Raw genomic sequence first — 72,089 nt, 5'->3', positions numbered from 1 at the left:
TCCTTTTACTCCGTAGGGATAAAGCCTATAGTTATAGTTATATCCCCATTATAGCTAGGGATAAAGCCACTTACACATATTATCACTATATGGCATTACTTGATAAAACCAGGTTTATCAGAATCCACCTTTAGTCCTTAATTTACTCTGTTCGCCGTTGATTTTACTGTATGGCATTACTTGATAAAACCAGGCTTGCCGAACCCACCTTTCTCCTTACTCACAATGATATACCTTCTCCTCCTCCTCCGTCTGGGGAAAAAGTTCTTTTTTATATCATATATTAGGCACAATACAGGCACATTCAGGCACATTATCATTATTATTATTATTATTATTATTACTGGTAAAGTTACAATGCAAAAATACATCTCCATCCTTACCCGTCTTTTTGGGAAAAATAGAAGCAGAACGTGGTTTCCAAAAGAAGATTGTTTTTATTTTTTAACAGTAGAAAATTACATTTAAGGGTTCAGTTTCATTTATAAAAGTACACAGGTTTTTCAGCTTACTATATATCAGGTTTCAGTCATCTCCTCAAAATCTCTCAAAAAAGTCTGGCTCTTGCCTCCGCAACAGTCTCTTTTATTTGACATTATACCATATTCCTGATTGGTTTAAACACAGTGATGTCACAGGGTCGTCATTTAGTTTTAGCAAACAGACATACAGTACATAATTCGTTATGAACTCCTCCTTCTTTGTATTACTGTTAGTTATCTAGTGGTTTTTTTAAGTAACAGAAAGTCCCTTTTTCCTTCTAAACAGACAACGGCTTTGTCTGTGGTGACCACGTGATTTCGTACCATGTACGAGGCCTCTCCAGTATCTCTTAAGGATCCCTCCAGACAAACAGTTTTTACACATTATTCTGTTAGTATTATTCTCTACTGACACTCAATTTATAAGCATGCCATTTTGAAAACTTTTACTGTACACATCAAACATTTAATTTGTTATATAGTTTCCTTTTTTAAGATCTCCCTCTATAGATTCAAGACTCTGTTTTTCAACCAGCAACCCTTCCCGTCTGAAAGGGTTAAGCTCTTACAGCTCTCTCTCTCCCCTCTCCAGAGGCCCACATTCCCCAGGGTTCCTCCCTTTTCACAGACACCAGGCACCTTGTCTGCAGATATTAAAGGCTCATTTCCATTTTTTATAAGTAGAGCCAGCTATCCTCCAGAGTTCAGTTTAAAGATTATACTGGTCACATAGGAACGACTCAGGATGTCATTGTCCAAAAGTGTCGCTTGTTTTGTGACACTTCACACCCACTCTGCCATCCTGTGAGGTCTTTGTCCATCGTCAATTGAATAATTGAAAAAATGAAGCATATGATTACATGTGAAAAATAGGTATATAGGGCTGTATTGGAACGACTCAGGATGTCTATTTCAAAATGTGTCATTTGTTTTGTGACACTTTACACCCACTCTGCCATCCTGTGAGGTCTTTGTCCATCGTCAATTGAATAATTGAAAAAATGAAGCATATGATTACATGTGAAAAATAGGTAAATAGGGCTATATTGTTACATAAACAACAACAAAAAAATTCAAAATAGAAATCACTGTTCTTCTTTAGAGAACAGGGCTTTTGCTTTTTAAAAATAGTAATCACTGTTCTTTCTCAGAGAACAGGGCTCTTGCTTCTTTTTTGATTATATTTCTACCAACATTTTTATGTCATTGGTAAGGTGATTTTGATGACTTTCGTGCTTTCTTCGGCCTCTCGTAGTCCGCCCAGCCTCTGGTAGATGGTGGCGATGTACTTGTACCGGGGACTTCTTGTCTTGACCCCCCGGATCGAGAGGCCAGGGATCTTGGGTCTGGCAGGCCTTGACCTTTTTCACCTCCCCTGACTTCTTGACCGACCACACTACTGTGCTCGGTGGAGGGCAGGACAGGATAAATCTTCGGATCCCTCCGCGCATAACGGATTCCAGATTGAACTTTGATGTTAGACGTGCTCATCTTAGGGTAAAAGACCAAATCAATTCTATAATATTCGCAGCTGTTTCCCCAGCTCTTGACGGTCGCCCATGTCTTGCCGAAATTTGTGTCACCCTCTCGGGTAACCATGTAGATCTTCACCCAGGCCGGGAGGATACCGGCCCAGTTACCTCCCACCAGAACATGGGCGACACTGGATCTCTCTTCTGACGCAGCGTCCAAGCAGAAGAAGTCCTCGTACTGCATCCTGGTGAAAGGGTCAGAATAAGGTCTTCTCCCGGGTTTTATTCCCACTATGTCAGGCCAACTGGCAGGGGACTTAAGTTCTTCATTTGTCATCATTCTGCCAGTTCCTGCATATAACTGAGATCGTTGGCCGTCATCTATAGCGTCCCATTTTCCTCTCTGGAGCGTTATTTTCTTCATCCAGGTTACTCCTAGGCCCAGAGGCAATTTATCCTCCGGTGTTGTCATCGCAGTTGCTGTCTGGCCCTGGTCAGGCATTTTTGGTGAAACCAGACTTGGTGATGATGACACGAGGGCCGCTCTCAATATATCAAGGGGGTCATGATCCAAAATACTCAATACGCTATCACCATGTAACATAAGTTCGTCTGAGATGGTATATCCCTTAACCGCCATTCTCCGGTGGTGTCTGTTCGTTCCAGCGTCTCTGACTAGTGTGTGAGAGAGACAACACTGGTCCTTTTTTATCTTCATTTCAGAAGAGGCTCCGTCATAGTTGAAGGCCAAATTCTCTTTTTTGCATAATTTACGGCCCTCCCTGACCGGGAGAGGAGGCCCATACGACGTAGTAGATTTATTGTAATAATGACCCCTATTATCACAATGCAGGGGAGGGCCCATCTCACAATCCCCATCATCACCGCCCTGGCTGTCTGTACCATGGAAGTGGCAAAATTCCAAACATCACCCACTCCATCTGCCACGGCCCCCCCTATATCTTCAGCTGCACGCCCGATAATGGTACCGAGTACTATCGCAAATTGAGTTATGTCTCTCCTCCTGCTCCATTCGTCCACATGCGGTGCCCGATCCTGTGAACAGGACCCGTTTGTCATGTTGTTAGCATGCGAAATGGGAAAAACACCATCCAGGTAGAATCCTCTTGTTGTCCAGCCAAACCCCGGACCCAGCCCTCCTCCCGTTTCCAAATAATCAGATATGGGTTTCCATGGGGATACAAAGTCAAACAGGGCCTTGTTGCATCCCGTACAGGTGTTAAACAGATGTTGATTGTTTCCCCGTCTGTTATTGCAGTACTGGGTATTGATGAAATTCCATCGGTTCAACAGGTATGCCTCCGGTGGCCAATAGTAGGGGAATCCTCTATCCAGGGTGTGTTCAAACAGCGTTGCTAGGGGTCCGCATTTTGAAGTTTTTGCCTGCCATGTGGCTTCATTCTGTCTAGCTCCCCATCGCGCAGTGGGAGAAGAGCGGTAGCAGTTAGCCACTATCAAGGGGATGCTCACCTGCCGGGGGAATTTTGAGTCATAATACAGTGTTCCACCCTCCCCCGAAACTGCCCTCCATCTCATTAGGTCACTGGTGTCCCGTGAGGTTGGAGAGTCAAACCAGTGCATGTTACTCCATGCATGTTCTTGCGGTGGAGGGTTACGCACAATGTAGTACCTTTCTACCATTCTTCGAGGGTCGCATCCTATCTCCTGAGCCTTAGCCAGAGGGAGAGTGCCCCAATGGATCCACGTACTGTTAATCCCATCCCGGGATCTCCCCCTAGTCAGGGTCCTAGTAGAAGCTAGGTCTACCATAGCTGAGGTAGCTTCCTCCACATGTAGGTGCGGATAAGTATCCTTCTCTGTACACAGACTCTGATCATTCTGCGTACAATACTGTTTCCCCCATTTACCATAAGTTGTTCCGGGGTAGGCCCCGAGCTGGGCCCCCGTCGCTCTGAAGCTTGGTTCCAGACCCCACCTCATTATGTAGCCACTAGAGGTCTTTCTAGTGAGAATAAGAGGTGGGGGTAGTAGGATTTCGCCTAATTGTCTCTCTTTAATGTTTACCATAGTGAATGGTAGCTGTGGATCCTTTTCCTTCCAATCGTGTACCCACTCCAATATATCCTCTTTTTCTGATCCATCGGGATTGAGGTTTGGATTAGGTTTGCTTTCTTTTGGGGGATCTTTGTTATTGCTCCCCACCGCCACTACCAATGCTCCGGGGTATGGGGTGCTGGAATTTGGGTCTATATGCCTACCCACATTTAGTTGGAACCCCAAAACCTGAGCAGCTAACTGTTGGTGGATGAACAGGGTCAACTTGGTCTCTTCCGTATCTGGCTCCTTCTGCCAGCATGCCGCCACCAGGTTGACCTCCTCATCCGTGAGGCCTATTCCTGCATAGGCCTTCCATTCATTGAGGGGCCGTTTTGCCCACCTGCTATGGTATCTGTCGAATTTTGAGGGTTCTGGGTATACTCTATACCTCCTCAAATAATTCCTGAAATTCACACGACAGGTGGCTTCCTGGCCCAGAGTTCCATTCGAGTATGGGCGTGGGACCCCCATATTCCGTGCTTCTCGGCATATAGGGACTAATTCACCCGCTTCTCTCATCATTCTTTTTCCCACTTCAATGGTGGTAAGACCCCTCCATACCTCGTCAGTTTTTGCCAGGTTATCAGATAGGCAATCGAGGAGAGAGTCTAGTATTTGCGTGCCCCACTTTCCCTCGAGTTTCTCCACCTGGCTCGGGGTCAGGGTTGGGACGTCTGTGTACCATAAGGTCCTCCCCCCCGCCAGGGGGAGACCGCGCACCCATGGAAGTGTAGGTGGGTATGGTTTGATTTTTACCCGTCCTGGGTTGGTTACCGCCACAGTCCATTTGAACCATGTAGCGGTAGTCTGAAAAGGACATCCTCCTGCTTGGTCAGTAGCTGTGAGAGGTATATCCTGTTCAGGCCGTTCCTGGACCTGAGCCTCCGGCTGAGTGTCTTGTCTGGGGGTCAAGAACCCAAAAAAGGCCTCAACCTCTCGTTCCCATGCCGGGGGCCATTTTGTATACAGGGTCACCTTGGTCAAGGTAGATTCTCCTGTGTCATCACTGGGTTTCCTGCCCGGGGTCACTTCTACTGCTCGGGTCCCATTCAGTCTGGTAGTAGAACAGTTAGATAATTCCTCCCAAGGCCCCCACTCCGGGTCACCCTGATACCTGGAGTGTGCTCTGACCCTGATGCAGGGGTATATCCGTGCCTCTCCCTTGGCTAGTTTCAATTTGGTTGAGATTTCGCCTCTGGGGCTAGAAGGGTATACTGCTGTCACCTCCGCTCCTGCCGCACCGAGGCATATCTCGTCCCTCTGAGCGGCCAAATCTTTCCATGTCATGTATGGATTACATCCCTCCTCTGGGTTTAGTAACCAGCATTGTGGTTCCGGATCAGGCAGTGAGCAGTCAGGGAATTGTTCCTTGGCCTGACCTGTGTCACTAAAAGAGGTAGATATATAGTCCGACCAGGCCTCCCATCTCTCTGATGCGTTTCTTGGTTCACACGGGACCTGAGTGACCATCCTATAGTGGGTCACTGGTATTCCTCTATGGTCCTTAACCGTTGGTTCTTCAAACTCCCATTCAGTACGAGTCCTGGGATAATCAATTGCCCTTATTAATCCCAGGGTTAGTGTGATGACAAGTACTACCAGAGTCACTCTGATTATCCATTTACTTGCCACAGCCTTGGCGGATTTCTTGGGTTGAGTCGCCAGGCTTGGCGATATCTCTTCTATGTTGGGAGCGGCCCTGTTCTCGGATTCATTGTCAGAATCTGACTGCTCCCATTCCCGATCTATATCCATTGTCAAGCAGGTCATGATCTCTCTTCGAGCGGATTCATCATTTGGGCTGGGCACCGCATATGCCCCTTTGTTTAGACAGGTCATGTGCTCATATATATAGTCCCTGCCCATATGCGTTGGTTGTCTGCTTATGACTGGCAGGTCATGGTATTTTGGGTTGGGTGGTGCCCAATATTCTGATGTCTGGGTACTGGGCCCCAGTGTGTCTTCGGGACTAGGCCCACTGCGCATGGGTATGGGTTGTTCCCCGTACTCCGGGGCTACCAGGTTATAGGTGTTTGTGGGGTTCTTCAGGTAGGCCATATTCCTCCCTCTCGCCTTTCCTTCGCTGCCTGAGAAGAAAAGGTGAGACGGTTATCGCCTGTGCGCATCGAGCATGTACTACTTGGTCAAGGCTTCTGATCTTCGCCTGATGCGATCCCATATACTGGGCGCCCTCGAGCCTGGTCCCATGCCGTCGGGGTAGTGTACCCTCTTTGGTTTGATCATGGACCCCTTCCTAATGCTTCCGATCACAGGAGTGTCTTTCCCCAGGGCAATCTCCACAGAGAGGCCTCTGATAGGATGTGGCATATGCCCCACACTCAGCGTGACAGAGAGTATCACCCATTGGTATTCTTTTCCATTCACGGGTCTCTCTGTATCTCCTGGGGATATAGACTTTCCTTTCGTGCCCGTTTTAGTTACTCCAGGCCCGTCCCTCACCAGTAGTTCTAGTGATAGGGTTTCACGGAACCCTTCTCTGAGCTCTCCACTTATAGTCGTCAACCAATCGAATTCACCACCGTGTCTGTGTCCAGAGCTGGGGAAGGGCAAGGAGATCAGTCCCGAGGTTAGTAGCACAGCCCTTTTAGCCAACATCATGCGCACCAGGCTGGCTACATCCAGTAGAAGGTCATTTCCTTTTAGTCTATCATTGGTCATGACCTCCTGTCCCTTGGTGAACAGTCTTGACCTCTCCTCCGTATCCTTCACCCAGAATGTGTCTGGTCCTTTCACCAGGAACATCTTATCCCCCCTTGAAGGCATTGCCCTGGGGAAACAGGTGTTTATGGTTTTCTCAAGATAGGTTTCCATCAGGCTGGCCAGGTTTTCCGTGCTGCCCTTGAAGGCTATACCTCCTCGACCCGCGGCCCCTTTGCGGACTGGAGCATCCCCATCTTGCAGGTATCCACTGCCCTTTGTCAGGTATATTCCTGACCCTAGTTTCACTTCCGTATGGTCTTGGCATTTGGCTAGAGCATAACCCAGCCATGAGCACCCGCACTTGGATGCTAACTGTGGGGTCATAGGAGGGTACGCTGCCAGTACTATACGGGGTCCATATTCCATATAACATGCTTGGCAGACAATTATTCTGCATCCCCTCGGGCCCTCTTTTGGCCCAAAGGTGTAGGTATCATCGCCTGGGCGATATAGAGGTTTGTGATCCGTGGGGACCTGTTCTGGATGATTCCGTGATGGTCCTTGCCATAGTAGGTTAGTCACCTGGACGAGGCACAAGGTGCATTTATCCAGGTTGTGTCCCCATTTCGTCCATCTGATTATACTTCCTCCTGGTCCCTCCACAGGTTCTGCTTCCGGGGTGTCGGGGTGACGTATTAGTGATCTGTTATCCCCTTTTTCGCCGCCTTAACTGCTCCATCAGCCACGCCCATAAAAACACTGGCGCCTCGTATGTTTCCAGTGTCCCCGTTCAAAGGGGACAATCCTGGCGCCATACAGATCAATATTTTGTGCCTGGCGCACTCCAAGGCGAAAGGCATGGATTCTCTAAGTCCCGGTACACCCCTTTGGGCCATCTTGCTTCCCGTTTTCTGTGGCGTAGAGCTTGAGATTCCAGCCATCTTTCCCTTTCTTCACCCGGTCTTGCGGACTTGATTTACTTGCACTATACCTAGGTTCTGTAATCTAAATCGCCTGGGACTAAGTATTTCAACGATGGTATCTTTGCTTTCACACTTCTTGCTGGGATTTCCTGCCAGGGGTTTTCGGAGCACCCACACGGCTTCACCTAAGGAGAAGGGAGAAGAGACAGCCGTGTTATCTTCTGAAACACATCTCTTATCCTCTCTTCCCAAGTTCACAGCTTGGTGTATCCTAAGGAGAGAGATTGGTTCATCCCAGGATCGCAACATATCCTCCTTGATTATCTGCTCTTTTATAGAGCGCACAGCCCTCTCGGCCACTCCGTTCGTATTGGGCTGGTAGGGCACCGAGTATTGGGCCATTACACCCGCTTCCTCCAGTAGTGTCTTCACTGTTCCGTGAGTGAAGTAGGTGGCATTATCCATCCTGAGCGATGTAGCCCTTGGCTCTTCCCTTAGGAACTGTGATATGCAGTTGCATATTACTGCAGCCGTCGGAGTGGGGATAGGGTACATTCTGAGTCTACCTGGCCCATTGTCCACTATCACCAGTCCCTGCCTGTGTTTTTTTTTCGTCCCCTCCGACATGGGTCCAAACACGTCGGCGGAAAAATGCAGCCCTGCTTCCGATACTGCTATTTGTCCCAGTGGCACAGGCTCAGGTTTCGTCCCTCTCACCAGCGCACATTGTTCACAGGCCTTCCGGATTGTTATCGCTCTTTGTTTCGCTTTAGGTATGTGAATGTGGTTGGTTCTTAGGTATACCAACATCCTCTTACTTCCAACATGTCCAAGGTTATCATGTACCAGTCGGATCATGTGAGTAGCCTCGTCCTCCGGTACTCTCACCGTGCCGTTGTCTTCCCAGGCAGTGGGCGTGACTAAGGCCAGTCTTTTGAGTTTTAGCCCGCTGACCTCAGGGCGGTTTTGGGCCAGGGTGTCGACTTCTTTGTTTCCCTGGTAGTGGACCCCGGTTTCCTCCGTATGGCTTTTTAGCCATTTCCAAGCTATTTTCATGCCTCGGAATTGTTCCACTATGAGGGCCCAGAGGTCACCATGGGCCATTGGTCTGCCTGTGCTGGTTTCATATCCTTTCGCTTTCCAGTACTCCAGGTTCTCTGTTCCTCCGTTGTAACAGTATTGGCTATCGGTTACAATAAGTAGTTTCGGTATGTGCTTCCCTTTGGCCATTATTATGCCCTCCAGTATAGCTGTTACCTCTGCCGTTTGGGCTGATCCCTCGGTCCAGCCACTCGCTGTTTTGATGTTCTCATTGTTGTGTTTTAGAACATAGGCCCACTTGGCCTTTGTTCCGTCCTGTTTGTGCTGACTTCCGTCTGTGTAGAGTACCCAGTTGGGTTCGGCCTCAGGCTCGGTGAGCTTGGTTTTCGTTTCTAGGGGACACTTGGTTCCTGTTGTGATAAATCTCATTTTAGGATCTGTTAACATCATTGACCAATGTCCCCATCGTGAGGTCATGGCCCTCGAGCCTGTAATAGTTCCCTTTGAGGCACTCTGCAGGGCAGGAAATTCGGTGGTTACTATTATATCTTTGTCTTGAGCCAAGTCCTTCAGGGCATTCCAGAATCTAAATACTCCACATAGGATTCGTTCTTCTTCTGTATACCGCTCCTCCGTATTGGTGAACTGCATGGATAAAAGTAGACAAGGGGTCTTCCCCTTTCTATTCTGACATTTCAGAGTTATCCCTTGCGTACCCTCCACTTGTGGGAATACTTCTAGATGTTTGGTGGGGTCTCTTTTTTCCAGATCTTTGCAGTTTTCCAGCACATGGGTTTTGAACACCGTCCAGCCTGGCTCCACTTCCTCTATGGGGATGTTCCTATTCCTAGGGTTTTTTCCCTCGAGAGCTTTGCCTTTCAGTTTGTGGAGCGGGGATGCTTTTGTCGCATAGCCAGGCACATGGGTCATAATGTGGCCGCATTTTCCCATGGCAGAGTCCAGCTGACTCAGGGACACAGGCTTCTCAATGGCCGCTACCTGATCCAGGTATTCCCTGCTGACTGACTTTCCGGTGTCCGTTATGTTGAAACCCAGATACCTCAGGGTATGTTTCGCGATCTCGCACTTCTTGAGGCCTATCTTTAACCCGGCCCTGGAGAGGCGGGTCACTACCTGGTCCAGTAGTTCCAAGTGTTCTTGTTCCGAGTCATTGGTCCAATACACGTCGTCGATGTATATGGTGACGTCCAGGCCTCTCAGGATGTCCTCTATGACTCCTTGGAACACATTCGGGGAGTTTTTATACCCCTGTGGTAAAACTGTCCATCCATAGGACAGCCCGTTCCAGGTGAACGCCGTCTTTTGGGTGGATAGGGGGTCGATAGGTACTGACCAGAATCCATTAGCCAGGTCAATGCTAGACTTCCAACGTTTGTTGGGCAGATTCCTGGTTGTCTGTGCTATGTTTATCATTGTCCTGGTATCTGAGCATGTTCTAGCATTCAGGGCAATTAAGTTGTGCACTAATCTCCATGACCCATCAGGTTTGGGGACTCCCATTACAGGGGTATTTGTTAGAGCAGAGTCCAACATAGTCAACACGCCCATTTCTTCCAATTCCGTGATGGTTTCTGTCAGCTCCTTTTTGCACCTCGGGTCCACCCTGTGCTGTGCTTGTCTCGGTGGTATGGTCCCCTTTATAGTGTGTGTATACTTGGGGTCCACCCTTCCCACGTCGTTCTTGTGGGCAGCATATAAGCCTCTCTTGAGTATTTCTCGTATGAGGATTTTCTCGTGGCTTTCGGACTCTTCCACTACCTTTTCCATTTCGTCCCGTATGTCCACTGGCTTCATATATTTGACAAGGACTCCGTGCTGTGTCCTTTGCGGGTCACCCTTGGGTATGAATTTTTCCTTTTCGTACAGTAGTATCAAGTCTTTTGGGGATAACAGGGGTTCCGAATTAGGTGGTCCTACCACTCCTGATATCCCATGCTTCTCCCCTGTTCCCATGAGGGCTCTGGTCCCATTACCTAATTCCACTTCTATGGATCCGGTAATGGGTGTATTTACATGTAGGGAAATTTCCGCTCCGGTGTCTACTAGGTATTGGTCGTTTCCCACTTGACACGTTAACTTCCCATCCGTCTCCTGTGTCTTGAGTGCAATAGCATTCAGTAGGGGCCTCTCCTGGGGATCTATATTGAGGGTTAATAGACTCTCTGTCACTCTGTCTTCTTCCCATGTTCGAGTGTCATCTGTCACATCACCAGGAGGCCAGGATTCTATTCTCTCTCCTTCCGGGATTTGAATTCCTCCCTTGTTGCCCTCCTTTCTGCTTGCTTTTCTGGGGTTAATGCGGCCCACTCGTCGGGAGGTAGGTACATGTAATTCTTCTTCCCTTCCTTGTCCTTGGTTATCCTCGGGGGGAACTCCTGGGAGCCCCCCCTTTTGTCGTTTTTTGAGTAGGTAGGTTTAACGTTAGCCGCTGGCTGTTGCTGGGCTCTGGGATGCCGAATTTGAGCCTTCTCCTCTCGTGGGTTCTCCCCTTTCCTTTCACTTTTATTGTATTTGGTTTGAGAAAGCATTTTGACTTGGTCATACAGCATGCATTCCGTCCGTAACTGATCTCGGGACCATGCTGCGCATTTGGCTGCAAGACGGTTACCCCCTGGTACTCCTATGAACAATTTTTCAAGTAGTAAGCCTGATCCTTGCACAGGTCCTCCACGTATGACTGATTCCGCTGCAACAGTGAGAGACACACTCCCGTCTCTCACCTGTGGGATTAGTTTCTCCACCATATTTTCCCCTGGATCTTGACCGGGGGTTCTCACTTCTATTTCCATCATTTGGGCCATAGACGCCCCTTCGGGGATCTCCAGTCCTTTGAGGTGTCGCAAAATGCGAGCGGCATCCGGGTCATCGTAGAGAGGGGACCCATGGAAAATCTGAGCAATCCTATGGATATAAGCAGCCTGGGTCTCCCCATGATTCATTTCTGGGGCCAGTTTCTTGAGCACTTGGGTTTTGCTCAATAATTCTTGTGCTTTGTTGCTTTCTCCATATTGGGCACTGTCATACAGACTCCTGTCGGTATGTAAACTCTTTCCTCTTGGTCGGTATATGTCTCCGGGAGATTGGGCCAGTATGGAGTGAGGGCTTACCTCCGGGCGGTGTTCCTCTGTGCTGTGTCTCAGGGCTCGGATTGGGCTTATGGACGGGGCTTTGTTCAACCAGTGTCTTTCTCTCCTGGCTATTTCGGCCATGGCCCTGTCCCGTTTGTACACTTGTTCGCGCAGTACGTCATAGCCAGCATGTAAATATGCATGCTTGTATGGTTCCGTTATTCCCGGGTGAGACAACACTTTCTCTGCCTCAGGTGACCGTGCTAAGGCCCGAGCCTTCCTCCATGTCACGGGATATGCTGGCATAATATCCCCTGTTTCTTCTCCTGCCAATTCTCCTTCACTTTCGTCGGAGACGTCCTCCAATCCTGAGCTCCAGGTCAAGCCTGAAGGTGACTGGAAGGCGGTGCCCTTCAGGGGGGGCCCGGGGCCCATAGGTCTCAGTTTGACCGGTTTGGCTCTCTTGTTCCGAGGCCTAGGAGGTTCGCCCCTTGGGTACCGAACTCTCTCCCTTGATCTTGACCGAGATGAGGACATTGAGGAGGCTCTGGAGCTTGACCGATCCCGGTCTCCCTCTTCTTCTGAGTCCTGATCTGGATCAGTATACTCCGGTCCGCTATCTATCGGGTCGTCCCCTGACTCCTGGGGACAGCCTAGTCGTCTAAGAATACTCTTAGCCCGGGATTTGGCAAGTCCATCCCTTTCTGGTTCAAACTGTACTGTTGGTTTCCGGGGAGTGGATGATCTCCCTCTTTCTGTTGTTCGGGAGGAGCTCTGGGAATTGGACTTTTCCTTCCTGGGTCCAATTCCCGACCCCTTAGAGTCTGGAGGGGGATTGAGGGGTACCGATGCCGGTTCACTGTCCTCATCCTCCTCACTCTCTCCTGCTTCAGTCAAGGCCTGGGTTATTCCCTCATGGTCCTTGGGTTCTACCATGAGGCAGATTTCCGTGTGTTTTGCACTTCTTATGGTTGAGATTGCGCGGACTACTGCCTCCCCCAACCATATGCCTCTTTGGCCATATACTCGAGACCTGCCCCACATCAGGTTTATAGCTAGTCGGTAGGGCATGTCCTTGGTACCATGGCCAGCATAGATTTCTCTTCTCTGCAGTAGATCCTTCATCCGGGACACCAGATTGTCCCAGTTCTTTTGTGAGGACTGTACTTTATTGTACCTGTTTTGGCTTAGTGTCACATGGACAACTTTCTCCGCGTGAAACACATTATAATCACACTCAGTGATTACTGCCTTGCCCGGTTTCAGGGGTTCTTTGGTCCTTATTTCCATCACCTGTTTCCTCAGGTTCCGGTAATAAGCGCCTCCTGCCGCTACCATGCTCGTTTCCCATCTACCATAGCTCGTCAAAGATGGTCCAGTGAAGGTGAGAATTGACCATGGTGCGTCAGAGTTGTCGGTCCAGACTGGGTAGTTAGTGACTGTTATGTCTGGTGTTTCTTTGTGAGAGTCTGTAAATATTCCTCTCGCCCCGGAGTGTTCACCACGGCGAGAGGTGTAGGCTGCTCTCGCTTGTTTCACTTCCTCGTGAACACGTGGTCCTGGGCTTAAGTACCCCAGGGAGTAATCTCGCCCTGGGGTTGATGTAGCCATTGGTGTAGCTGATCCCCCCAGCGTCTGTAGTTGTCCCCCGCTAGTAACTTCCCTCGTTTCACATCCAGAGGGGTCACTAATGGAGCGGGGTTCCCTCTGGCTGATGTACTTGTGAGGGGGTACAGGCCGTGCTTGGTCTGCGTCTGCTCCTGAGTCCTGACTACGTTCCTGCGTCACCCCCTCCTGGGTGTGCCTCGCACCGGAAAACAGAGTGCAGGGCTTCCAGGGTTAGTGAAACCCCCTGAGCCTTCTCTCTCAGTGCTGGGGGGCCGAGTGTCTGGTATTTCCTCATACATCCTCCCGGGTCCAGACGGGGGCCACGTGATTTGGGCCCTCTGTTCTGAGTGACTCGCTTCCCGCGGTGTTCCCTGAGGACCAGACCATGTCTGGTTTCTGTATGCCACCTCGTTCATGACCTGTGTGAGGTCTCCGACCATAGTGGGCTCAATTTCTTCGAACAGATTTCCCCAGCCATTTCGGTAATGTGATGGCCATGCCTCCATTTGAGCTCTGCGCACTGTGTTTGCTTGGTATTTGTCCGGGACTAGCAAGACCACTGCCATGGATGCAGCCGGTATTTCTTGGTAGGCTTCCAAGAAGCACCATATGCTCGTGTTGACGTCATAGTGCCAAATCCCTGTTCCGAACAGTGTCATGACTAGGCTTGTTATGCCTACTCTCTGGGCTTGTCTGAAAATGCTCCTGTAATAGGCCAGGAGTACTCGGGTTTGGCCTTCAAGGTCTGTTCCGGGCAGTATGTCTTGCATGGCAATTGTCAATATCCCCTCGTAACCCTTATTTTTAAGTAGGTAGGGGACTCCTACCAACACTGTGCCATCCTTAAGGAGGTTATGAGGTTGTCTGGCCACTTCTCTTGCACACCAGTCGGCGTAGCCGGGTCCTGCCATGTCTTGTATGGCTTTTGCCATTCCCCCCCCATTACGTAGGCCTCTGTTGGCTGGGTTAACCACAAATGTGTGGTTTCCTTTTGGTACAAAATTTTGTAACCATATGGAGCAGACCCATAGGTGCTGTATATGCTTAGGGTTTCCTGGTTGAGATCTGGGTTTGATAGTACATGAGATTTCATTCAACCTTGACATGCCAGGGGGCATGGTCTGCTCCTCTGGCGTATAGTTTGTTGTAGGGACTTGGGGCAGGGGGCTCCACTGTCCCTGAAGTCCCAGGCCTTCGGGCCAGTATGCAGGGGCCGTAGCCGTCGGAACCGTTCATGTTCCAATTACGGCCTGCTGTACAGCTGGCAGCTCTGGATATAGGGGTTCGCTTGGTTCTGTGAATTCCTCACTTCCCGCAAACGTATCAGGGGACTCAGGGCGGTCCTCCCGTTCTCCTGGGTAGTCCAGACCCAGGTCGGGTATAAACACTCCCAATCCCTCCTCCGAGGGTAATTCCTCCTCTATGGTGTGGGAATGATTGTGAGACATCGTGTTAGCACTGGTTTGTTAGCCGATGGTGAGCTAGTTAGCTTCCGTCTGGCTTCGTGTCACGTAGCCTCGGGCTAGGTAGCCATCCAGTTAGCATTCAGTACACTCCTGGCTTGTTGGCGGATGGCGAGCTAGTTAGCTTCCAGTTCTGTGAACGGTCTTTTTGACTGTGCTTCACATCCAGTCTCTCCTTACAAACAGGGTCTCTGGGCTAGGGAACCCTCGCTTTTCTGCGAACGGTCGTTTTGACTCGCTTCACATCCACACTCCGCTCCTTACAAAGTGTCTCTGGGCTAGGAAGCCCTCTCTTTTCTGTGAACGGTCGTTTTGACTCGCTTCACATCCACACTCCGCTCCTTACAAAGTGTCTCTGGGCTAGGAAGCCCTCGCTTTTCTGCGAACGGTCGTTTTGACTCGCTTCACATCCACACTCCGCTCCTTACAAAGTGTCTCTGGGCTAGGAAGCCCTCTCTTTTCTGTGAACGGTCGTTTTGACTCGCTTCACATCCACACTCCGCTCCTTACAAAGTGTCTCTGGGCTAGGAAGCCCTCTCTTTTCTGTGAACGGTCGTTTTGACTCGCTTCACATCCACACTCCGCTCCTTACAAAGTGTCTCTGGGCTAGGAAGCCCTCGCTTTTCTGCGAACGGTCGTTTTGACTCGCTTCACATCCACACTCCGCTCCTTACAAAGTGTCTCTGGGCTAGGAAGCCCTCTCTTTTCTGTGAACGGTCGTTTTGACTCGCTTCACATCCACACTCCGCTCCTTACAAAGTGTCTCTGGGCTAGGAAGCCCTCGCTTTTCTGCGAACGGTCGTTTTGACTCGCTTCACATCCACACTCCGCTCCTTACAAAGTGTCTCTGGGCTAGGAAGCCCTCTCTTTTCTGTGAACGGTCGTTTTGACTCGCTTCACATCCACACTCCGCTCCTTACAAAGTGTCTCTGGGCTAGGAAGCCCTCTCTTTTCTGTAAACGGTCGTTTTGACTCGCTTCACATCCACACTCCGCTCCTTACAAAGTGTCTCTGGGCTAGGAAGCCCTCGCTTTTCTGCGAACGGTCGTTTTGACTCGCTTCACATCCACACTCCGCTCCTTACAAAGTGTCTCTGGGCTAGGAAGCCCTCTCTTTTCTGTGAACGGTCGTTTTGACTCGCTTCACATCCACACTCCGCTCCTTACAAAGTGTCTCTGGGCTAGGAAGCCCTCGCTTTTCTGCGAACAAAGCATGAAAGTGATTTTTGCATTGCAACTTCACCCAGCAGAATTTTCACAGTAATCACAAATATATACTCTAAATGCGACTCTTTCTTCGAGTAGAACTTTCTACTTTTTTTTTGACTGTAAGAAAACATTACGTAACTTTTTAGTCATGAGTAAACCTTTTTACCGCAATCACAAAAATATACTTTAAGCGTGATCCTTTCTTTAAGTAGAACCTCCTACTTTTTTTGACTGTAAGAAAACATTACGTAACTTTTTAGTCATGAGTAAACCTTTTTACCGTAATCACAAATATATACTCTAAATGCGACTCTTTCTTCGAGTAGAACCTCCTACTTTTTTGATTTTGCCAAATCTGTAATTTAATTTTACTCCAGAGGATTTTGACAGTAGTCCTGTCTTCTTCTGTCGTTTTAGCACCTATTTTGGTTAGTATAAATGCACATCGCCAGGGACGCCATGTTGAGCACCGGTCGTAAACCGAGGTCAGATTGATTATCCCATAACTCTTTAGTCCGAATCCCAGCTTCAAGCAGCGTCCCGCGAAGCGTGAGACATCTAGGACTCAATTTGTCTATAACGTTCAGGGCTTAAACTCAGCAGACCTCGGCTCACACACAGGAACCCCCCGTCCCCTCCAGTAATACAGTTGATTAAATGGAGTTGCGGGGTATATTTTTATTCTATTTGCACTGGGAAGGACTCTCTTTACTTAGATGAGGTCCATTTTCCCTATCCTATGTACACGTATTATCACTATATGGCTTTACTTGATAATCCCATTATACAGAATGCACCTTTAGTCCTTAATGCATAATCATAAGACTCCTTTTACTCCGTAGGGATAAAGCCTATAGTTATAGTTATATCCCCATTATAGCTAGGGATAAAGCCACTTACACATATTATCACTATATGGCATTACTTGATAAAACCAGGTTTATCAGAATCCACCTTTAGTCCTTAATTTACTCTGTTCGCCGTTGATTTTACTGTATGGCATTACTTGATAAAACCAGGCTTGCCGAACCCACCTTTCTCCTTACTCACAATGATATACCTTCTCCTCCTCCTCCGTCTGGGGAAAAAGTTCTTTTTTATATCATATATTAGGCACAATACAGGCACATTCAGGCACATTATCATTATTATTATTATTATTATTATTATTATTATTATTATTATTATTATTACTGGTAAAGTTACAATGCAAAAATACATCTCCATCCTTACCCGTCTTTTTGGGAAAAATAGAAGCAGAACGTGGTTTCCAAAAGAAGATTTTTTTATTTTTTAACAGTAGAAAATTACATTTAAGGGTTCAGTTTCATTTATAAAAGTACACAGGTTTTTCAGCTTACTATATATCAGGTTTCAGTCATCTCCTCAAAATCTCTCAAAAAAGTCTGGCTCTTGCCTCCGCAACAGTCTCTTTTATTTGACATTATACCATATTCCTGATTGGTTTAAACACAGTGATGTCACAGGGTCGTCATTTAGTTTTAGCAAACAGACATACAGTACATAATTCGTTATGAACTCCTCCTTCTTTGTATTACTGTTAGTTATCTAGTGGTTTTTTTAAGTAACAGAAAGTCCCTTTTTCCTTCTAAACAGACAACGGCTTTGTCTGTGGTGACCACGTGATTTCGTACCATGTACGAGGCCTCTCCAGTATCTCTTAAGGATCCCTCCAGACAAACAGTTTTTACACATTATTCTGTTAGTATTATTCTCTACTGACACTCAATTTATAAGCATGCCATTTTGAAAACTTTTACTGTACACATCAAACATTTAATTTGTTATATAGTTTCCTTTTTTAAGATCTCCCTCTATAGATTCAAGACTCTGTTTTTCAACCAGCAACCCTTCCCGTCTGAAAGGGTTAAGCTCTTACAGCTCTCTCTCTCCCCTCTCCAGAGGCCCACATTCCCCAGGGTTCCTCCCTTTTCACAGACACCAGGCACCTTGTCTGCAGATATTAAAGGCTCATTTCCATTTTTTATAAGTAGAGCCAGCTATCCTCCAGAGTTCAGTTTAAAGATTATACTGGTCACATAGGAACGACTCAGGATGTCATTGTCCAAAAGTGTCGCTTGTTTTGTGACACTTCACACATATCTTCTACCAGAGGGCAGGATGAAGGCAGGTGCTGAGGTTATGTTGAGTCTGTTTGTTTTGAATACAGGACAGCATATCTTCTACCAGAGGGCAGGATGAAGGCAGGTGCTGAGGTTATGAGTTTGAGTCCCTCACCGTCCTCTGGCCGTAGAGCTGCTGGAGGGCTGAGCACTGCTCCCTGCACAGCTTGGCCCCCGAGGTGATCACCCTCTGCTTGGCCTTGTTGGTCTCTGAGAGCCCCCACACCAAGCCAGAAAACAAGTGGTGAGGAGGCTCTATATGTGGCTTTTATATGTAACAGCTGTGGAGGATGGGAGGGGGACGTCCAGATGCTTCAGCCTCCTAAGAGATAGGTCTGCTGCTTGCACTTTTTAAGTGTTGTTTAAGAGTTGTTGTTGTTGTTGTTGTTGTTGTTGTGTCAGCTGTGGGACAGGCTCAGCCTCCTCTCTGTGTCAGCTGTGGGACAGGCTCAGCCTCCTCTCTGTGTCAGCTGTGGGACAGACTCAGCCTCCTCTCTGTGTCAGCTGTGGGACAGACTCAGCCTCCTCTCTCTGTCAGCTGTGGGACAGGCTCAGCCTCCTCTCTCTGTCAGCTGTGGGACAGACTCAGCCTCCTCTCTCTGTCAGCTGTGGGACAGACTCAGCCTCCTCTCTCTGTAAGCTGTGGGACAGACTCAGCCTCCTCTCTGTGTCAGCTGTGGGACAGACTCAGCCTCCTCTCTGTGTCAGCTGTGGGACAGACTCAGCCTCCTCTCTGTGTCAGCTGTGGGTCAGACTCAGCCTCCTCTCTCCCTGTCAGCTGTGGGACAGACTCAGCCTCCTCTCTGTGTCAGCTGTGGGACAGGCTCAGCCTCCTCTCTGTGTCAGCTGTGGGTCAGACTCAGCCTCCTCTCTCCCTGTCAGCTGTGGGACAGGCTCAGCCTCCTCTCTGTGTCAGCTGTGGGACAGACTCAGCCTCCTCTCCATGTCAGCTGTGGGACAGACTCAGCCTCCTCTCTGTGTCAGCTGTGGGACAGGCTCAGCCTCCTCTCCCTGTCAGCTGTGGGACAGGCTCAGCCCCCTCTCCCTGTCAGCTGTGGGACAGACTCAGCCTCCTCTCTCTGTCAGCTGTGGGACAGACTCAGCCTCCTCTCTGTGTCAGCTGTGGGACAGACTCAGCCTCCTCTCTCCCTGTCAGCTGTGGGTCAGACTCAGCCTCCTCTCTCTGTCAGCTGTGGGACAGGCTCAGCCTCCTCTCCCTGTCAGCTGTGGGACAGACTCAGCCTCCTCTCCCTGTCAGCTGTGGGACAGACTCAGCCTCCTCTCTGTCAGCTGTGGGACAGGCTCAGCCTCCTCTCCCTGTCAGCTGTGGGACAGACTCAGCCTCCTCTCTGTGTCAGCTGTGGGACAGACTCAGCCTCCTCTCTGTCAGCTGTGGGACAGACTCAGCCTCCTCTCTGTCAGCTGTGGGACAGGCTCAGCCTCCTCTCTGTGTCAGCTGTGGGACAGACTCAGCCTCCTCTCTCTGTCAGCTGTGGGACAGGCTCAGCCTCCTCTCCCTGTCAGCTGTGGGACAGACTCAGCCTCCTCTCTGTGTCAGCTGTGGGACAGACTCAGCCTCCTCTCCCTGTCAGCTGTGGGACAGACTCAGCCTCCTCTCTGTCAGCTGTGGGACAGACTCAGCCTCCTCTCTGTCAGCTGTGGGACAGACTCAGCCTCCTCTCTGTGTCAGCTGTGGGTCAGACTCAGCCTCCTCTCTGTCAGCTGTGGGACAGGCTCAGCCTCCTCTTCCTGTCAGCTGTGGGACAGACTCAGCCTCCTCTCTGTGTCAGCTGTGGGACAGGCTCAGCCTCCTCTCTGTGTCAGCTGTGGGACAGACTCAGCCTCCTCTCTGTCAGCTGTGGGACAGACTCAGCCTCCTCTCTGTGTCAGCTGTGGGACAGGCTCAGCCTCCTCTCTCTGTCAGCTGTGGGACAGACTCAGCCTCCTCTCTCTGTCAGCTGTGGGACAGACTCAGCCTCCTCTCTGTGTCAGCTGTGGGACAGACTCAGCCTCCTCTCCCTGTCAGCTGTGGGACAGACTCAGCCTCCTCTCTCTGTCAGCTGTGGGACAGGCTCAGCCTCCTCTCCCTGTCAGCTGTGGGACAGACTCAGCCTCCTCTCCCTGTCAGCTGTGGGACAGGCTCAGCCTCCTCTCCCTGTCAGCTGTGGGACAGGCTCAGCCTCCTCTCTGTGTCAGCTGTGGGACAGACTCAGTCTCCTCTCTCTGTCAGCTGTGGGACAGACTCAGCCTCCTCTCTGTCAGCTGTGGGACAGGCTCAGCCTCCTCTCTGTCAGCTGTGGGACAGACTCAGCCTCCTCTCTGTGTCAGCTGTGGGACAGACTCAGCCTCCTCTCTGTCAGCTGTGGGACAGACTCAGCCTCCTCTCTGTCAGCTGTGGGACAGACTCAGCCTCCTCTCTGTCAGCTGTGGGACAGACTCAGCCTCCTCTCTGTCAGCTGTGGGACAGACTCAGCCTCCTCTCTGTCAGTTGTGGGACAGACTCAGCCTCCTCTCTGTCAGTTGTGGGACAGACTCAGCCTCCTCTCTCTGTCAGCTGTGGGACAGACTCAGCCTCCTCTCCCTGTCAGCTGTGGGACAGACTCAGCCTCCTCTCTGTGTCAGCTGTGGGACAGACTCAGCCTCCTCTCTGTGTCAGCTGTGGGACAGACTGAGCCTCCTCTCTGTGTCAGCTGTGGGACAGACTGAGCCTCCTCTCTGTGTCAGCTGTGGGACAGGCTCAGTCTCCTCTCCCTGTCAGCTGTGGGACAGACTGAGCCTCCTCTCTGTGTCAGCTGTGGGACAGGCTCAGCCTCCTCTCTCTGTCAGCTGTGGGACAGACTCAGCCTCCTCTCTGTGTCAGCTGTGGGACAGACTCAGCCTCCTCTCTCTGTCAGCTGTGGGACAGACTGAGCCTCCTCTCTGTGTCAGCTGTGGGACAGGCTCAGTCTCCTCTCTCTGTCAGCTGTGGGACAGACTCAGTCTCCTCTCTCTGTCAGCTGTGGGACAGACTCAGCCTCCTCTCTGTGTCAGCTGTGGGACAGACTGAGCCTCCTCTCTGTGTCAGCTGTGGGACAGACTGAGCCTCCTCTCTGTGTCAGCTGTGGGACAGGCTCAGCCTCCTCTCTCTGTCAGCTGTGGGACAGACTCAGCCTCCTCTCTGTGTCAGCTGTGGGACAGACTCAGCCTCCTCTCTGTGTCAGCTGTGGGACAGACTCAGTCTCCTCTCTGTGTCAGCTGTGGGACAGGCTCAGCCTCCTCTCTCTGTCAGCTGTGGGACAGACTCAGCCTCCTCTCTGTGTCAGCTGTGGGACAGACTCAGCCTCCTCTCTGTGTCAGCTGTGGGACAGACTCAGCCTCCTCTCTGTCAGCTGTGGGACAGACTCAGCCTCCTCTCTGTGTCAGCTGTGGGACAGACTCAGCCTCCTCTCTGTGTCAGCTGTGGGACAGACTCAGCCTCCTCTCTGTCAGCTGTGGGACAGACTCAGCCTCCTCTCTCTGTCAGCTGTGGGACAGACTCAGCCTCCTCTCTGTCAGCTGTGGGACAGGCTCAGCCTCCTCTCTGTGTCAGCTGTGGGACAGACTCAGCCTCCTCTCTGTGTCAGCTGTGGGACAGACTCAGCCTCCTCTCTGTGTGTCAGCTGTGGGACAGACTCAGCCTCCTCTTCCTGTCAGCTGTGGGACAGACTCAGCCTCCTCTCTGTGTCAGCTGTGGGACAGACTCAGCCTCCTCTCTGTGTCAGCTGTGGGACAGACTCAGCCTCCTCTCTGTCAGCTGTGGGACAGACTCAGCCTCCTCTCTGTGTCAGCTGTGGGACAGACTCAGCCTCCTCTCTGTGTCAGCTGTGGGACAGACTCAGCCTCCTCTCTGTCAGCTGTGGGACAGGCTCAGCCTCCTCTCCCTGTCAGCTGTGGGACAGACTCAGCCTCCTCTCTCTGTCAGCTGTGGGACAGGCTCAGCCTCCTCTCTCTGTCAGCTGTGGGACAGACTCAGCCTCCTCTCTGTGTCAGCTGTGGGACAGGCTCAGCCTCCTCTCTGTGTCAGCTGTGGGACAGACTCAGCCTCCTCTCTGTCAGCTGTGGGACAGACTCAGCCTCCTCTCTGTCAGCTGTGGGACAGACTCAGCCTCCTCTCTGTCAGCTGTGGGACAGACTCAGCCTCCTCTCTCTGTCAGCTGTGGGACAGACTCAGCCTCCTCTCTGTCAGCTGTGGGACAGACTCAGCCTCCTCTTCCTGTCAGCTGTGGGACAGACTCAGCCTCCTCTCTGTGTCAGCTGTGGGACAGACTCAGCCTCCTCTCTGTGTCAGCTGTGGGACAGACTCAGCCTCCTCACTCCAACAGATAAATAAATAAAAAAGTAAAAGGAAAGACATTTTAATAAAATTATTTAATACAAAGAATTGAACGAAAAATACATAGGACATCAATCATACAATATATATCCACAATACATTTATATAATATGGATACCAAATTACATTCATATTGGGCATTTAAAGTCGTTTTTTTTTTACTCTTATTGAGATATAAAACGCATCCATATCAGAGACAAAGACACTGATTTCTTTTTTTGTTTCATGTATAAAAGAAAGTTATAAAAAGCGTTGTAATATATTCATATGTACCGTACTTTTCGCACTATAAGCCGCACCTGACTATAAGCCGCAGCAGCTAAATTGAATGATGTGTACATATATAAGCCGCACTGGACTATAAGCCGCAGGTGTTTTAATGTTTAATTACCATATGCAATTAGCATTGGGACACAATACTGTCGGACAAATAACAAGAATTAACTCATTTACAAGTTGTATTAAGTTTAGCAAATAAGGGAACAGATAAATAACATTTCAATGCAGTCAAAAAAGCTATATTTTGATTTTTACATTTTCGGGTTTGGTCACGTCGAGTCACATATAAGCCGCACCGTTATATAAGCCGCAGGGTCGAAAAATGGGGGAAAAAGCCGCAGCTTATAGTCCGAAAAGTACGGTATATTGAATCAGCTGCTGTGATTGACTTCCTGTTAATCGTATTGATTTTATTATTTTTGATTGATTTTATTACAATAATTTTGAATGCCACTAATTTTGTTATTGTTTTTTAATTGTTATTTGAGTATTTGATGTTATATTTTTCCATAATATCTTTAAGTGTATAAAATTCCAATTATGAAAAAAGAAAAAGGGTTTCGTGGTTAGGCTATGTTTTATATTGTGGTTATAATAGCTGGATGGTTTGTGGTTATAGGCTGTTATATAGCTGGATGGTTTGTGATTATAGGCTATGTGTTATATAGCTGGATGGTTTGTTGTTATAGACTATGTGTAATATAGCTGGTTTGTGGTTATAGGCTATGTGTTATATAGCTGGATGGTTTGTGGTTATAGGCTGTTATATAGCTGGATGGTTTGTGGTTATAGGCTGTTATATAGCTGGATGGTGTGTGGTTAGGCTATGTGTTATATAGCTGGATGGTTTGTCGTTAGGCTATGTGTTATATAGCTGGATGGTTTGTCGTTAGGCTATATGTTATATAGCTGGATGGTTTCTGAGCACTATACATATTTAAGAACTGTTATATTAGGATACACTGGTATTGAGATTAAAACAATGCAGTTTAAAGTGTATGCCGAAGTTGAGAGACCAACCCTGATTTTTCTACTTCAAATTCCGACTTTGAGAGCTGTTCCACTGGAGGTTGGATCAAGTTCAAGTTTATTTTGTCATATGTATGTTAACACAAGGTCAGTGGTACAATGAAATGTGTTGGATGAGAGAACAGGTCAGCTCAGCAGAGAGTAAGTAAGAGCACTAGACACATTAGAGGACTAGTCATATAAAGGTCAAGTAAAATTAAAAAATAATAACAATAAAATTAAATGTAGAGAGCCACCCATCAACATGAGTAAATTCCCAACCTGTGTTGAGACAACACTGGGAATGATGATGAAAGATATCCTGGATGGTCGGGAGTCTGTTACCAGTGATGTGCTGTACCGCCTTCCACTACTCTGTAGTGATGTGTGGGCAGAAAGGTCTCTGTACAGGCTGTGATGCAGGCAGAAAGGTCTCTGTACAGGCTGTGATGCAGGCAGAAAGGTCTCCGTACAGGCTGTGATGCAGGCAGAAAGGTCTCTGTACAGGCTGTGATGCAGGCAGAAAGGTCTCTGTACAGGCTGTGATGCAGGCAGAAAGGTCTCCCTACAGGCTGTGATGCAGGCAGAAAGGTCTCTGTACAGGCTGTGATGCAGGCAGAAAGGTCTCTGTACAGGCTGTGATGCAGGCAGAAAGGTCTCTGTACAGGCTGTGATGCAGGCAGAAAGGTCTCTGTACAGGCTGTGATGCAGGCAGAAAGGTCTCTGTACAGGCTGTGATGCAGGCAGAAAGGTCTCCATACAGGCTGTGATGCAGGCAGAAAGGTCTCCCTACAGGCTGTGATGCAGGCAGAAAGGTCTCCATACAGGCTGTGATGCAGGCAGAAAGGTCTCTGTACAGGCTGTGATGCAGGCAGAAAGGTCTCCATACAGGCTGTGATGCAGGGAGAAAGGTCTCCATACAGGCTGTGATGCAGGCAGAAAGGTCTCCCTACAGGCTGTGATGCAGGCAGAAAGGTCTCTGTACAGGCTGTGATGCAGGCAGAAAGGTCTCTGTACAGGCTGTGATGCAGGCAGAAAGGTCTCTGTACAGGCTGTGATGCAGACGGAAAGGTCTCCGTACAGGCTGTGATGCAGACAGAAAGGTCTCCATACAGGCTGTGATGCAGGCAGAAAGGTCTCCCTACAGGCTGTGATGCAGGCAGAAAGGTCTCTGTACAGGCTGTGATGCAGGCAGAAAGGTCTCTGTACAGGCTGTGATGCAGGCAGAAAGGTCTCCCTACAGGCTGTGATGCAGGCAGAAAGGTCTCCCTAGAGGCTGTGATGCAGGCAGAAAGGTCTCCGTACAGGCTGTGATGCAGGCAGAAAGGTCTCTGTACAGGCTGTGATGCAGGCAGAAAGGTCTCTGTACAGGCTGTGATGCAGGCAGAAAGGTCTCCGTAAAGGCTGTGATGCAGGCAGAAAGGTCTCTGTACAGGCTGTGATGCAGGCAGAAAGGTCTCCATACAGGCTGTGATGCAGGCAGAAAGGTCTCTGTACAGGCTGTGATGCAGGCAGAAAGGTCTCCATAGAGGCTGTGATGCAGGCAGAAAGGTCTCCGTACAGGCTGTGATGCAGGCAGAAAGGTCTCTGTACAGGCTGTGATGCAGGCAGAAAGGTCTCTGTACAGGCTGTGATGCAGGCAGAAAGGTCTCTGTACAGGCTGTGATGCAGGCAGAAAGGTCTCCATAGAGGCTGTGATGCAGGCAGAAAGGTCTCCGTACAGGCTGTGATGCAGGCAGAAAGGTCTCTGTACAGGCTGTGATGCAGGCAGAAAGGTCTCTGTACAGGCTGTGATGCAGGCAGAAAGGTCTCTGTACAGGCTGTGATGCAGGCAGAAAGGTCTCTGTACAGGCTGTGATGCAGGCAGAAAGGTCTCTGTACAGGCTGTGATGCAGGCAGAAAGGTCTCCATAGAGGCTGTGATGCAGGCAGAAAGGTCTCCGTACAGGCTGTGATGCAGGCAGAAAGGTCTCCCTACAGGCTGTGATGCAGGCAGAAAGGTCTCTGTACAGGCTGTGATGCAGGCAGAAAGGTCTCTGTACAGGCTGTGATGCAGGCAGAAAGGTCTCTGTACAGGCTGTGATGCAGGCAGAAAGGTCTCCGTACAGGCTGTGATGCAGGCAGAAAGGTCTCCATACAGGCTGTGATGCAGGCAGCAAGGTCTCCATACAGGCTGTGATGCAGGCAGAAAGGTCTCTGTACAGGCTGTGATGCAGGCAGAAAGGTCTCTGTACAGGCTGTGATGCAGACGGAAAGGTCTCTGTACAGGCTGTGATGCAGGCAGAAAGGTCTCCATACAGGCTGTGATGCAGGGAGAAAGGTCTCCATACAGGCTGTGATGCAGGCAGAAAGGTCTCCCTACAGGCTGTGATGCAGGCAGAAAGGTCTCTGTACAGGCTGTGATGCAGGCAGAAAGGTCTCTGTACAGGCTGTGATGCAGGCAGAAAGGTCTCTGTACAGGCTGTGATGCAGGCAGAAAGGTCTCTGTACAGGCTGTGATGCAGACGGAAAGGTCTCCGTACAGGCTGTGATGCAGGCAGAAAGGTCTCTGTACAGGCTGTGATGCAGACAGAAAGGTCTCCATACAGGCTGTGATGCAGGCAGAAAGGTCTCCCTACAGGCTGTGATGCAGGCAGAAAGGTCTCTGTACAGGCTGTGATGCAGGCAGAAAGGTCTCCCTACAGGCTGTGATGCAGGCAGAAAGGTCTCCCTACAGACTGTGATGCAGGCAGAAAGGTCTCCGTACAGGCTGTGATGCAGGCAGAAAGGTCTCTGTACAGGCTGTGATGCAGGCAGAAAGGTCTCTGTACAGGCTGTGATGCAGGCAGAAAGGTCTCTGTACAGGCTGTGATGCAGGCAGAAAGGTCTCTGTACAGGCTGTGATGCAGGCAGAAAGGTCTCCATACAGGCTGTGATGCAGGCAGAAAGGTCTCTGTACAGGCTGTGATGCAGGCAGAAAGGTCTCCATAGAGGCTGTGATGCAGGCAGAAAGGTCTCCGTACAGGCTGTGATGCAGGCAGAAAGGTCTCTGTACAGGCTGTGATGCAGGCAGAAAGGTCTCTGTACAGGCTGTGATGCAGGCAGAAAGGTCTCTGTACAGGCTGTGATGCAGGCAGAAAGGTCTCCATAGAGGCTGTGATGCAGGCAGAAAGGTCTCTGTACAGGCTGTGATGCAGGCAGAAAGGTCTCCATAGAGGCTGTGATGCAGGCAGAAAGGTCTCCGTACAGGCTGTGATGCAGGCAGAAAGGTCTCTGTACAGGCTGTGATGCAGGCAGAAAGGTCTCTGTACAGGCTGTGATGCAGGCAGAAAGGTCTCTGTACAGGCTGTGATGCAGGCAGAAAGGTCTCTGTACAGGCTGTGATGCAGGCAGAAAGGTCTCTGTACAGGCTGTGATGCAGGCAGAAAGGTCTCTGTACAGGCTGTGATGCAGGCAGAAAGGTCTCCCTACAGGCTGTGATGCAGGCAGAAAGGTCTCTGTACAGGCTGTGATGCAGGCAGAAAGGTCTCCCTACAGGCTGTGATGCAGGCAGAAAGGTCTCCCTACCGGCTGTGATGCAGGCAGAAAGGTCTCTGTACAGGCTGTGATGCAGGCAGAAAGGTCTCTGTACAGGCTGTGATGCAGGCAGAAAGGTCTCTGTACAGGCTGTGATGCAGGCAGAAAGGTCTCCGTACAGGCTGTGATGCAGGCAGAAAGGTCTCCATACAGGCTGTGATGCAGGCAGAAAGGTCTCCATACAGGCTGTGATGCAGGCAGAAAGGTCTCTGTACAGGCTGTGATGCAGGCAGAAAGGTCTCTGTACAGGCTGTGATGCAGACGGAAAGGTCTCTGTACAGGCTGTGATGCAGGCAGAAAGGTCTCTGTACAGGCTGTGATGCAGGCAGAAAGGTCTCTGTACAGGCTGTGATGCAGGCAGAAAGGTCTCTGTACAGGCTGTGATGCAGGCAGAAAGGTCTCTGTACAGGCTGTGATGCAGGCAGAAAGGTCTCCGTACAGGCTGTGATGCAGGCAGAAAGGTCTCTGTACAGGCTGTGATGCAGGCAGAAAGGTCTCTGTACAGGCTGTGATGCAGGCAGAAAGGTCTCCGTACAGGCTGTGATGCAGACAGAAAGGTCTCTGTACAGGCTGTGATGCAGGCAGAAAGGTCTCTGTACAGGCTGTGATGCAGGCAGAAAGGTCTCTGTACAGGCTGTGATGCAGGCAGAAAGGTCTCTGTACAGGCTGTGATGCAGGCAGAAAGGTCTCTGTCCAGGCTGTGATGCAGGCAGAAAGGTCTCTGTCCAGGCTGTGATGCAGGCAGAAAGGTCTCCGTACAGGCTGTGATGCAGGCAGAAAGGTCTCTGTACAGGCTGTGATGCAGGCAGAAAGGTCTCTGTACAGGCTGTGATGCAGGCAGAAAGGTCTCCGTACAGGCTGTGATGCAGGCAGAAAGGTCTCCGTACAGGCTGTGATGCAGGCAGAAAGGTCTCCATACAGGCTGTGATGCAGGCAGAAAGGTCTACAGGCTGTGATGCAGGCAGAAAGGTCTCTGTACAGGCTGTGATGCAGGCAGAAAGGACTCCGTACAGGCTGTGATGCAGGCAGAAAGGTCTCTGTACAGGCTGTGATGCAGGCAGAAAGGTCTCTGTACAGGCTGTGATGCAGGCAGAAAGGTCTCTGTACAGGCTGTGATGCAGGCAGAAAGGTCTCAGTACAGGCTGTGATGCAGGCAGAAAGGTCTCAGTACAGGCTGTGATGCAGGCAGAAAGGTCTCTGTACAGGCTGTGATGCAGGCAGAAAGGTCTCTGTACAGGCTGTGATGCAGACAGAAAGGTCTCCCTACAGGCTGTGATGCAGGCAGAAAGGTCTCTGTACAGGCTGTGATGCAGGCAGAAAGGTCTCCGTACAGGCTGTGATGCAGGCAGAAAGGTCTCTGTACAGGCTGTGATGCAGGCAGAAAGGTCTCCATACAGGCTGTGATGCAGGCAGAAAGGTCTCCCTACAGGCTGTGATGCAGGCAGAAAGGTCTCTGTACAGGCTGTGATGCAGGCAGAAAGGTCTCCCTACAGGCTGTGATGCAGGCAGAAAGGTCTCTGTACAGGCTGTGATGCAGGCAGAAAGGTCTCTGTACAGGCTGTGATGCAGGCAGAAAGGTCTCTGTACAGGCTGTGATGCAGGCAGAAAGGTCTCTGTACAGGCTGTGATGCAGACAGAAAGGTCTCCGTACAGGTTGTGATGCAGGCAGAAAGGTCTCCCTACAGGCTGTGATGCAGGCAGAAAGGTCTCTGTACAGGCTGTGATGCAGGCAGAAAGGTCTCTGTACAGGCTGTGATGCAGGCAGAAATGTCTCCCTACAGGCTGTGATGCAGGCAGAAAGGTCTCTGTACAGGCTGTGATGCAGGCAGAAAGGTCTCTGTACAGGCTGTGATGCAGGCAGAAAGGTCTCTGTACAGGCTGTGATGCAGACGGAAAGGTCTCCATACAGGCTGTGATGCAGGCAGAAAGGTCTCTGTACAGGCTGTGATGCAGACAGAAAGGTCTCCCTACAGGCTGTGATGCAGGCAGAAAGGTCTCCATACAGGCTGTGATGCAGGCAGAAAGGTCTCTGTACAGGCTGTGATGCAGGCAGAAAGGTCTCTGTACAGGCTGTAATGCAGGCAGAAAGGTCTACAGGCTGTGATGCAGGCAGAAAGGTCTCTGTACAGGCTGTGATGCAGGCAAAAAGGTCTCTGTACAGGCTGTGATGCAGGCAGAAAGGTCTCTGTACAGGCTGTGATGCAGGCAGAAAGGTCTCTGTACAGGCTGTGATGCAGGCAGAAAGGTCTCTGTACAGGCTGTGATGCAGGCAGAAAGGTCTCTGTACAGGCTGTGATGCAGGCAGAAAGGTCTCTGTACAGGCTGTGATGCAGGCAGAAAGGTCTCCCTACAGGCTGTGATGCAGGCAGAAAGGTCTCCGTACAGGCTGTGATGCAGGCAGAAAGGTCTCCATACAGGCTGTGATGCAGGCAGAAAGGTCTCTGTACAGGCTGTGATGCAGGCAGAAAGGTCTCTGTACAGGCTGTGATGCAGGCAGAAAGGTCTCTGTACAGGCTGTGATGCAGGCAGAAAGGTCTCTGTACAGGCTGTGATGCAGGCAGAAAGGTCTCTGTACAGGCTGTGATGCAGGCAGAAAGGTCTCTGTACAGGCTGTGATGCAGGCAGAAAGGTCTCTGTACAGGCTGTGATGCAGACAGAAAGGTCTCTGTACAGGCTGTGATGCAGGCAGAAAGGTCTCCGTACAGGCTGTGATGCAGGCAGAAAGGTCTCAGTACAGGCTGTGATGCAGACAGAAAGGTCTCTGTACAGGCTGTGATGCAGGCAGAAAGGTCTCTGTACAGGCTGTGATGCAGGCAGAAAGGTCTCTGTACAGGCTGTGATGCAGGCAGAAAGGTCTCCGTACAGGCTGTGATGCAGGCAGAAAGGTCTCTGTACAGGCTGTGATGCAGGCAGAAAGGTCTCTGTACAGGCTGTGATGCAGGCAGAAAGGTCTCTGTACAGGCTGTGATGCAGGCAGAAATGTCTCTGTACAGGCTGTGATGCAGGCAGAAAGGTCTCTGTACAGGCTGTGATGCAGGCAGAAAGGTCTCTGTACAGGCTGTGATGCAGGCAGAAAGGTCTCCATAGAGGCTGTGATGCAGGCAGAAAGGTCTCTGTACAGGCTGTGATGCAGGCAGAAAGGTCTCCATACAGGCTGTGATGCAGGCAGAAAGGTCTCTGTACAGGCTGTGATGCAGGCAGAAAGGTCTCTGTACAGGCTGTGATGCAGGCAGAAAGGTCTCCATACAGGCTGTGATGCAGGCAGAAAGGTCTCTGTACAGGCTGTGATGCAGGCAGAAAGGTCTCTGTACAGGCTGTGATGCAGGCAGAAAGGTCTCTGTACAGGCTGTGATGCAGGCAGAAAGGTCTCTGTACAGGCTGTGATGCAGGCAGAAAGGTCTCCATACAGGCTGTGATGCAGGCAGAAAGGTCTCTGTACAGGCTGTGATGCAGGCAGAAAGGTCTCTGTACAGGCTGTGATGCAGGCAGAAAGGTCTCTGTACAGGCTGTGATGCAGGCAGAAAGTTCTCCATACAGGCTGTGATGCAGGCAGAAAGGTCTCCCTACAGGCTGTGATGCAGGCAGAAAGGTCTCTGTACAGGCTGTGATGCAGGCAGAAAGGTCTCTGTACAGGCTGTGATGCAGACAGAAAGGTCTCTGTACAGGCTGTGATGCAGGCAGAAAGGTCTCTGTACAGGCTGTGATGCAGACAGAAAGGTCTCTGTACAGGCTGTGATGCAGGCAGAAAGGTCTCTGTACAGGCTGTGATGCAGGCAGAAAGGTCTCTGTACAGGCTGTGATGCAGGCAGAAAGGTCTCCATACAGGCTGTGATGCAGGCAGAAAGGTCTCTGTACAGGCTGTGATGCAGGCAGAAAGGTCTCTGTACAGGCTGTGATGCAGGCAGAAAGGTCTCTGTACAGGCTGTGATGCAGGCAGAAAGGTCTCTGTACAGGCTGTGATGCAGGCAGAAAGGTCTCTGTACAGGCTGTGATGCAGACAGAAAGGTCTCTGTACAGGCTGTGATGCAGGCAGAAAGGTCTCTGTACAGGCTGTGATGCAGGCAGAAAGGTCTCTGTACAGGCTGTGATGCAGGCAGAAAGGTCTCTGTACAGGCTGTGATGCAGGCAGAAAGGTCTCCATACAGGCTGTGATGCAGGCAGAAAGGTCTCCGTACAGGCTGTGATACAGGCAGAAAGGTCTCTGTACAGGCTGTGATGCAGGCAGAAAGGTCTCCCTACAGGCTGTGATGCAGGCAGAAAGGTCTCTGTACAGGCTGTGATGCAGGCAGAAAGGTCTCCATACAGGCTGTGATGCAGGCAGAAAGGTCTCTGTACAGGCTGTGATGCAGGCGGAAAGGTCTCTGTACAGGCTGTGATGCAGGCAGAAAGGTCTCTGTACAGGCTGTGATGCAGGCAGAAAGGTCTCTGTACAGGCTGTGATGCAGGCAGAAAGGTCTCTGTACAGGCTGTGATGCAGGCAGAAAGGTCTCTGTACAGGCTGTGATGCAGGCAGAAAGGTCTCCGTACAGGCTGTGATGCAGGCAGAAAGGTCTCCGTACAGGCTGTGATGCAGGCAGAAAGGTCTCTGTACAGGCTGTGATGCAGGCAGAAAGGTCTCCATACAGGCTGTGATGCAGGCAGAAAGGTCTCCGTACAGGCTGTGATGCAGGCCCTCAGCAAGCTCTCAATGGTGCAGTGAGGATGCTGGCATGTGATGAGGCCCAGGATGGTCATGTTGTCGGCTTGATGATGATATTGAAGCTGTGCTTGGCAGCACAGTTGTAGGTGAGCAGGGACTACAGGAGGAGGCCTAGCACACCGCCCTGTGGTGCACCGTGTTAAGGGTCAGTGAGACGGAGGCGTCTGCCTCACCACCTGGGGCCTGCCTGCCGGTCAGGAAGTCCAATATCCAGCTGCAGATGGAGGTCTCCAGTCCAAGATCAACGAGCTTAGAGACACATTTAGAGGGAATGATGGTGTTGAATGCTGAGCCATAATCAATGAAGAGCATTCTCACATACAGTATGTGTTCTGAGAGGGGATACATACCAGGGTAAGTAAGTAAGTAAGTAAGTAAGTAAGTAAGTAAGTAAGTAAGGTGTATATATAGCACCTTTCACAGACCAGGGTCACAAAGTGTTTCACATATAAAAACATCAATAAAGTGCAAGGATAGCAGAATGTTAAAAAGAAAGTAATTAAAAACGTGAAAGAAAAAAAACAAGATAAAAAGACATAAAATATTTACACAGAAGTTAGCCAAAAGCCTGTAGCTGCTTTTTAAAAGTGTTTACAGAGACCACACCGATGTATCCTAGTTCCCACTTCAATGAAAATGTATTTTTGTTAGTTATTATAAATAGTGATTTTGTGTAAACCTCCCATTTAGTGTACCTCGCAATTACAATGCATGCGCTTCGAGCGCCCTCTACTGGCAGCATGAGAGCTGGTCCTCTCCTTTATACAGCTTTGACGCAGTCCCCGCCCAGCGGAAATGACGTCAGCACGCGCTCTTTGTGTACTCTTTTTCTTTGTGTAGCTTCACCTCGTTGTCTATGGCTAATCACCGTCAACTCCTCCGTGCAAACATGACTGACTTCGAACCCGATTGTGAACAAGATCAAGTGTGTTGTTGCCTTTGTTGTGAGTCGGACCAGAGACATCCACATTGGATGCAATGAAACGAGTCTCTTGCTAACGTCTCTGTGGAGAACAGAACTGTACTGGATCAAAACGTAAGTACAGTTATATTTACATTGTGTTCCTCTTATCGCTCCTTCCTTTCTGTAAACTGTGTTAATATGTACCTCAGTTGCGTGTGAGTCAATGAACACACTTGGGTATATCAAACCGTAGGTTTATTAAACATCTAGTTGTGACGGTGAGAGATAGACCACCGCAACACTTCCGGGATTCTGAAATCAGGGAGGAGATTGCGGGGGGAGCATATGAATGAATGTGGATCAGAGCCGTGATGTAAGTGGTTGCCGATACGGCTGTGGGGGTGCTAGAGACATGATCGAATAGACGTTTATGCGCCTCAATCTCCTGAACACGGCGTGACCCATTCCTAATCGATCAGAACTAAATCGGCAGAGAAAAAGCCCATTTTATTTAAAGCACCTATTCTCCATGCACATGCGCAGATTGCCCATGGAGTCTGGACGACGCGAGATAACGCACGAATGAATGTGGACTGTTCTATCAGAGGAGGTTGAGGCGCATAAACGTCTATTCGATCATGTCTCTAGCACCCCCACAGCCGTATCGGCAACCACTTACATCACGGCTCTGATCCACATTCATTCATATGCTCCCCCCGCAATCTCCTCCCTGATATCAATGTAACGCGGAAGTGTAGTGGTCTATAGCATAGATATCTATATAGAACACTAGATAGCTTGCCCGCGCTGCCGGCCAATGGAGAGCGACGTCACTGAACCGCCGCCATCTTGCCCAGGGCAGCCTTGAGTGAGAGTGAGTGAGCTGCACAGACAAAAATACTCATAACTCGCTGAAATATTGACGGATTTACAAACTGTTTGGTTTATTACAAGCATTATTAACGTGGCTATGATTCAAGCGGTTTGTAAAAAAAAACATCTTAATTACTTAATAACTACATCTTTGATGTTTATAGCAAACCAACCCGTTTGTAAATCCGGCAATATTTCAGCGAGTTATGAGTATTTTTGTCTGTGCAGCTCACTAAACTTCAATCGGTTCGGATCATTTGAATGAATGAGAGTGTCAACAATCACGACGACACGTTGAAATCACTGGCTGCGCTCAGAGAGGAGTGGTTGGGCAAAAAAATAGTTCCGAGTATATTTGCTTATAAAACGTAATTGTCTAATTCAATTATTTTTTATTTCTCCACGTGGTGAATACACAGGTCACAACATGTTTACATGAACGTTTTGGAGTTGTATTTGGAGTGTATTCTGCAATCTGTTAATAAACTTTTCAATCAATCAATCAAACTATACACTGTAAGGGAACGCCAGGCTCCGGCCCCGCCTCACTTCCAGTGATGAAGCTAAGCTATGCTAACGGAGCGACTGTTCCCTAAGCTAAATGCACGCACAGAGACAAAAAATGTATGTATCTTCTTGTCTAACTCCAGGAAAGATGTTAAATAAGCTATGTTGGAGCCAAAATGCCCTTCTGTTTATTTAGTTTTATTTCAACTCACGGTGCAGAGGTGTGGCATTATTAGTCACCATGGCAACCACCACAGGGGGTGGTTACCCATATATACTGATCAGAGGGTGATGAGCCCCAGGTGCGCAAGTGGAATAGCCATACAGTTTTTGACCGTGTCTTGTCGTGTTCGAGATGTGCCGTATAGGTCGGCGGTCAGTGTTATTAGTAAAAAGAGTTTTTGTATATATATTTTGGTTGATAAGTCAATAAAAGGATTGGCATATCGAAAATGATAAGAGCTCTCTGGACATTGAATTCTTTAAGCACGCGTCTAACTCAAGCCAGTCCACTTGCCCCTCGCAGTAGGCTTATGTAAAGGAGTCTACAAGCTAATTTCCCAAAATGTTGGAGTTTTCCTTTAACGTTATATAGTTAGTGTTACACGTTCAATAACATAAGCATAGTATTTACCCGAACTACTAGCTCAGTTCCTTCCGTTGCTCATAGAGCCCTGAGAGTTGTACCCAATCCATTCTGCAATCTGTTAATAAAGTTTTCAATCAGACAAATGTATAGAAAGGCTTTGTTTTATTATAACATTCGTTGCAGTAAAATCATTATGACTCGTTTGGTCATCCTGTGGAGCGCTGGTCGGCGGGCAGCTAACGTATTAGCTACGGTAAGCTTGTTGTGGTTCTCGCAAGCAGATCAATGTCGGCATGCCCGGAAGTAGAAAATTAATAAACGCTTGCCGATTGGTTGGTAAGAACAGCAGGAGGTGGGTGCTAGCAGTGTGACGTAATTGGCCGAATCGACTGTCAATCAAAATTGTTCTATTGCATTGGTTGAGAGCTCTGGTTGAGACAATAGTATCCAGCTGCAGGCCGCCAGACCATACTGGGAGAGGGATAGTGCTACATGGCATGGTGGAATTAATACCATAAACATATTTCTTGATGTTTCCTTTTTTTAAGTAAGTAAAGAGGCCTACAAATACAAACATACACATACAAATATACAGTAGTTTCATTTAAAAAAAAAAAATACAAAAATATATATATATAAAACATAGTATAGTTGACCAATCGGTATCGGTGGCAAATTTTCATATCTGTGCATCCCTAGTATTCTTGTTTACCAGAGAGGAGATCCGGTACAAGAATCTAGTTCTTTGGTTGACTTTTTGAGTTTGTTATTTGAACCGAAGAGAATGGACTCTGTTTTCCCCAGGTGTAATGATAGTTTGTTATCAGCGAGCCAGATTCTGCCGAGTTCCGAGCTGAGTTTTTTTCAACCTGTAACTTGTTCTTGTCAGAGACCAGCAGGGCTGAGTCGTCCGCGAACACAAACAAGTTGCAGTCACAAGCTGACGACATGTCATTTGCATAAATTAGGAACAGTAACAGTCCTAGTATGCTTCCTTGTGGATTAATAAAGTTTTCAATCAATTCAATCAAAACCCTATGCTACCTGGCCACGCCCCCCACTAAATGTATTGACAGAAGATTATGACAGAGGCGGTGCCGGATCCGATCAAATAGGTGCCGGTCTCAATCTGCAAGTCCTGCATTTATGTAATCGGCTTTGAATAAAAGCATGTCAACTAATTGGCCTACATTTCTCATTATTTTCCCCTCCATACTGTGATGTGATTGGTGGAGAGAAGCCTCTATATATGTCCTGGCTGACCGTCAGTTGCAGACTTGGATCTACAGTATGGGCTCTCTGTGACCATCTGCATTTATCCTTGTAGCAAAACTCCAGTTCCAGTAGAAGACGTCCAAGATCACACCTACTAGAATGAAGGAGGAATCAGACCAGCAGGACCTCTGTAAGTTAGAACAAGAACTTCCTACTGAAGATACTTTAGTTTACTCTCCAGACCCAGAAGTAAATAAAGACTTGTAGAAGCAGAAACCAACTTGGTGGATTTGTATTGTTTAAATTAGAATTTATATTGTTTAGACTAGAGGTTGTATTTATGTTTGAACACTAGGGAGCACACCACCTCCATTATAGCACCTCCATTATAAAGGTCCTTGCTAATCAGTGTAATTTATGCACCTGCTGGAGTAACGCTTTCAAACCTGTTAACACTGTTGGAACTGCTTACCTAAACAAACAATTGACAACTGTTCTGTTAATCATTCATTCATTACTATTCTTTTGGACAATAAACCCTGCAAAGTACATCAGTCGCAGCTTGGACATTCAACCTTTATCAACCATCCACAACTTTGTTACTCAGTTAAGAAATATCTAAGTGGGTGCATCGTGACGCTTGTCAATACATTTGGGGAGTGACAAGCGGCCACTACAAAACTAGTATGTTGAGTTGTGTTTCCCTCTGACCCAGATCCACCCAGAGACCTACTGATTATTAAAGAAGAAGATCAGGACATGCTAGAGCCACCCAAGGAGACTTCCTTTGAGATGAAGGAGGAGCCCACAGACCACCAGGATATCAGTATGTTGTTTCTTTCTCTTATCTTGATTTAGTCTTCTCCTTCCTCTGCTCCAGCATGTTTGTATGTCTCTGTATTTGTCGCCATTGCTTTCTCTCCTCTCATTCTTTAATTTGATCAAACTCTTGTTCACATTCAGCCTAACTATTTGGACCACTTTATTCTGGTATCTCTTTTATAAATGGAACACCTTTGTCCTGGTTCCCCTGCTGGATTGAATAGCAACCAGGAGAACTAAGCTGATAGAAGGGATCCCAACTGTGATGTATTATTAAGCCTTAGCTAAAGGGGTCAGTGGTCTTGTTTAACTTAAATAAATGTAATGGAGGAAAAGGAAGTATGTTTTTAAATAAAGTTCAGTATATAAATATAATAATTTGTAAAATAATACTGTAAATACTGGAGTATTTCCTTAGTTGCTGTCTCCCTCTGCCCCAGATCTACCTCCAACTTCCTATCAATCATGAAAGAAGAGGCTCAGGACTCAATTACATCCTGTATTAGATTTTGTATAAAGATTAATAAAAAAAAAACAGTGTGACAAATCTGTAATTAGAGAAAAAATCAGAAAGTGGGCAAACATTTCTTTTCATGCCACTGTAAATACTTTTTCTGTTTCCCTCTGTTCCAGATCCACCCAGTGACCTACTGCTGATTAAAATAGAGGAGGTTCAGGACACGCTAGACCCACCCACGGATATGTCCACTGGGCTGAAGGAGGAGCCCACAGACCAGGAGACCAGTATGTTACTTTTATTATCCTTGTCTTTCTTTTCTCTGTTGCAGCATAGTGGTATGTCTCTGTGTCCACAGCTTTCCCTCCTCTTTCTTTCCATGAAGTCTCAATCTATTTGTTTTACCATAACAAAATGTGGTATTTTCACATACATTGTTGAAGAGTCTGAGGCCTAACAAAATAAATTGTTTGGTTCCTGTTGGTTGTCAGTTAACCCATTCGTGGCCAACCACGTATACGTGTTTCGGATCCAACGCTTGAGGGCCAACCACATATATATACGTGGTAAGGTTGTTTTGGCTTTTATTCCATTGTAATATCCTACTCAATGTCACAGAGCGGCACTGCAGATTTACCCTACTCTTGGGATTCGGACAAGTCTATTATTTTTTTTCATCATGGGTGGACTTTTTTGTTAGCCTGAAGCTATGCCTGTAGCATGTAGCCTGGAATACTTTTTGGGATGCTGAATTCAGTATGCAGTAAAGGAATATAGCATCAGCCAATGGACATATCAATCTACCAGATGGCGATCGATAACTGGGAAATCCTTTTTGGGATCCAACTGGCCCACGGTAAGAGCTTTTTCATGTAAATTACAGCCCGATCAGGCCTTGCTTTGATAGCCAACCAGCCGATCAGCGAATGAGGCTAATGCCGTTATTGGTCATCAATAATCAGAAACGACGTCCCTCGCCCCCCCCCTTTCATGCATTCATGGTGGACCATGATACCGATAATATCCATTTTGAGTTTTAGCTCTAGCTTGTGTATAGCCGAAACGCCATTCGATTTAACGTTATTAGATTAGCGCCCTGTATCTCGCCTTCCAGGAAATACCCCAGAACATTGCGGTATAACGTTCATATTCACGACGCTATAAAATGGGAACATATTGATGAAAAAATTATGCATTTAAGGCATATTGAAGGTACGGTTTATAGTGTCAATTGACAATGACAATGGACAGATAGCAATAATATAAAGTATAGATTTAGCTCTACAAACAGCCTCACGCACAATGAAAGGTTGTTATGATAAGCTGGCCTTATAGAGTGAGATTAGACGGATTCCAGTGGCCACGGTGACTATGGATAGGGAATTTATTTATTTAATTCAAATGTTCACGACAACATGGATGCATGTACTCTGCCAGAATGTTTAATATCCATAATACTAAAGTTCTTTTGACTAAGATTTTTATGAAACTGTATTGGAAAAAAAATATGTTTTACTTAATTTCTTTTTTTAATTTGTATATATCAAAAAATAAATTGGGTCGCACCTAAATCGGCAGGGTCGGTCGGCAACCGGAACCAAACCATTTATTTTGATAAGCCTGATGGATGGAAAGTAAACTAAGATGGCGCCGCAACGACCGGCTGCCTATCTGTGCCCTCCGTCGAGACTGTGCTTACTTTTGTTAATATTTATAGTTTTAAGAGTTTTGTTTGTACCAACTGTAGGTGCATTTAATGTGTATGACCGTCAGTCACTCATAGACATTGGATTACGGGAAACTTACCAACTGGATTACTCTCTGGATCAGCTTTCCGAACCACAACAATGGCCTGTTGAGATCTTGAGAACATCAGGACCATACCTCGACCCACGGAACAAAGGATCCAGGCGACGAGGGCGGAGAGCGGGTGTCCGTAACAGATTGAGAACCAGGCGACACCGAACGCCACTACCCAGTATATTGCTAGCCAATGTACAATCAATAGACAATAAACTGGATGACATCAGAGCAAGGATTCAATTCCAAAGAGACGTTAGAGATTGTAATGTTCTCTGCTTCATCGAGACATGGTTGACGCCGGACGTCCCAGACCACGCTATCCAACCGGCCGAACACTTCTTCATCCACCGCAAGGATCGTACAGCAGAATCCGGCAAGCAGAGGGGAGGTGGAATAGCCTTCATGTTGAACAACAATTGGAGCGATCCAGCCAACGTGAAAGAACTTTCGAACCACTGCTCCCCCAACCTGGAATATATATCCATCAAGTGTCGGCCTTTCTTTCTCCCGAGGGAGTTAACGTCGATCATCCTGGTCGGAGTGTATATTCCACCACAAGCGAACACAGGTGACGCGCTTTCGAAGCTCCACGACGAGGTAAATAAACTCCAGGCAGCTAACGTTGACGCCGACATTGTAGTAGTGGGCGGTTTCAATAGCGCCAATCTGAGAAGAGTATTGCCGGACTTCTATCAGCATGTGACTTGTAACACCAGAGGCGGTAACATTTTAGACCACTGTTACTCGCAATTCAAGTGTGGATACAAGGCTCATTCTGCTAGTGGCTTCGGGAAGTCTGATCATGCGGCCATCTTTCTTTCCCCAAAATATAAACAAAGAATCAAGCTCGCCCCGGTAGTCTTGCAAGAGGTGCAGAAATGGTCTGTGGAGTCAGAGGAGACGCTCCAAGCTGCGCTTGAATGCACAGACTGGAGCGTGTTCCGTGACAACACAGATAACATTAATGACTACACGGAGACAGTGCTGGACTTTGTTCGTACTTTGGTGGAAGAAACAATCCCCACTACCACAATTAAAGTTTACCCAAATCAAAAGCCCTGGGTAGACAAATCCGTCCGTGAAGCTCTGAAAGCGCGCACCACAGCATACAACGCCGGGCTCATGGCAGGCAACATGAATGACCACAAGGTGGCGAGATACAACGTAAGGAGGACAGTAATAGAAGCAAAACGGCGCTACAGGAATACAATTTAACTTCAGTTTGAACAGGCTGACTCCAGAGCTATGTGGCAGGGCCTCAAAACGATGACCGATTACAAAGGCACCTCCCTCAAACTGAACAGTGACATCTCCTTAGCAAATGATCTCAATACCTTCTATGCGAGGTTTGAGGCTGGGAATAACACCAGCCTACAAGCCACGGCAATGGGGGGGGGGGGGGGGGGGGTCTGCTGATGGAGACTCAAGTGTTCAGGGTAGCAGAGCATGAGGTGAGGAGATCCTTTAAAAAAGTGAATATCAGGAAGGCAGCAGGACCGGACGGCATCCCCGGCCGCGTCCTAAAAGTCTGTGCCGACCAACTGGCCCCGGTATTCACTGACATATTTAACCTGTCCTTAGAACAGGCTGTCATCCCCACCTGCCTGAAGAAGTCCACTATCATCCCTGTACCTAAAAAATCCAAGCCTGCTTGCCTCAACGACTACTGCCCTGTAGCTCTCACCTCCATAGCCATGAAGTGCTTTGAGAAGCTAGTAAAGGGCTACATCTGCTCCTCCCTCCCCATCAACCTGGACCCCCTGCAATTTGCATACCGCCCCAACAGGTTCACGGAGGACGCCATAGCCCATGTGCTGCACACAGCAGCATCACACCTGGACAAGAGGCAGGGGAACTATGCGAGAATGCTATTCATCGACTACAGCTCAGCATTCAATACCATAGTCCCCTCCAAAGTCATAGCCAAGCTCAGGGACCTGGGCTTGAACTATGACCTCTGCCAGTCGGTCTTAGACTTCCTGACGGGCAGAACCCAGGTGGTGAGAGCAGGCAACTGCACTTCCTCATCCAACACCCTCAACATAGGAGCCCCCCAGGGCTGTGTTCTGAGCCCCCTCCTCTACTCCCTGTACACACATGACTGTGTGGCTCAGCGGAACAACAACACAATCATCAAATTTGCTGACGACACAGTAGTGGTGGGCCTGATCTCTGCAAACGACGAGAGGGCCTACCTGGAAGAGGTCAAGGTCCTGGCAGGATGGTGCCAGGAGAACAGCCTCTCCCTGAACGTCAGCAAAACAAAGGAGATGATTGTGGACTTTAGGAGGTCGGGGGTCAGGGACTACAGCCCCCTCAGCATCGACGGGGCACCAGTTGAGAGAGTGAACAGTTTTAAGTACCTCGGAGCCCACATTTCCGAGGACTTGACATGGACCACACACATTGACAGTGTTGTGAAGAAGGCACGACAACGCCTCTACTTCTTCAGGCGCCTAAGGAAGTTCCAAGTCAGTCAGAAGATCCTTAAGAACTTCTACTCATGTACAATAGAGAGCATCCTGACTGGCAATATAACCTCCTGGTTTGGGAATAGCACCGCACAAGACCGAAGCAGACTACAGAGTGGCACGTTCAGCCGAACGCACAATTGGAGGGGGGCTTCCCACTCTCCAGAACATTTACAACAAGCGGTGCAGGGGTAAGGCTAAGAGAATTATCAAGGACTCCAGCTACCCAAACAACTGCCTCTTTGAACTGCTGCGGTCAGGCAAGCGATACCGGAGTCTCATGGCAAGCACAGAAAGACTCAGAAGAAGCTTCTATCCCCAGGCCATTAGGTTGCTCAACGAACAATAACACTATGCAACAACCATCAAATGCACTCACAACACACACATCCACACGCACACACTCACTTTAAACAAACAACACACTGCAGCACCCACTCTCCACACTTTAGAACACCTAAACACACTTTATATTTATTGATAAAGGATTTGCACTACAACCCATACCTCAGTACACCTTACTGTAAATTGTACCTAAATTGTACCTCATCCCATTTCTGCTTTGCACTATATAGTATTGTATATTAGTATTGCATAGTATATTGTATATTGTATGGTAACTCAGTTACTTCTATTCTGCATCGAACATTGTACATGTATATACTGAACACTGTCTACGTACGTGACTTCTATTTTTACTTCTATTATTACATGCTACTATTTTATTTCATACTTATCTCTTGTCTAGCACAGTCTCTGGAGCGTAACAGAAAGAAGCATTTTGTATAAAAGTATTCTGTACTTCTGTATGACGACTATTAAAGAAACTAACTAACTAAATGGCAATGTGTTTCATTACTAGGGGTGGGAATTACCAGTTTCATCACGATACGATACGATATCGATTATTTGGACAACGATACGATATTTGCTGATATCACAGTCTGCCACGATACGATACGATTTGATTCAGGTGCCTGCGATCGATATGAGACGATATTATATGCTCATTTAACACAATCAACTATTTAGATCAACTAAAAAAAGGCAACGGAAATATCATTTGACATTTTTATTTTTGAGCTCTTCCAGACATTTAAATGAAAAACAATCTATTGTTTTTAATAAAAATATACCTCCTGTTCACTATAAAGTGCCACGTTTTGATATATTGAGCTTTAAATTTTGAGTTAATATTTTTGGAACTCACAACACGCAACCTAAAACCCCTTCCTCTCCCAAACCGTTCCTACAATTATTTTATGTTGCATGATGATCATGAATACATTTATTATGTATTGTATTTTTAAATTAAATATCAACATGATCTGTCCACCCTCAGTACATTTACTATCAATATAATATACTTGTCTGACTTCATCTGATCTTTCCAAATGCGCGCGACACACACAGAGAGGGGGAATGCCTGCCCCCCCCCTTCCCCAGTCCTCACTCTGCTGTTCTATGTCTATGGCTCTGAACAGGGTTTAGCTTGTTAGCTTACGCTAACGTAACATTAATTTCGGTCTTTAACACTTTCAGTGCCAGCCATAACGTTGATTAATGTCCTTGAGTGCCATCATCCACTTCAATGATAGCGTTAAAAACGCATAATCTATGTTTTAAATTATGGCTATGTGTCTAATCTGCCCGTCCCTTATCAATGGCTTGTTTGCAGTCAATATTGTCGAAACGGATTGTTTTTTAATCGGTTCATATCCTTTTTATAGCTTTTCGAAAAGCTATCGTTTTCTCGAAGATTTCCGGAAAATAGAAAGATTCCCTCATAAACGGCATTTATTGGAATATTCTCGAATACACTAGACACGTTGTCATTTGTCGGCCTATTTATGAATCGTTTTCAAATAAACGCTAGATTATCGATAGTATATGTGTACTTATGCACGCTATAGAAGCAAGCTGAGAAATCGATTCTCTCATTTCCTCAACATCACACACACACACATATACACATACGGGACACGCTGTTATCTCAGTGAATACAGCTCTGATTATCCTAAAACTGGTAACATAGACTCCTTACCTTAGATCAGATGTTCTCCAAAAAGATTATTCCAATTCCTGATCACCATTCCAAATATCGATCGCGTTTATTTATTATTTATTGCTGCTTTCCAACTCGCGATCACTTCCCTCATCATCAGATCCCTCGCCAGCATAGTGGAGCCAGTAGGCTCCCCCCACACAGATCCACCAGTATAATCGAATGGCCTGCAGTTACACAGGGATAGATGATAGGGGGCGGTATTTTCCCCTCGGAGCTCCTAGAGGGGCTGCTGTACCAACGGGAGACTCGGTTAATGAAATATGAATTCAGATCGCAAATAAAAAAATAAAACGACAATTTGCGTCGTCGGCACTCAACGGGGGGCATGAAATAACGAGATATGTCGTCGCTGGCACTCAAAGTGTTATGTATTGTATTTTTTATGTTTTAAATATCAACATGATCTGTCCACCCTCAGTACATTTACTATCAATATAATATACTTGTCTGACTTCATCTGATCTTTCCAAACGCACACACACACAGAGAAAGGGGGAATGCCTGCCACCCCCCCCCCCTTCCCCAGTCCTCACTCTGCTGTTCTCGGTCTATGGCTCTGAACAGGGTTTAGCTTGTTAGCTTACGCTAACGTAACATTAATTTCGGTCTTTAACACAACGTGGGCATAACGGAATGGCGAGGATTGCAAAGCATGTTAGATGCATTTGACCCGTTGCGGGATAAAACAGCAAGGACTTGTTTTGGGTCGCAAAATAGGCACACTATGTACTAGGTAATGTCTACACGCATTTCAGACGCTACTGCGCTGTGCTGTAGAGCGGATACGACTCCACAGCATTATCAAAATAAGAGTATCGCAATATGAATCGATCTTTTTACGTTGCATCGATCCTATTGGATCATTGATAATAGATCGATATAGCGATCTGGATCGATGTATCGTCCCACCCCTATTCATTACTCTCTATGACTGTCTTGCACTAGCTGGTAGACCCTCCTGTATATGGCTGGTCCCTGGTCAAATACAGTTCGGAATAAATCCATAGGGAAATCTTTGTTAAATGTATTATTATTATGTACGCCCTTACTCATTTGTGTTCTACAGAGGGCGATGTAGTAAATTCAGTGACGTCACGCACTGGATTTACTACATCGCCCTCTGTAGAACACAAATGAGTAAGGGCGTATATAATAATAATACATTTAACACCCCCACTCGAACTTAGCTTATTGTGGTACAAAACAAAAATATATATATTCTCCCTATTTGGCCTTCAATACAAAATAAACAACAACAAAAAAACATTGCTTTTCTTTCACTCTAACTAAGTGCCAAACAAATACTGAGCAAACTTCTTCAGTTGTAGCTTAGTGGCTGGTTTTGTCATCACATCAGCAATCATGTTGTCAGTAGGACAATATTCCAAACATATCCTCCCACTATTCACAGTTTCTCTTATGAAGTGATATTTTATATCAATATGTTTACATCTTTGCCTGTTTACAGGATTCCTGGCTAGTGCAATATAGCTCCTTGGTTATCATCATAAACCTTGGTTTGTGCATACTGACATCCATCAATACCCTTGAGTAGCTGTTGCAAATACATACACTCCTGTATGGCTGATGCTAAGGCCATGTATTCTGCCTCGCAGGTAGAAAGTGCAACTGTTGGTTGTCTTCTACTCTTCCATGAAATGAGAGAGCTTCTCTCACTTAGACTGGCACAGTACCCTGTGGTACTATGTCTGTCTACAATGTCTGATGCCCAGTCAGCATCACTGTAGACTATTAGGCCTAGTTCACCTGTATCATTATTTTTAAAACATAAGCCACGGTCTGTTGTACCCTTAAGATACCTGAACACATGTTTTACAGCAGGGGTCAGCAACCTTTTTGACATGGAGTGCCTGTTTGAAATATAGTTGTAACTAGTGAGCCTCAACAATATTCCATGCATCGTAAAAAAATTTCCTCATAATCAGGTATTTTTAATGATAATTTTTACATTATTACATCATTATTGTTATTATTAACAATATTATTATGATGGTTGTATCAACCCTAAATCTGAGTTAGGGGGGGGGGAATGCAATGCAGACAAACAGCTGCATACAGTGCGACCATTTCACTCACATTTGCCCATTCATTTTTGGACACATCACACACCATCGGTGTGTGTACTGTACGTGTGCTGTCATAGCTCCACCTACAGGCCTAATGGAGAACACCAGGATGTGAATGGAGGGTGAATGTGAGGTATATCGTGTAAATACGTTTTGAGTGATCGCAAGACTACACTGTAAAAAAAATAATAATAAGTTACCAGAACTTACAAATATTGAGTTCAGTTACTGTGCATTAAGGTTTTCAGTTTTCAATCCATAATAAGTTAACAGAAAAATAAGTACACAACCACATTATTTCAACCTAATAAAACTATGTTTATTGTCATTGTTTTAAGAACACAAGTTGACTTGGTAATACTCACATTTTGAGTAAAAAAAAAAGGCTTTTAACATGTGCAATGGTCAATGAAATAGACAAATAAATAATAAAATGTGTTGATTAATCCCACTGGTCACAATGTTGACCGTAATAATGTTTTTGTTATAAGGCTCTGCAAATGTTACTGAATGATGTAGCAATGTATTTCCAGCTAAATTGAAATAATAAACAAATAAAGGGTCTCAATTAAATATGTGGTAGTAAAAAGAACCTGTGGGAGGATTTCAACAAGATAAATGCGACAACAGTGCAAAATATTTCACTAATATTTAAAAGCAAATTTTTTTTTTTTTTTTTTTTTTTTTATACTGCTGCCCCCTGTGCCTATGCAAATGCCCCCGCGTGCCTATGCAGGCACGTCTGCCTAGGGTTGCCTACCCCTGTTTTACAGTGTTCCAATGCTCTTCACTTGGTTCAGAAAGATGCTGGGAAAGTTTACTGACTACAAAACTTAAATCTGGTCTAGTGCATGTAGCCAAATAGATCAAACTTCCGACTGCCTCTCTATACATCCTCGGGTCTCAAAATTTTTCTGCATTTTCTGTGTATTCAAGTTTTGATTCACATGGGGTCTCTCTGGACCTACACTCTTGCATTCCAAATCTGGAGAGGATTTTGTTCACATACCTCTGTTGTGACATTGTGACTTGACCCTCTGACTGGTTAAAATCTATCCCTAGAAAATGTTTTAATTTTCCCAGATCCTTCATTTTAAACTTCTCAGCAGCATCATTTTGACACCTTTCACAACCTCCTCATTGTTACCAGCAATGATTAAATCATCAACAAATACAATTAGAATCACTTTTTCATTTTGTTTTTCCCTTGTGTATTGGCAGTTATCAGCAGGATTTTGTTCAAAACCATTCTCAGTGAGATATGCATGTAACAGAGCATTCCAGTTTCTGCCTGACTGCTTTAGACCATATAGGGATTTCTGTAATTTGCATACTAGCTTTTCTCCTGTTTCTGACTTTATCTCATAACCTTCAGGTTGTTTCACATAGACCTCACGATCAATTGGTGCATGCAGGTATGCAGTTTTGACATCCAATTGATGTAAAAATAAATCTTCCTGCACTGCCTTTTGCATGACCACTCTAAACCGTTGTCATGTCAACTGTAGGTGAGAATATTTCCTCGTAGTCAATACCTTGCTTTTGGCTGTAACCTTTTGCCACAAATCTTGCTTTACATTTGTCTGATCCATCAGGATCACTCTTGAGAGCATAGACCTACCTTGCCCCCACTGCCTTTTTGCCTGGTGGCAACTGGGTGATCTTGAATGTGTCATTCTCTTTCAGTGACTGTATTTCATCATTCATTGCGTCTACCCACAGATGTGACTTGGTTGAGCTTATGGCATCCTGGTAATTTGTGGTATGTCACAAACTGCTCTATAACAAGAGTCTACACATGTTACCAGTCTGTCTGCTGTATCCTCAGTCACATAATCCTGAAGGTACACTGGCTTTCTCCTAACTCTAGGTGGGTACCTTGTTGTTGTTTATTTTGTATTGAAGGCCAAAGAGGGAGAATATATATATATATATTTTTGTTTTGTACCACAATAAGCTAAGTTCGAGTGGGGGTGTTAAATGTATTATTATTATGTACGCCCTTACTCATTTGTGTTCTACAGAGGGCGATGTAGTAAATCCAGTACGTGACGTCACTGACGTTTCCATTCCTGTTCCGGTCTATTATTTGTCAATGATTGTTGTTGATATATATAGCGGCACTACGACCGCATCTCGCCCCGCCTGAGAAATAAATATGCCTACGAGGCTAAAGATGATCAATGAGTCAATTGAGTTCCATTCAATCGCCACCGCAACGCACTCCGTTTAACAATCTTGAGGTCCAGAGATTGAAGAGACCTACTGATTATTAAAAAAGAAGATCTGTAATTACAGAAGAAATCAGAGTGGGCAACTACTTTTTCATGGCACTGTAAATACTCTTTCTGTCTCCCTCTGTTCCAGATCCACCCAGTGACCTACTGATGATTAAAATAGAGGAGGTTCAGGACACGCTAGACCCACCCACGGATATGTCCACTGGGCTGAAGGAGGAGCCCACAGACCAGGAGACCAGTATGTTACTTTCTTTTTCTTGTCATCTTTCTTTCTCTTTCTTAGACATCTTTTTAAGTCTCTAGATGTGAGGTTAAGAATTTACCTATGCGAATTCTTAAAAATGAATATGATAATTTTTATTCTGTCACCTATTGATTAAGGCTGTAGGGTAGACGTCTGCAGGGGCCTGACATGTCTGCCCAAGCCTGTAGCATTCAGGCCCGGCCCTACACTAGCCCGAAAAGTTAAGCAATTATTCGGCCCTAGCCCGACTTAAGCCTGAGGCCAATATTACGATCTGATGACAGACATCACACACACACACACACCACACACACAGAAAGAGTCAAAAGAAGATCGGTGGTGCAGCCTTTGTAAACTACGCCCCAAAACTGTGGAACACGTTACCCAACAATATTAGGGAAGCCATTACATTAGAGATTTTTAAAAGGCACCTTAAAACTCATTTAAATCTCTTTACCAAAGCATTTGACTGACTTTACACTATTATACTGTACTATTTCTCTGTGATTGACATTGCACTATTTATCTGTTTTATTCCCGATGTTTTTATGTTTTTATTCTCCTTTATTTTATATATCCGAGGATTTTATAGTATGTCTGCACTTTATGTGCTCATTTCATCATTCATGTCTTTTACATTCTACTAAAACTGAATCAAACCATAAACAAGGTGGCCTGTTGGGATGTTAGATCCTAATGTGAAAAACTGTGATTTTATATGTCTGCTCATTTTACTTATTTGTATCACTATCCGCTGGGTGCATACTATAACCTTATCATGTTTTGTAACAGATTACAGAAGCCTATTGGAACGTGAGGTTCTGATATGAATTGATTAATATATCTGCATTATTTTATCCCACTTTATGCTTGGCTCTTGCTGCTTGTTTTACACAGATTTTATGTTTTTCTTACTGATGTAAAGCACTTTGAACTGCAATCCCCTGTATGAAAGGTGCTATACAAATAAAGTTATTATTAGTATGTTGAGTTGTGTGTCCCTCTGTCCCAGATCCACCCAGAGACCTACTGATTGTTAAAAAAGAAGATCAGGACATGCTAGAGCCACCCAAGGAGACTTCCTTTGAGATGAAGGAGGAGCCCACAGACCACCAGGATATCAGTATGTTGTTTCTTTCTCTTATCTTGATTTAGTCTTCTCCTTCCTCTGCTCCAGCATGTTTGTATGTCTCAGTCTTTGTCTCCATTGCTTTCTCTCCTCTCATTCTTTAATGTCTTTTAAACAGTATTTATCAGGTAACTATATTAACTCTTTTTTCATGAAACCAACTGACCATGATGAACTATTCAACATTATCATGAATATGAAAGACACTCGCACAGCCGGTGCTGATGGAATATGCAGCAAAATCTTAATAGGCATAGCCAATATTATAGTCAGACCACTCGCTCACTGTATCAATTGTTAAGCTGCAAATAAGACAACCGTTATCTTTCATTCATGTTTATTTCACGCTCCACAGCGTAGTGGCCACAGCCTTCCTCCAGTCCGAAACCAGTGACGCGCAACAACAGCGCCCATTCACCTTTATACAGATTACCGTAATGGCTGCAGTAGAAGTGAATTTAACAATCTCACTCTTTTTTTTTTAAACAAACAATAGACTGCAAGGATATTTCAAGAAAACAAAATACACCCAAATCTCACTCTCTTTTTCTTTTAAACAAATAATACACTGCACGGATATTACAAGAAAAAAAAATAGACTGCAAGGATATTTCAAGAAAACAAAAAAAAATAAACTCAGTCATCATAACCAGTTATTCAGTAATCTAGCTTCCACTGTCCATTCTTCAGTGCTTTAAGCAGCACAAGGGAAGATGCTCCCTTTTTGGTCAGACAGTTTGCCAGCTGGTCCTTCGTGGTAGACCACAGAATCCGTTGGATCCTTTTGTCCTGGATAAGTTCTTTAATTCCACTTATTTCCAGTCTCAGTCGTTTCTCAGTCACTGACTTGGTGGATTTGATAGCCTCCACAAGGGAGAAGTTGTCTGTAACACACATCACAGGTAGGGTGCGCTGTTTGACCATACCTGTGGTAAGTTCAGAGTAGAGGGAGGACAAAAATATGGCATTATCAATACCATCAGCCAGGGCTAGTGTCTCTCCTGCCAGCGTGCTCCGAACCACTCTTCTGATCCTTTTTGATTTCCAGCAGATTGGAGAGAATCGTCCTTTCTCACCCATCAGAACGATGAGATGCCCTCCTTGTGTTCCCCCATCTGGGAGGTTTCCCATGGATGCGTCGCTGAAAACAACAAGCTTCAAAGAGTCCTCCTTTCCTAAGTTGTGAAACTTCAGGGTGACATGTTCTGATTTCAGTTTTCGTACTACCTTATTTGCGTCATGCATAGTTTGCACAGTAGCATGTTTTAGATTGGCTGCAAGGACACATGTATCAAACATGATATCTGGCCTACTCTGTCTAGCCACCCACAAGAGTTGTCCTATTTTTGACCTTAGGTTGTCAGTCTCACACTCTGTGAGAAGAGCATCACGGTGCAACGCTCTTGATGGGTCTATGAGAATGGGCTGAAGGTTCTTTATGTAGATCTCCTGTTGCACAAGCACTTCTCCACCTACTGTAGAGAGTTCCATCCCCACATAGCGAAAGTTGTCTTGTTCCTCACGTCCCACCTGGAAAACTGTTTTGAGGTGGGGAATGGTCGTCGTGGCAAATGTGTGTGAGCCACCCCAGATGAAATCATCCACATGACAGGCAAGAACACCAGTCACAATACAGTTTTCATCAAGCCAGTAGAATACAGCAGGATCAACTTGTGACATAGTGGCCCCTGTTTTGATCATCGTTGCTTTCACTCTGTTGTACCAGTAGAGAGAGGCATCAGCAAGTCCATAGACACACTTCAGCTTCCACAGTGTCCCCTCCCTTTTAGCCTCAGGAGGAGGGCGGATGTGTATATCCCGAGACGGCTCCATTCCTTGAAGAAAAGCTGACTTTATGTCCATAGAGTTCAATGTCCATTTTTTCTGACACAGAACTGACATGAGTAATCTAAGGGACTCTGATGAGCATGTAGGCGAGTCTTGTTTCGCCTTATCAAATGATACACCCTCTGTTTCTAATACAACATTTTCCTGCATATCAGAGCATAGTTCTACACCATCTAGTTCTACACCATCTAGTGGCTTAACCTGAAAATTGTGTACTTTAGTAAGATCAACTGACCCCATAGTACCGGTGATGTCAAAAGGTTCTAGGTACTGTAGGTTGTACCAGTTGCTGTTTTTTCCTGTAGCCTTTCCTGCTCGTCCCATCACTTTAGCTGTGTGAGAAACACCTGTTACATTATCCACAAAGCTGATTGTCTGACCGGCTTTTACCTTTATACCGGTCTGGTAATAATCGTCTTGATTGATCCCATTAGGATTATCTATATCCTGGTTTGCTACACCCGCTGCCTCTACGTCATTATTCATGTCACCATTTATATCACCATCAGTAACAGGCATGTCCCCACTGTTACTATTCATACCATTGTCAGTAACAGGCACATTACTATCACTAACGGATACATCGATATTGTCCACTGTATTACTTTCCCCAGGGTGCACTTTTCGCAGCCTAGATTGATGAACCCTGACATTTGTCCCACCATGACGTACAAAAATCACCACCCCATCTTGCCCTATCACAACCCCAGGGCCTTTCCATGATTCAACACAGTCTGTCCTTTTGTAGAACACTTTGTCTCCCGTTTCATATGCTTCACTTGGGGACTCTTTATCCAGTATGTTCAGACAGTAGTGTCCAGATGAAGTCAACTCCAGAGCTACTGGTTTCTGAAACATTATAGCTGTATCGTTTTCCAAGTTCAACACAGCTCCTGCTCTCTTTAGCGAAGTTTTACTGAGCAGTAAAGGGATGTCAAATGAGACTACCTCTGTTTCAATACAACATTTTGTTTCTCCTATCTTGGCTGGTATCTTGACCTTTTTCGTAGAATGTACAACTCGCCCATCCCCAAACTTAAAAGGTTTGCTACTCTCTGTGCTAACCAACCTTTTGACTTGTTTCTCATTTAGTCCCCCAACATAGTTATCCAGCCATTTTTCACCACATACAGTCCGTGTACATGCCGTATCAATGACAGCCGTTCCCAGAGCCTCAACCATGAATATTTCTTCATCTGATTCCTTAGAAAAAAGTGTTATATTACACTCATCTGGTTCTTCTTTTTCTTCCATCACCTGTACATATTCTTTCTTGTTTGGGCAATCTTTCACCCAGTGGAATGTGCTCTGACAAATCCCACACTTCGTTCGTCTTCCAAATTTATCAAGCGGATTTGTGCCTGCGAATGGTCCTCTAACTTGTCCACTTTGAGATTGCGGCTGCTCCCGCCTCTGCTGCTCTCGTCTCTGATCTGTGTAAAAAGCTGCATCTTGCTTCACAGTAATGCCCCCAGCCTTTTTCTCCGTTTTTTTCTCAAAATACGTTTCAGTCCTGACTTCATATCAACAAAGGTGTGCTTACCACAGGCAGTCAATGCCAGCTGTTTGTCTTTGATGTCGAGGCCCGCTGTATCCAGTAGTTTGAATGCCAAAACAGCGTCAGGTAGAACCATGTCGAATTTCTTGATCCGGTTGTACTTCTGTTCAAAATCAACAATATAGTCCACCATAGAGACGCCATCTCCTCGCGAAATCTGATCAAACTCCGAATAGGCTTCGTAAGCCCGGTCCTTCTCTTCTCTCAAAAACACCCTGTCAAGTTCCCAAATCAAGGTTGCCATTCCATCATCCTTATTTAGATCATCGACAGGTATTTCCAACGCAGTATCCCTCGCCCTACCGTCAACGATAGAGCAACAGCCAACGCTTGTTTCTTCTTGGCTAAATCCGTCACCCGACTCCACATCTCCACTTCATTCTTCCACTTCTCAAAAGACGTCTTTTCGTCCAGTCCAGGCGGCTGCCTGTAGTTAACGTTAGAGGCCGACATCCTCTGCTACCATGTTAAGCTGCAAATAAGACAACCGTTATCTTTCATTCATGTTTATTTCACGCTCCACAGCGTAGTGGCCACAGCCTTCCTCCAGTCCGAAACCAGTGACGCGCAACAACAGCGCCCATTCACCTTTATACAGATTACCGTAATGGCTGCAGTAGAAGTGAACTTAACATCAATTTGTCCTTACTACATGGTGTAGTGCCAAAAAACATCAAAATTGGGAGAATAATACCCATATATAAATCAGGTGACAAAAATAGTATTAATAATTACCGTCCAATATCCGTGTTACCAGCTCTATCCAAAGTTTATGAGAGAGTTGTGTACAATAGATTAAGCGAATACACCACCAAGCTAGATATACTCACCAATTCACAATACGGCCAAGGTCTGACATTGACCAAACTTGATATGCATGACCTTGGTGGGCTCTAGGTCAACTCCTGAAAAGGGGGTCAATGTCAGACTTTGCAATCAAAAGTTAGGGGGCTAATAACCCTTGCCATAATTTCAGTGCGCCCCTAACTTTTGATTGCAAGGTCTGACATTGACCCCCTTTTCAGGAGTTGACCTAGAGCCCACCAAGGTCATGCATATCAAGTTTGGTCAATGTCAGACCTTGCAATACACTGTAAGGCACTGTAAGGCTACTGTCCTCCCCCACTTCCAGTGATGAAGCTAAGCTATGCTAACGGAGCGTCTATTCCCAAAGCTAAAATGCACGCACAGAGACAAAAAAGGTATGCATCTTCTTGTCTAACTCCAGGGAAGATGTTAAATAAGCTAATTTAAAAAAAAAGTGGAGTTATCCTTTAATATGTGCGTCGGCATCCACCCTTAGCGCTTCTATTTTGCCTTCGATAGATTATTTGATAGCATCTACTTTTTCGGTTATTGTCTTCTCCATTTTTTTCATTTCATTTTTCATTTCCCGGGATGATATATTCCGTGTCTGAGGAGGTGTTTGTAGGGGTTGAACTTGAGGGGGATGCCATCACGTCAATATCCTCTGTGATTTTGCGAACGTATCCCGCGGCCATAGGGGGGTCTTCTGCGCTTGGTTTTGTAAGCGTTTTATCTTTCCTTGTTAATGGCATCTCGAATCTTTCAGTCAATATAGTTACCGTAATTCCTCTAATAGTAACCGGTATTCAATTAAAAACCGGGTCTCTATTAATGACCGGGTGCGCTGTTGAGCTAAGCAATTATAAGCCGGCCTCCTAATACAAGCCGGGTATATTTTGTTATTGTTGTTATATGCTGGCCTGGCTGTGCAGTAAATACCATATAATGCTATGGTGTTAATGTTTACCAAGAGAGTAAGCCTACCTCAGAATTGTATAAAATGAAGTTATTATTATTATTTATTATTATTATTATTATTATTATTATTATTATTATTATTATTATTATTATTATTATTATTATTATTATTATTATTATTATTATTATACCAGTATTGTGATTGCACTATTTTACTTTATTTAACTTTTTTTGACCACCTGTAATTGCATTGTTTACTACCGTATTTCATACAGTACTTGGTTTCAATAAATGAACCCAGTACATTTTACTGGGTTCAAACTGACACAAAATGTTGATTTATTCATTATGATCGGTTTGAAAATTAGAAATATAGGCCTCTCTCTTATACATGCCTCCTCCTAATACAAGCCTGGTATCCGCTACAGTTGAAACAAATACAAGCCGGGGTTACTATTAGAGGAATTACGGTAGTTGATAATCTCAGTTGATATATGCGTCAAGTTTTAAACGCATTGGTGGTTTATAAATATGTTTTTAAAATGAGAAAAAAAATAACGGGTGAGCAGCTGTGTCACATGCGACTTACACCATTCTATAGATAAACCGCAGCAAAACAAACTTCATTGTCTTCCACTCCAATTGGATGCGCGCACATCATGTGCATAAAAATAAATGGAAAGGAGCTGTCAAGAGTGGTGTCCACAAAATTCCTGGGGGTCATCATCGATGAGTCACTCAACTTCAAATGCCACATAAAATATCTACAAACTAAACTGTCCAAATATGTTGGCTTATTCTGCAAAATACGTCATTTTCTTCCCTTGCCTGCCCTTCTCACTTTATACAAACCCTGTATGAACCCCTCATTAATTACTGTAATGTCATATGGTGCAACACATACCCCAGCCATCTCAAGAAACTAGAAAGCTTACAAAAGAGGGTACTACGAGTGCTGTCATGGTCCGGGTTTAGAGCGCCCTCAAAGCCTCTGTTCCATCGCTTTGGTCTCCTGAGGCTCGCTGAATTTAACATTCATCAAAACGCATCAATTATGTATCAAGTTGTCAACAACATGAATCACAGACTGTCTGAGCTTGTCCCAGTCTGCCAACCACTGCACATCCACAACACAAGAAATAAACATCTTATATTTGGCAAGAGGAGAAGGCTCAATTGTTCTAGCCTAAGCATAGCATGCAGGGGTCCACAGATCTGGAACAAGCTTGACGGAAATCTAAAAATGACTAAAACCTTTAAAACCTTTAAAAAATCACTGAAAGAGGAACTGCTTAAATCATATCTCTAATTAAAATTATAACTTAGGAATACAATTGTCTGTATTATGTATCTCTGTTATATGTCAGTTAGTAGGTAGGTGTGTAAACCTACCCACGCTGTAATTGTTTTTGTTTTGTTTTGTTTATTGTTTTGTTGTTTATATTCTGTTTGTATCTGTGTTCAGGCTCCCTCCAAAAGCTTTAAATAGCTTCTTGGGAGACCTGGCACATGCACACAATTTGCGACATTGTTATCACATGAGGATACTCTCATGTAATGTATCGTGTGTGTGTGTGTGAATAAATTCATTCATTCATTCATTCATTCATTCAAACTCTTGTTCACATTCAGCCTAACTATTTGGACCACTTTATTCTGGTATCTCTTTTATAAATGGAACACCTTTGTCCTGGTTCCCCTGCTGGCTTGAATAGCAACCAGGAGAACTAAGCTGATAGAAGGGATCCCAACTGTGATGTATTATTAAGCCTTAGCTAAAGGGGTCAGTGGTCTTGTTTAACTTAAATAAATGTAATGGAGGAAAAGGAAGTATGTTTGATTTTAAATAAAGTTCAGTATATAAATATATTAATTTGTAAAATAATACTGTAGTATGCTGGAGTATTTCCTTAGTTGCTGTCTCCCTCTGCCCCAGATCTACCTCCAACTTTCTATCAATCATGAAAGAAGAGGCTCAGGACTCAATTACATCCTGTATTAGATTTTGTATAAAGATTAAAAAGAAAAAACATAGTGTGACATATCTGTACTAATTACAGAAGAAATCAGAAAGTGGGCAAATACTTTTTCATGCCACTGTAAATACTTTTTCTGTCTCCCTCTGTTCCAGATCCACCCAGTGACCTACTGATGATTAAAATAGAGGAGGTTCAGGACACGCTAGACCCACCCACGGATATGTCCACTGGGCTGAAGGAGGAGCCCACAGACCACCAGGAGACCAGTATGTTACTTTTCTTTTTCTTGTCATCTTTCTTTCTCTTTCTTAGACATCTTTTTAAGTCTCTAGATGTGAGGTTAAGAATTTACCTATGCAAATTCTTAAAAATGAATATGATCATTTTTATTCTGTCACCTATTGATTAAGGCTGTAGGGTAGATGTCTGCAGGGGCCTGACATGTCTGCCCCAGCCCGACCCAAGCCTGTAGCATTCAGGCCCGGCCCTACCCTAGCCCCAAAAGTTAAGCAATTATTCGGCCCTAGCCCGACTTAAGCCCGAGGCCAATATTACGATGTGATGACAGACATCACACACACACACACTACCTACGTTACACACACAAATGCTACATTACGACAACAAATGCACAATGCAATAACGACATAGCTCTGCGGCTAACAACGGCAACAATTACATGCCCACAGACATGACACTAAAGCGTACCGAAAACACTCTAACCAGCAGCCAATTAATTTGAGTAAATCAGGATGGACTCACCACTTCACTGTTAGATGAACGTCGGCAACAAAAACTTCTTGCGTTGAATAACTTTAACAAAACTCACAAATCTTCGCCAACCGGCTAAATCCAAGAACAATCATGCAAAACGTTTTACCGTTTATTCCACTCTGCTGTACATTTGCGGGCGCTCTGAAGGAAAATAATGGCATCCACCGTTGATGGCTTCAGCGCTGTTCTCCTCTCTTCTCCTCCAGCATTCTCCCTGCGGTGCTGAAATATCGCTCGCTCGAGCTGCTGCTTGCGGGTATACTCAACACATAGCAACGCAAGTCTAGCTAGCAAAGGCAGCTTCTCCATCTCAGACACGCACGCTCTCAGCGGTCTAGCTTGTTGCTTTGATGGAAACACAACGCAAGGGCCTGATCGTGTGTGCGCGCACGACTCGTGTGTGTAAAATGAAGCGAGACAAATAAAAGGAGCCCTACCCGAACCCCATCTATGCATAAATAAATCATCCCGGCCCTAATCTGCCCATGGTGTCGCGCTCCCCAAACCACCTTTTCAAGTGGTCCCGGTTATCCGTCCCCGGGGACGGAACGCAGTGTTCTCATTACACTACTTTTTGGGCAATCGTGCTCCGAAACGGCCCCGGATGCCTAGTGAGAAAGCACCCTCAGATTCCTTTACCAAGAGCTTGGTGTAGAGCAGGAGGAATCCTAATTCCCAAGGAGAAAGAGTCCTCACTGCCAGTTTCTAACCATATCCCTCTTGAATGTAGAAGGTAAGATTTTCTTTAGTATAGTGGCACAGAGGCTAGCAAACCACCTAGAAAGGAATAGTTTAATAGATACCATACTGCAGAAAGCACACAAGTATGATATGGTGCCAGATTCACCCAAGATAGAGAAAAGAGATTAGCAGGTGGTATTTTTAGATCTGGCAAATGCGTTTGTTTCAGTACCGCATAGCCTTATTTGGAGTGCGTTTGTTTTCTCTAGAGTGCCAGGGGTGATTGTAAACTTGGTGAAAGCATACTTCCAAGATATTATAATGTGCTTTAGTACTAGTACAACAGCATGGCAGAGACTAGAGATAGGCATTATGACAATGTGTATTATTTCACCACTAGCATTCAGAATGGTGATAGCAGTAATTATTGGAGCCTCAAAGTGGGTGGTAGGTGGGGAGAGAGGGCAGGGCCTGTTAGGGCTCACATGGATGACATAACAGTAGTGACCAGGACACTTGTACCTTGTACAAAAAGGTTACTAGAGAAGTGAAATGATAAGTGAATGAAGGAGGAATCAGACCAGCAGGACCTCTGTAAGTCAGAACAAGACTTCCTACTGAAGATACAGTACTTTAGTTTACTCTCCAGACCCAGAAGTAAATAAAGACTAGTATGTTGAGTTGTGTTTCCCTCTGTCCCAGATCCACCCAGAGACCTACTGATTGTTAAAAAAGAAGATCAGGACGCGCTAGAGCCGCCCAAGGAGACTTCCTTTGAGATGAAGGAGGAGCCCACAGACCACCAGGATATCAGTATGTTGTTTCTTTCTCTTATCTTGATTTAGTCTTCTCCTTCCTCTGCTCCAGCATGTTTGTATGTCTCAGTCTTTGTCACCATTGCTTTCTCTCCTCTCATTCTTTAATTTGATCAAACTCTTGTTCACATTCAGCCTAACTATTTGGAGCACTTTATTCTTGTAGCTCTTTTATAAATGGAACAGCTTTGTCCTGGTTCCCCTGCTGGATTGAATAGCAACCTGGAGAATTAAGCTGATGATAGTCCGGTTAACTCGCCTATGCTTGAGCGCCAATCACGAGTATAGTCTGGTTTTAATCGTTATTTCTTTTATTAGCGATATCCATTCATTTTCGTCCATCCAACCTGATGTTATCGTTGGGAATGGGTCTGAGCTCGCAAAAGGGCAAATACCGCCACCTATCGTCTCCCGGATGGTATTGCACATCATTGGATTGGCTGGGACTGTGCATAAAAAAAGTATCGTTATACCACATTGACTGGGGACACTGAGCAGCGTGGATTATGTGTTTTGGATATATAACGTTGGATCAATAAACGCGATCAATATTTGGAATGTCGATCAGGAATTGGATTATTCTTTTTGCAGGACATCAGATGTGAGGTAAGGACTCTATGTTACCAACCTTGGGTCAATCAGATTATTTCACAGCGATCACAACGTGTGTGTGTGTACGTGCCGTTGGCGCCGACCAATGCACGGATAAGCGATTTTCAGCCCGCTTCTGTATCGTGCATGAGGACACATACTATCGATAATCTAGCATTTATTTGAAAAGATTCATAAATCAGCCGAAAAATGACAACGTGTTTTGTGTATTCCACTAAAGGGCTATTATCCCGGCTTTCTCTGGAATGACTAGAAATCACAAACTATACTCGTATTCAAAACGGTATAAAACGGAAATGTACAGATGAAAAAACTATCTGTTTTGTACATGTTGACTGCAAGCAACTCATTGATAAGCGACATGTGTATTAGACCCATAGCCATAATTTAAGATATATTTTAAGCACTCGCAAATCTCCCCGTCCTCCCATTGATTAAAGCGGTGGCCATCTATACCTATATTCGCCATATAGCTCCGGCACTGAATGTGTTAAAGGGGCTATGTACTGGTATTCCTAGCAACTTTACACAATTCCTGTTAGTCTATTGAAGACATCTGTAAGGTTTTTTTCAAAAATATGCATTGTTTTATATTTCTAATCAAGTACTCAAAACCATCATTTTTCAGCTCCAAGATTTCAGGCTGTTATGGCCTGGCTCCGCCCATAAGCACTTTGAGTGACAGTCAGTCCACACAGTCTGCGACTGGTATGAATGAATGAATGAAAATGAATGAATAGACAGAGAGAGAGGTAGACAGAGAGAGAGAGAAAAAAAAGATAGGCCGTCTCTTCCTTTCGTTTTCTCTCTCCCTGCAGGGCAGATTGAAACCAGACACCTCTGCATACTCTGGAGGGAGAGAGAGAGAGAGAGAGGGGGGGGGGGGTGCGAGAGAGAGAGAGATAGAGAGAAAAAAAAGATAGGCCGTCTCTTCCTTTCGTTTTTTTCTCTCCCTGCAGGGCAGATTGAATCTAAGCATGAATAAAGGGAAGATGATTAAACAGAAGGTTTTGTAGATACAGTACTGAATTCTGCCATCCGGACACATGCAATTTGAAATATGATTATAGAATATAAAATATCAGGCTTAAAATGGTTATGCGATTAATTAGATTAATTAATTACAAATCCTGTAATTAATTAGATAATTTCTTTTAATCGCCTGACAGCACTAATACCATTATAAACCTCTTACATAGAAACTAAAGCTGAATATAATAACCAATTATCTTTCTCTCCTTCCTCTGACACTCTTCTCCATCCAGATAGCTGTCCTGTCAGGCCTGGGAAGAAACCAAGAGGCTTGGATGGAAGAAAAGGTCTCTGCTGTGACCAGTGTGGGAAGAGCTTTAGTCATCAGAGTAATCTGAAATCACACCAGAGAATTCACACAGGAGAGAAGCCCTACTCCTGTGACCAGTGTGGGAAGAGATTTAGTCAACGAGGTCATCTGCAATCACACCAGAGAATTCACACAGGAGAGAAGCCCTACTCCTGTGGTCAGTGTGGAAAGGGCTTTACTCTGCAACAGAGTCTGAAACAACATCAGAGAATTCACACAGGAGAGAAGCCCTACTCCTGTAACCAGTGTGAGAAGAGCTTTAGTGATCCGAGTAATCTGAAATCACACCAGAGAATTCACACAGGAGAGAAGCCCTACTCCTGTGGCCAGTGTGGACAGGGCTTTACTCTGCAACACAGTCTGAAAAGACACCAGAGAATCCACACAGGAGAGAAGCCCTACTCCTGTGATCAGTGTGGACAGGGCTTTACTCAGCAACAGAATCTGCAAGCACACCAGAGAATTCACACAGGAGAGAAGCCCTACTCCTGTGATCAGTGTGGACAGGGCTTTACTCAGCAACAGAATCTGCAATCACACCAGAGAATTCACACAAGAGAGAAGCCCTACTCCTGTGGCCAGTGTGGACAGGCCTTTACTCTGCAACACAGTCTGAAAAGACACCAGAGAATTCACACAGGAGAGAAGCCCTACTCCTGTGATCAGTGTGGAAAGGGCTTTAGTCATCTGATTAGTCTGCAATCACACCAGAGAATTCACACCAGAGACACATTCTTAGAGTAGAGAAACCTGCTGTAGCCACTGTTGGAAGAGTTCCACTCATAAAATTATATCTATAAAGATGATCTCTTTATAGATCTGTCAAAAGAGTTTGATACAAGTGCTTCACGGCAGTACAAATAGATATAAAATTAGCATAACATAGACGCAAAGCAATGCAGAGAATATGAAGAATGGTAAAAGCAATGCAGGTAATAACAATATAAATAGTAACTCAATAGTCTTCCCCATTAGATTGTTATGAAACACTTTGAAGTTACTTCATCTGTCCGTTTTGATTGATTATCCTGTCATTAATTTAGTTCCATTGTATATCACCCTGTTTGTTTGTTTTTGCATTTCTTGTATTGTGTTAATCCTGTTCTACAGTCATACGCAGTATTTAGTTAATCCTGTTCTACAGTCATCCATAGTATTTAGTTAATCCTGTTCTACAGTCATCCGCAGTATTTTGTTAATCCTGTTCTACCGTCATCCATAGTATTTTGTTAATCCTGTTCTACAGTCATCCATAGTATTTTGATAATCCTGTTCTACAGTCATCCATAGTATTTAGTTAATCCTGTTCTACAGTCATCCATAGTATTTTGATAATCCTGTTCTACAGTCATCCATAGTATTTAGTTAATCCTGTTCTACAGTCATCCGCAGTATTTAGTCAATCCTGTTCTACAGTCATCCATAGTATTTTGTTAATCCTGTTCTACCGTCATCCATAGTATTTAGTTAATCCTGTTCTACAGTCATCCATAGTATTTAGTAATCCTGTTCTACACTAAGCACAACCACCAAAAGCATGTGTTGTGCATGCACACACGCATACACGTACACACACGCACAGAGTGGGTGTGCCAATGTTGGGATGCAAACAGTTTTACAACAGCGTGTGAACAAGAATCATGACTTCAAGGGGCGATCGATAGAAAAAAAGTCATAAATAAAATAAGATTTATCAATAAGCTTGTGCAATCTTGTTTTGTCTTCAGTTGCAAAGAAATTTGAAATTCCTAGTACCTTGGACTTAAAGGTCTATGATGACTTAAAACACTGAAGTCGACAAGGAGGCGTTTCAGTTTGTTATAAAGAAACCAGACATGGGTGTGTTGGAGATTTGTTCACCCCAAGTTGCTTATTAACATGGAGCCTATAGCCTCATCCAAAATGTCACACAGGTACTGTATATGTTTGTACTTGAAATTATCTTTGTTTCTATACGCCCAATGTAATGTAACATAGTAAAAAAAAATTAAAAAAAAACACGTCTGAGGAAGAACTTGCTTGGTGTGGATCCTTCCTAATCTAATGTGATCTTTTTACATTACACTGGTCACAAACATTCCTCTCTTGCTAATCACACTTGGTATATGTCTACGTGATTGTTAGATTCAGTGAGCCCCTCTGCAAACAACTCCATTATATACAAAAATCACCATGACTTCAAGGCTTCATGGGGAGAGTAATCGATAGAAAAAAGGTCATAAATAAAAGACAATTACATTTTGGCCTCTGTAAAGTGACAGCAGCATCTGTTAGGGATAGCTCACCCAAAAAAGAAATCTATCAATTACACACCCCATGAATCCTTGAATTCATGGAGATTTGTTTGTTTGTCGCATTCCTGAGCCAATAATTCAAGCCAGTCATCAAATTATTGGCTCAGGAATGCAACAAAAATAAATCACCATGACTTCAATTAAGGCTTCATGGGGAGAGTAATCGATCAATTACATTTTGGCCTCTGTAAAGTGACAGCAGCATCTGTTCACCCCAAAGAAATAAAAGAAAACTAATAGTGTTCATCCCCAGTGCAATAGTTCAAGAGCTTAGTGATTTTCTCTTCCTTTTTTAAATCACAGGAAACAGTATGGAACAATAAATGAGCTTGAATCGTCATCACTGTATGACATCTGTATATCGAATGCTTTGTAAAACAAAAGCTCTTTGACATCAACTACATGAGGTCCATCTGTAGTACACACAACTTTAAATGCATAAAAATGGTCATCCAGAGACACGGTTTGTAGTGCAAATGTAAACAACAGTAACCTCTCATCTTTAAGAACAACACGTGGATTTTGTTTTTTAAAGAAATTATGCTTCGCTTCATAGCGCATGCACCAGACATGCAAAAGTGGTCAAATTTTACGAATACATGTAGGATAGTGCACCATAAAATGATGTTTTGGTAGTAGCCTCCTGTTGGGAAACAAATGCTTGAATAACCCGTGGTGCTCTGCAATCAAGTGTTTTAAATAAATAGTAATGCCAGTTGATAACCTGGGAGAAAATACAATATCTGCTATTTGAAGCAACAGCAGAAGCAAATACCAGTGTTGATCATTTGGACAAACCAAGTCTCCAAAGATAAGTGGTAGATTGCGAAGTAAACACCAAGATTGGATTGCATTTAACCCCAAGTCATTTGAGGTCTCTACTAACTTCAATGCAGGTGGCTTGTTGTTTTGTTCCAGGTAACCATAGTTAAAGCTCTTAATTCTCAAGTCTATTTCCTTTGATGTTGTGTAGTTTTTAATCAAGTGTAGTATTAGCAGTTTCATTTCATATTGTGCCACGCCCTCCAAGATATCATGCATAATATCGACAGAGAAATTGTCACATGTATTGAAGTACTGCAAGGAATTTAGAATGCAAGAACATTCAACTCCCATCACATAGGGAAGACCAATAGTCGTCTCCATTTTTTGGCAGTGTTCTGCATGGAGTGCTCGAGTTCGCATAACTATCTTGGGTGAATCTTCTTTGAATTCTGTCTGAAAGTCCTCTTTCTCAGCAAGACAAAAGCGGCAACAATATCTGGCACTGAATGATTCTACGAAACCAAACAAACCGTGAATACCAAGGTTGTCACCTGTAACTTGGACAATAGTTCCATACACTGGCTGATCATACAATGGGACCTTAATTCCATCCTTCTCCAGTATTTTAATATCTTCCACAAGTGGAGCAAGTATTTTTGAAAAGCCGTGTGTTTTAATGTCTTGGGCATGGAATAAAGCGACCAAATGAATATTAAGCAGAATTGAGTTGTACTTTGGAGAAAAATTACACAAGGTGAAATAGATTGCTCCTAATTTATGTATTCTCTTTTTACTCCCCAACGGATTCGCGCATTCAAAATCATCATAGAAAAGCTGCACCTGAATTGCATGCTTCTGTTTTGAAAATAGAGGATGACTCTTGAAAAACTCTCCATCACACAAGTCATTAAGAAGATCTTCTCTTAAACTGGAATCACTCTGCATCATCTCTTTTATATTAGGGTGTTTGTAAATAAAGTCTAATGTTTTCAAAATTGGGATATAAACACATTTATCAGTAACAACAGCCTGATCATAAGTTCCAGTAGTCCGATTGCGCAGGGTATCAAATCTTGTACCAAGGACATATTCAACTGGGTCTACTCTTCCCCACTTCTCTGTAAAATATTGCCTTCTCTTAGTTTCAGAATTTAAGATACAAAAAGGATTTTCAATTTCTTCAAAACACTGATCAATTTTACACTCAACCTAACTTTTGATAGGTTCCTGTAAAGATAGACACTGCTTCACATATTGTTTTGCTTGATTATGGATATCATCAACAATCTCTTCCATTGAAGTTACCAAAGAGTTGATTATTGTTTCACCTACACCTGCCACTTTAAGTTCAGCTACTGTTGCAGCACAGCTGTCTACAAGACTATTATTAAGAAGGAATGGGTCAGAAGGGGCACTGCCATTCACTGATGAGGCACTTGAGGATGATCCACGGACTTTGTTCAAGAAGGACACTTCGTCTTAAATGTGGTCAGCCTGGTTGTTTGTGAATTTTGTGATCGACTCAAATTATATTTATTTGGAAAAATAAATAGTCACTTTATTTGAAGAGTCAACTGTTCTCTTGGCTTTGTTTTGTTCATAGTAGTAACGCTCATGTCATGATAAATCTGGTTAGGTCAAAACTACAGGAATATACATAAAAAAATTAATAATTATAATACAATAAATATATATCGGTTATCGGTATCGACCTTGAGGAGCAGAAAGTTATCGGTATCGATATCGGGTTCAACAAATCAATATAGTGCACCCCTAGACAGAACAGTGATCCTTCTTATACTTTAATTTAACTGTAACTAGGGATGCTCGATATTGGCTTTTTTACCGATATACCGATATTGTCCAACTCTTAATTTCCGATACCGATATCAACCGATACCGATATATGCAAGGTTTCCCCCCCAAAAAACGGAATAATTTCAGGTAATTAACATTACATATGTCTTGTTGTGGAATTAACATAACATTATGCATACTTTTGAGAATAAATAAAATCAGAATTTGTTCTTACTTGCCTGGGTAAATAAAGGTTGGTTATAGAAATGTAAAAAAAAGAATTACTGATACCGCTATTTTCCTATATCACATTTTAATGCCAATATCGGCCAATAATATAGGTAACTGTAACCTTACCTTTATGAACTTCACAAGGTAGTCAATGGCTTGTCTGGCTGAGAGCTTTCCCGGTCTCTTGTTGCGGCCCTGAGGTGATGGTGGCATGAGGTGGACAAGCAGCAAGAGGGAGGACATCTCACTGTCCCATCCTGAAAATACAAAAAATTAAATAAAAAATACCAGAAATACATTTGACTAAAAGCTGTGTTTCCATTTGTTTAAAAAACAATTCACCCTTCCATTATTATATTCCTTTAATTCAAGCATACCATTGTTCAGTTCTGTTGTGGATTCAGCATTCTGAAGCAGGTCTTGAAGGTCGCCGGTCTGGGCGAGGCCACGGCTTTGTTCAAGGACTTTCTGCCTGCAGAAAGTAGGCCACTTCTCCAGGAACTTTGCAGAGATGTCATCACCAAACATCAGACTGAAATCCTGCTCAATCTGCAGACAAGATGGAATAAAACATGGTTGAAATCTTTTTGTCATACATTGTTAAATAGGTTCACCCTATGACCAGGGATGTGATCTAAATTGTTTAAAAAGGTAATTTTTTATTTCAGTTAGACTTTAATGCAAGGAAGTTAAAGAGCCACATACCATTCCTGTGATGTCTAGGAATCATGGAAAGGTGGTGAATATTTGAGAGGACTTAATTGGGTCATGCACCATTTATTGGCGATGGGTGAAGGTCTGTTTCATCTTCTCCTTGATGATTGCTTCATCAGTTGTATGCTTCATCAGTGTACTGGCCTCACGACACTGGGTGTCTGTGGTTAGCTGGTTTTCCTCACAGAAGGGGGCTCTGTCGCCAGAATTTGGACCACCTGTAACAGTGTAGAAACCACACATACTGCTGCAATACTTTCCAGTGATATGCATTTACTATAATGATCCATCTTCACAGTTGCTAGATAAACAGTGGAATGGGGAGAAACATGACATGTTGCACTGGTTCTCCCTGTGTATGTGTGTGTGTGTGAACACGTGAATTCCCCCTTAAATTCTAACTACAATAAAAATTACATACCGATCAGTGGCTGAACATTTCGGCTATTCTTTTGTCCCTCTGATGCTACTTTTTGAAGTGATTTCACTCTCCATGCCAGAAACCCACTCCCATCTACTGGATTGTAATACTGCTCCTAAAACACAAGAAGAAAAGAGAAAAAAAAGTGTTATTTGGTTTAAATGGGCATGTGTAAATGTGTTTATTTCTCTCCTTAAAACTTAACACATGCCCTTCTCTGAAGAATTGCTAAAATCAAGGTCAACATGTAGGACATCTGTGGTTCTGAAATTGTTGAGGTTAGGAGAAATGGTCAGCATACAGAAATGTTAACAAATATTTAGTTGAAATCGTACTCCGCACAGCCCTATTTTAAGCAATTCCAGAGAAGTGAGGAGTAAAGGGGTTAGACTTGGTGTTTTATGCACCATGCATGTGATTGGATAATGTTATGCATAATGTTGTGTTAATTCCACGACAAGAAATATGTAGCCTAATGTTAATTACCTGAAATTATTCCTTTTTTTGGGGGGGGGGGGGGGGGGAAACCCTGCATATATCGGTATCGGTTGATATCGGTATTGGAAATTAAAGAGTTGGACAATATCGGATAAAAAGCCAATATCGAACATCCCTAGAAATTATATAACAAGAATGAACTATAAACATAATAATTGTTAGACTAGAAGTCTTTATTTGTCATGCAGTTTTAACACACACACGCGAGATGGGCGACCCACAGGAACACACACACACATGCACTGAGTCGCCGATGAAATGTCTCTCTGCACTTTTCCCTGATGTACTTACATATCCCAAATTGCCCTGGGGATCGGCCAGGTATGGCAGTGATGCCCTTTGCGTAGTCTTCTTTAACACGCCTTGAAGGACTCGTCCTACAGTGCACACACAAACACACACGTATGAGATCCAAACAAAAGTATTGCTGTGCCAATGCCTTCTGCACAATCTATGTAAAGCGCTTTGGATAACCATTTATCATTTACCATTTCTGCAAAAAGGAGGATCTTAGTAAAAACCAAAAATGTGTATTGGGTGCGTAATGTTTAGATGACAACATACCCATGCTCTTTTGCCATGTGCGCAACCAATATCTTCACCATGTCGCGTCTTCTGGTATCCGTTAGGCTTTTTGTCCGAGCATAATCGACAATGATCCTCTCTCCTCCAGGTGTGTCCCTCAGAATCTTTTCAGTCATCTAAGCGGGAGTAAAAAGGGGGGGGGGGGACACATGGATAGACAGTCATATTTTTAAGCATTGTTCCCACAGGCCCCTAAATTTGGTGGCCAAGTATATTTAACCCTTTCACTGCCACCCTACAGAAGGTTAACCCTTTACTATCACACTACTGACGGTTACCGTCGGTAGTGTGATAGTAAAGGGTTAACCTTCTGTAGTGTGGCAGTGAAAGGGTTAACCTGCTGTTGTGCGGCAGTGAAAGGGTTAAGGTGACAAATGTAAACCATGACCCCCCCCCAATTTTCTCCCCAATTGTACTTGGCCATCCCCCCTGCTACCCCTTTATCAGAGTCACCATCTCCATTTCAAACAGTCATATGCAAAGCTTACCAGAGCGAGACGAGTCAGGTCAGCACCGTTTCTTGGAGCAGGACTAGACTGCAAAATGATGGTGTCATCAGACTCCCCCTCATTGTCTGCACCAGAGCTGATAACGGAGCTGTGGCTGGAGTTGCTTGCAGAGGTGCTCACTGAATCTAACAATCATGTAGACATATAAGTGTGATTAGCAAGACAGGAATGTTTGTGACAAGTGTAATGTAAAAAGGCCACATTAGATTAGGAAGGATCCACACGTTACATTACATTGGGCATATATACAAAGATCATTTCAAAGTACAAAAATATACAGTACCTGTGTGACATTTTAGGTTAGCCAGGACACATGTAGCCTTTTTACAACGCATCCGCGTTTCCGGCGCTCTGATTGGCCAGGTCATGTGACATGTGCGCCCAATAGCGTGTTTGCCCATTTCCGCGTCGAACAGCTTGCAAACTACCTGGCGTTCTATCGCCATGCTCTAAGACAAACTCTAACCGTAACCAACTTCGAAAGAGTGCCTAAGCTTAACCGGCGAAAGAACTTGCCGCCACGCTCTAAGACAAACTCTAACCTTAACCAACTTCAAAGAGTGCCTAAGCTTAACAATGGGTTATGTATATAACCTAGTTATATGAGCACTGGCTGAGCGTCCTGCTCTTCGCCATCGCGATATACCTCATCTCCAGTACCTAGTGTACTCCTTCAACGAATAAAAAACAATACACACAGCACCTGCCAGGCCCCGCCCTAGTGCTACGTACTATATAGCACTAGGCGTGGTCACCACTCGCTCTTCCTCGGAAAAAAACGTTTCCCAAGAAAAGTTTCCCTAAGGGACCTCAGGGCAAGCTAAGAGCAGGACGCTCAGCCAGTACTCATATAACTAGGTTATATACATAACCTATCGTTATATAGTCGTACTGGCGAATCGCGTCCTGCTCTTCGCCATCGAGATATGGGGACAGAGCAGACGTGAGGACCGACAAATGCACCCCCTGAGGACCCGAAAGCCCACATCAGGGGGGAGGGGAGTCCCGTCACCCCATCCTTCCTAATGAAGAGGGAGCGGCAGTCAACTCCACCCGAGTGCGAACAAGAGGGAACTAGAACCTCTTGAACGCACAGCACAGGCGGAACCACATGTGACACAACACATTGTGGCCCACACCCACACACTCCTGCTACCCCACCAAATGACGGGAAGCAGGAGAGGTCCCAGACCTCAGAACCGCCTGGGAGACAGAACCCCCGGTCATGTCCATGAGGTAAAACATTACGAAGGGACCCGGTGAGGACCATGAAGCTGCAGCACAGATGTCCTCCACCGAGGCCCCACCCAGGGGGAGCCAGCCCGGCCAACGTGTAGCAAAGGGCAATGCCCTCGCACAACCAATGGGACAGGCGCTGTTTCGACAGTGCCTTACCAGCACGAGAGCCACCGTAACAGACAAAGAGCTGATCGGTAGCCCTGAGGCCCGGACCGGACAGGTGAAGGCCCGCCTCCAACTCACTGGCGTGAGGAGGCGGATGAAACGCCTGAACCATAATATCCCTGGAGCGGAAAGAACTCCGGATATTTTTTGGCACGAAGGCTGGATTAGGCCGCAGAGTGGCACCGCTATCGGAACGAATAGACAGACACTCGGGCCGCACCGAGAGAGCACAAAGCTCACCCACGCGTTTAGCGGAGGTGATGGCCAGCAAGAACGCAGTCTTGAACGACAGCTGTTCCAACAGCGCTTGCTCAAGAGGCTCAAACGGGGCCAAGGACAACCGACCGAGGACCAATTGAAGATCCCAGCTCGGAGCCAAAGAGCGTTTCACCGGCTTAAGGCGTCGAACGCCAAGCAGGAAACGCTTCACAAGAGGGTGGCCTTACACCACTCTTGGAAAATTCACCCTGCCGGGAATGTGGAGAGCCCTCAGGCCGCGCAGATGGAGAACGCCCATAGCCAGCCGCCCGCCGCCCGGTGCAGACAGGGGGAGCGTACTCCTCCCTGTCTGTCGATATACGACGCTGACGTCGTATTGTCCGTCCTGATCAAACACCGTTTGAGGACCAGAAGGACCGCTTTCAATACCAACACATTGAACGTAGCGCAGACCGGGCAGCATGGCTTGCCAGCTGCCCCCTACTGTGTTGGCCCGACACGTCTCCAGCGAGGGAGGCGTCGGTGAAAAACGTGACGTGTGACAGCCTACTGCCCATGGGGACCCCCCTGGTGAGGACCCCAGGCCCTCCCCAGGGGCGAGGTCCCCCAGTACTGACACAACCTTAGCCGCTTCCACTTGCCTCTCACCGGGTCTATTTCCATACTGGAAAAGAACCACCTCCGTAACCTCCTCCTGGGGTGAAGAGGAGGCCAAGAGGGACCACGGAATGAGCAGATGCCCTCATACCGAGCAGGCGTATCACGGACAGCGCCGTAACCGTCCTAGGACGGAACCTCCCGAGCGTGTCGCAACACGCTCTGAGAGGGATGCCCATAGCACTCCACCCGTTGACTGGGAAGAGGAGTACTCTACTTCCAGTCTACAGCAACCCCAGGCTGGTAGGAAACCTGCCTGGTATGAGACCTGACGATCCACCTTGACCGCCAAGGACCAGAACGTCGTCAGGGCAGAATACACTTCATAACCCCTGACGACGCAGAGGCCCCAGTGCGGCCTCCACGCACCTGGTGAAGATGCGGGGAGCCAGAGAAAAGCCGAACGGCAGCCCCTGGTACTCATACGCTAACCCTGCAAAAGAAGCGTAGGTAAGCCCTAGGACGGAAGATCGGGGATGCGAACACGCATCCTACAGGTCTATGGAGGAGAACCAGACCCCCACCTGACAGTGTTCAACAGGTAGGAGACGATCCAAAAAATGCTGAACCTTCCCATGGGACAGGTCCAACATGGGTCTGACACCCCCCCCTCTCCCGATTTCTCAGGCACCAGAGAACACCGGGAGGAAAACGCCACGACGATGGCTTGCTTCGTCCACAGAGATTGGATCTCGTCGACCAGAGCTGTCACTGCTGGTGACCCTGACAATAGGGTCTGTACCAAACCCGAAAACGGGTGGGGTTGTGTAAATACAAGTCCCCGCCTCAGCGTTCTCTCCATCCACCTCGACATATGGTACTGCTGTAGCCATATGTGATGACACTCCCAACGCACCCGCCGCCATGTGGCACAGGTCCGCTAGGAACTGTAGATAGGTGGCCCGGTCCCACCCGCTGTGCGTAGCCAACCCTGGACCTGTGCGAGCAGAGCGTTCCGTGTCGGGACATCTGACCCTGACACTACCCACGAGGCAATCGCACCCAAGGGGGGACCCTGACAGAAAGGGCCGGTTTGATACGGGGGAAGCTGACATCAGTCTAGGTGACAAAAGCTCCCCCACTGAACACCCCTCCAGAACATGCTGAGGAGTTGTTCTGCAGCCGGACATGCAAGGTGTGAGGCCCCCATGGGTTCCTACACACCGTAGCCCTGCAGTGATATTACTACCA

The 72,089-nt window shown here is 45.8% G+C and overlaps 1 protein-coding gene across 2 annotated transcripts; it reads left to right on the top strand.

The window, feature by feature from the left end:
* Positions 1-32,908: 32,908 nt before the first annotated feature.
* Positions 32,909-62,807, top strand: LOC311230758 (uncharacterized protein). Of its 2 annotated transcripts, XM_084317116.1 has the most exons (9): positions 32,909-33,097; positions 36,262-36,339; positions 36,865-36,975; positions 37,605-37,715; positions 48,225-48,335; positions 49,354-49,464; positions 56,733-56,846; positions 58,738-58,848; positions 60,728-62,807. In XM_084317116.1, exons 2-9 carry the CDS (start codon positions 36,309-36,311, stop codon positions 61,546-61,548), a joined length of 1,521 nt encoding a protein of 506 aa, XP_084173242.1. In that variant the 5' UTR covers positions 32,909-33,097; positions 36,262-36,308; the 3' UTR covers positions 61,549-62,807. The 2 variants fall into 2 exon arrangements, with proteins under 2 accessions (XP_084173242.1, XP_084173243.1); XM_084317117.1 differs by lacking the exon at positions 49,354-49,464.
* The last annotated feature ends 9,282 nt before the right edge of the window (positions 62,808-72,089 follow it).

Source organism: Notolepis coatsorum (assembly GCF_963971535.1).
Source record: "Notolepis coatsorum genome assembly, chromosome: 1".
In the NCBI taxonomy this organism is placed as follows: Eukaryota; Metazoa; Chordata; class Actinopteri; order Aulopiformes; family Paralepididae; genus Notolepis; species Notolepis coatsorum.
The sequence above is the reverse complement of the archived record's forward strand: the minus strand, read 5'-3'. Positions and strand labels throughout refer to the sequence as shown.

Coding starts and splice junctions, on each gene's coding strand:
- LOC311230758 (XM_084317116.1), top strand. CDS start 36,309: ATGAAGGAGGAATCAGACCAGCAGGACCTCT. Junction 36,340..36,864: donor ATCAGACCAGCAGGACCTCT/GTAAGTTAGAAC, acceptor CCTCTGACCCAG/ATCCACCCAGAGACCTACTG. Junction 56,847..58,737: donor CACAGACCACCAGGAGACCA/GTATGTTACTTT, acceptor CCTCTGTCCCAG/ATCCACCCAGAGACCTACTG.